At 40.7% G+C, this 60,948-nt stretch overlaps 4 protein-coding genes and 2 long non-coding RNA genes across 8 annotated transcripts; 2 read left to right on the top strand and 4 right to left on the bottom strand.

Moving 5' to 3' along the window:
• The first annotated feature begins 1,364 nt into the window (after positions 1-1,364).
• Positions 1,365-14,509, top strand: LOC134219423 (rho GTPase-activating protein 15). Of its 3 annotated transcripts, none has more exons than XM_062698147.1 (7): positions 1,365-1,453; positions 1,638-1,832; positions 1,890-1,929; positions 2,001-2,310; positions 2,380-2,703; positions 2,768-2,861; positions 14,329-14,509. In XM_062698147.1, coding segments are annotated over exons 1-7 (1,146 nt in total). In that variant the 5' UTR covers positions 1,365-1,451. The 3 variants fall into 3 exon arrangements, with proteins under 3 accessions (XP_062554131.1, XP_062554133.1, XP_062554132.1); XM_062698149.1 differs by having other exon boundaries at positions 2,749-2,861; positions 14,329-14,354; XM_062698148.1 differs by having other exon boundaries at positions 1,412-1,832.
• LOC134225975 (uncharacterized) lies at positions 8,009-8,829 on the top strand. The gene is made up of 3 exons (XR_009983364.1): positions 8,009-8,044; positions 8,115-8,431; positions 8,489-8,829. It is a non-coding gene; the product is annotated as an uncharacterized LOC134225975 (long non-coding RNA).
• Positions 14,510-14,524: 15 nt separating the features above from the next.
• On the bottom strand, positions 14,525-18,090 carry LOC134219422 (probable cytochrome P450 4d14). Its single transcript, XM_062698146.1, has 6 exons — positions 17,603-18,090; positions 17,343-17,449; positions 15,340-15,987; positions 15,152-15,279; positions 14,804-15,093; positions 14,525-14,743 (listed from the first exon to the last, which is right to left on the bottom strand). The coding sequence occupies exons 1-6, from the start codon at positions 17,847-17,849 to the stop codon at positions 14,580-14,582; spliced, it is 1,584 nt and encodes a 527-aa protein (XP_062554130.1). The 5' UTR covers positions 17,850-18,090; the 3' UTR covers positions 14,525-14,579.
• Positions 18,091-24,206: 6,116 nt separating this feature from the next.
• On the bottom strand, positions 24,207-25,486 carry LOC134221100 (uncharacterized). The gene is made up of 4 exons (XR_009982209.1): positions 25,374-25,486; positions 25,065-25,246; positions 24,705-25,001; positions 24,207-24,393 (listed from the first exon to the last, which is right to left on the bottom strand). It is a non-coding gene; the product is annotated as an uncharacterized LOC134221100 (long non-coding RNA).
• Positions 25,487-36,891: 11,405 nt separating this feature from the next.
• LOC134226316 (cytochrome P450 4d1-like) lies at positions 36,892-39,849 on the bottom strand. The gene is made up of 6 exons (XM_062707016.1): positions 39,585-39,849; positions 39,407-39,513; positions 39,068-39,347; positions 38,475-38,544; positions 37,868-38,418; positions 36,892-37,798 (listed from the first exon to the last, which is right to left on the bottom strand). Exons 1-6 carry the CDS (start codon positions 39,745-39,747, stop codon positions 37,452-37,454), a joined length of 1,518 nt encoding a protein of 505 aa, XP_062563000.1. The 5' UTR covers positions 39,748-39,849; the 3' UTR covers positions 36,892-37,451.
• A 16,790-nt stretch (positions 39,850-56,639) lies between these two features.
• LOC134222082 (cytochrome P450 4d1-like) lies at positions 56,640-58,743 on the bottom strand. The gene is made up of 3 exons (XM_062701231.1): positions 58,625-58,743; positions 57,053-57,348; positions 56,640-56,986 (listed from the first exon to the last, which is right to left on the bottom strand). The coding sequence occupies exons 1-3, from the start codon at positions 58,741-58,743 to the stop codon at positions 56,640-56,642; spliced, it is 762 nt and encodes a 253-aa protein (XP_062557215.1).
• Between the last annotated feature and the right edge of the window lie 2,205 nt (positions 58,744-60,948).

Raw genomic sequence — 60,948 nt, 5'->3', positions numbered from 1 at the left:
ATATCAGGGCAGCTGTTTGGGCGAATGTAGATGCAGCTAACGTAAAGCGAAAACTGAGGCAGAATAATGCGAACAGTGGCTTGTTCTAGGCAATCACAATCGACGAGGTTCACTGAAATACACTGCAGTTCCGATTTGACAGCAATTAGTACGCCGCCACCTCTACGGAGATTACTAGTAGAAGCGTTACGATCGCAATGGTAAATAACATAGTTACTGGCAAAAATATGGAGACCAAGCTACAAAATTTGACCCCGACCCCGAAATAATAACCCGCCCTCGCAACGAACGTGATTACCTCTAGAAATCGCACCAATCTGAAGACAGACAAGTAACATTATTCAGATTACAAACAGCATCGGTACATAAATACGTTTTGTTTTTCTCAATACAAGAGATGAGCCAGCCTCGGACTGGGAATCCCTTTAACAAAGACAAAAAAATGGTTCTGGGGGTCATATTATTGCATAATACCAATCGTTTTACCATGTATAATACACATCATGGAGGAATTTCCTGCTAGCTGATTGGACGGCCTCATCTGCCCTAACTTTAAGAAAGGGCACAGACTAGAGTGCGCTAATTACCGAGGAATAACCCTCCTCAATTCGGCGTACACAATTATGTCCCGTATTCTGTTCAACAGATTGAGATCGCTTGAAGAGTACTTCGTCGGCGAATACCAGGCAGGTGAGGGCCGATCAACGACGGATCAAATGTACACCCTGAGACAAATCCGTGATAAATTCCGGGAGTACAACAACTTGCAGACACATCATCTGTTTATTGACTTAAAGGCGGCATACGATTCAGTGAAGCGGAATGAATTTAGGCAAATTATGCTAGAATATGTTTCTCCGACGAAACTGATACGGCTGATTTGTATAACGTTGTACGGATCAAAATCAAGCGTAAGGGTTGCGGATGAAATATCGACATCATTTGTTTCCTTAGATGGGATGAAGCAGCATTAAATGGCGTTGTATCAGTTGTGGAGTCGAGCTTCGTACACTGGTTGTCCACCGATCTGCTACTTGACTAGAAGTCCAAGTACCGCCTCTTTTTAGTATTGATGCAATAACCAAACGATTTTTAGCAGAAATTCACGAATCGTAGTCTATGCGGAAATGAATGAAATGATCAAAAATGCTCAACTGAGTTTATTTAAAGTGAATGTATTTTGGCCAAAAAGTCCAATATTTTTCTTTTTAATTTTTGAAATTTAGTTGTAGATCATTCTTAAAAAATAATTGAAGTTTATATTATTGATTAAAATTGAAAACTATTCGAGTTCTGTAAAATTGAATCATACTAAAAAATCCATCTAAAAGCGGACTTGGGCATTAGAGGGTTAATTTGGCTATGCTAAATTCATTCATATATTATCATGTGCACGGCAGCTTCGACTTCGCGGATGAAACAGTTCTGCTATATAAATAAAATTATTTTCAATGTAAGTGAGATGTATTTACGACGTACCTACCACAAACTCCGTCACAATCAATATATATCGTGATTCATATTTGTGATCTCAATAATGGGAGAAAACTATCGATATCAACGAGTCAAGCTGTATGATAAGATAACCGATTATAAATACGTCTCGTTCTTTCCCCACACAACGAAATATGCAATAGGTATTGGATGGTCGCGAAGTATCCGCTGCTTATCAGAAATGATTTCAGCAGCTTGTGGGATGGTTGTTTCTGTGTTATTATTGTGCTGAAGTTGATTCCAGTTATTATTGCAATGGCAAACGATCCAAATTATAAGAAGAATCGTCCATCAAGCGTGTTTGACGCTTTTCGGAACCGATCGAATGGCCCGAAAAAGTTAGTAAGTGCGACCCTTATATTTTATATTCTCAAACTCTTTCTATATTTTTGTAGAGTTCCTAATCACCACCAACGACAAGCCCGTGAAGTTAAGGTAAGCTCGCGCTAACTAGACTATGTTAATTACAGCTGTACAAGATGGTCCATGTTATTCCACTTTTCCAGTCGATTGCCGAATCATTCTCTTCGTCGAGCATCAGCATTCATGAGCAATTCACATATCTACAAGCGCAGCACAAAGAATTGAATAACCAATACGCAGCATTGAAAAATAATTATCAGGAGCTGAACGAGCGTCACGAAAAGCTAAAAAGTGAGCACTCTGATCTACAAGATGAATATAGCAAACTGAATGTCGATTTCAAAAACTTGGAGGACTCACAGAAAAGCTTCAACGTGGGTAAAATTTTAGTGCATTTGAAGCTGAAGCGACGTCTCGATAAGGAATCGCTCGTAAGGCGAAATATTTTGCAGAGTGAGTGTCAAGAAGCATCTCTTGTAAACAGCTAAATATGAATCTAAAACCAAGAAATTTGAATTCCAGATGAAGCTTGCTTCAACACTTACTTGGAGAGTGTGATCAAGAATGATACGTTGGGTATTCCCAAGATCGTGGTGGAATGCATAACGATAGTTGGGTCTAACGAAAAGTTCATGAAATCACCTGGACTGTACAGAGTGTCGGGTAATCATAATACGATACAAAACCTACGGTACGAAATCAACGCAGACAACTACAAGAAGCTGCGGAAGCAGAAAACTCCCCATGAGGTTTGTGGTGTGCTGAAGCTTTTCTTGAGGGAACTAAAAGAGCCGATTGTTTCGTTGGCACTGTTGAAACGGATCATACCAGGGCCGTCAGATATGAGTGAGTAATTTTCAAAAGAATAAAGTGGGAGTGACCCTGTATTAGTTTCGCACTCTTATTTTAGTACACACGAGAACAATCAAAGTGTTGGAGTTGGTGAATTCTCTAGATGAAGTGAGGAAGAACACTCTACGGTATCTGATGGGGCACCTGAGAAAGTAAGTCTATAACGAAAAATTCACGCAAAAAAAATGCAATTTTAAGCATAGCCCTCTTCTTTTGTCACACCTTTGCTATGATTCATTGATTTGGATTGTTATAGACCTTGAAACTACACCTTCCCCCCTAAAGTCACTTTCTGATGGATCCTGAGGACCTCTGTGGAGACCTCAATCCTGGACGGCTGCTCGCTTTAGCCTTGCCCTGATCCCAGATTAGATTTTCATTAACTTACCTTATTTGTTGAGTCTACGTCGCAACAAGCCTTCCGGTTAGCCTCTGCTGCGCTGCAATATCCTGCTGGATTCCAGTCCAGCGCTTGCTTGAAGATTTCGTCTGCGCTCTTTCGTACTGTGTGGCCAATGGTGAGCATTTACGCTCTCGAATTTCTGTTGATATCGGTTTTTGATGGAATTGTCGATTGCCCCAAGGACCAAATTATAAAACGTAGACAGTGATTGAATACTTGCAGCTTCTGCGTGAGCTCCACTGATGCACATCAAGTCTCTCAGAGGCAAATAACATCACAAATCTTGCGTTAGAATTGAATATTCGAATTATGTTTGCGTTGGCTAATGTAATTGAATCTACATATGTTTCGTAAATTCGCAAAAGTAGCTCAAGCTTTCTTGATCTGTGCTCTTATGTCGATCTTGGTTCCACCGTCCGACGCAAACTGGATGTTAAGATATTGAAAGTTTTCGACCTTCTTCATTGCTGGTCCAGCTACTGTAAACTTGCTAAGGTTATCAGTGTTGACATCCAACGCTTTGGTCTTGTTGACATTGATGTGAGACTCGCTGTAGAGGAGCGTTCGGCCGAGCCGTTCAGGTCACTCTGCATTTTAGAGCGTCTTACGCAATATCTTCCTCGAATTCCTCGACCACCTCGAAGGTATCCCCGCCTATCGTAACACTGCTTCCCTGTCGCGCTCGGTTTCGCCTAAGTTCACACCTTGCCTTAGTCCCCGGCGTGATACGAACAAACTGGAGTGTTCGCCCGAGATCTTCACACAATGTTGCACACCATCCACCGTTGCTTTGATCAGTCTGGTAAGCTTCCCAGGGAAGCTGTTCTCGACCATAATTTTCCATAGCTCTACGCGGTCTATACTGTCGTATGCCGCCTTGAAATCAATGCTCCACTCAAGCGTCGCCACAGTGCTTTGTCCCTTGGACAAAAATGGAAAAATCGACTCTCGTATTTAGTCGAATCACGAAGACCATGATATTAATATATTTTTCAATTATGCTGTATGCGCATTAGTATCTTTGTGAGGTCACTGGGACGATCAAAACAATTCGTGTTTGTAAACATTTCCATCGCTAGAAGTGGATGATTTATCACCTGTTAGCGAAAAGCATTTTTTGCATTGCCTAAGTTTTCGAACGGTACCGTTTACTTTGAAAATCGATATGGAAAGCGTATAATCAAGTAAGTAAGATCCAATTTAATGTGTTTCAGTTGAACATATTTCGATCATTGTGATAAGTAAAGCTTCCAAGTCATGGGCATGAAGTTATATAAGAAGAAATAATCTACAACTTCAAACAGCTTTTTAAAAAAAGTACATCAAAACATATCTCTGAAAATCGCACCAGAGCTCACTTATAGTCTTCTCAAAAGAATGGAAGTGATTCCAGCTGCTCTTATTTGCTCTATTAATAACTGTTAACGATTTTCTAGGTTATACTCTTGCGCTCAATAAAAAAGATATATACAAACAATAGCTTCCATTGATCTGTCCCAACGAAAAGCTCATGTGTTGAAGTTTCTGTCGGATTTATATAACCCAGATAATTTCTCCGAGGAACTTGAAAAAGAACTAAAGCAGTTTTGCAAATTCTTTTGTTTGAGAATTGATCGAAAGTGGTCACAGAGCTTTCGATCATTCGAGTAATTCGAGAAGCAAAACTCTCGCTGGATGTTTTCGTTGGTAAATTTTCCTTGCTATCCGAATACAATTTTTGAAGGAATTGCCGATTCTGCATTCAACATCGCGAAGGGAATACCTCAAAAACCGTTTCAGGAATGTTCAAATATAACAAAGAAACAACGTGTTGAAGACCTCATCAATAATAATGAACCTGAGGAGCTAGCATTTGCGGCCAATATATCAAGTAGCTCAAGCGCAAATCAGGATAAGGTTATGACAGCGGCACTGGCGTTGTACATTGACTTGGATTTATCCGAGAGAAAGGACAATCTGTTTTGAAGTACTTTAAACAAAGTACATGCAAATCTGCTTCCTAGTCTTTACGCGTTGAAACGTCCGCTGAGGTTGATTTGCAAGACCTAATGACTTGTACCTCGCTAAGCATTATGCAGCAACTTTCGGTAGGGAGCTCAAGGACGGTAAAACTTGTATGCAAATGGACTTTTGATGGAAGCTCAGGACATAGAACCTACACACACAAATTGCCGAAGGCTGAGAGCTCAAATTAGAGCATGCTTGTCGTGGCTCTAGTTCCATAAAAAATTATCGACATTAAAAACAACACTATCATCTGGTCAAATCCGCGGCCATGTCCGACATCCTTCATTTTCTGGCCATCCGGAAGATGCTCCCAGTCGAACCATTCCTCGAAAACGACGACACGCCACATCGTCCCTGATGCCAAATGACCGGATGTGCAACTGAAATTCATTGATTATGATGATTCCATGATTCCCGAATCCTAATCCCGCCCATCCTTAAACATTGTAAACTTAACCTCGAGTAACGAATACACTGGCTTCTACCCCTCTGTTACTTACTTTATAAGATGATATTGATTGTACGTATCTATAACCATTAGAGTGGCCCAGCCTTATATGGGGAGAAAAAAGAGTTGTCGAATTCTACGGGGCACCCCCCAAGATTGTGCCATTGGGTAAGAAAATCAATCTCTGAAAATTTCAGCTCAATCCCTTGTTGCATAAGCTGGCGCAATTGATTTGAAGTTTGTATGGTGGTTTAAGCCAAAATGCATAGGAAAATACACCTCCGTCACTCTTTCGTTCAGGAAATCGGTTCGGTATGCCCGATTGAGCTCAGAATTTCAACAAAGGCAGATGATATGTTAAAGATCATTTTCACAGAACATTATACGATGATTAAATGACTTTTTATAAAGTTTCGGATGATTTATTAGGAGTTGGGCCAAGAGTTGGGCTGTGCACTTTGGAATTCATTGATTGTCATGAAAAACGTGCGCATGTTATCAAAGGTGGCTTAGATATGCACGGATAAAAAATAAAAAGCCTTAAAGTTTAAATTCTAATCTAAAACCATATTCGATCTATCCACTCATTGCTTTGCATACTTCTGCTATAAGCTGTGGGTGAATACTATAAATTTAATCATTGGAATGATTATTCGTTTTTTATCTCATTCTGATTAAAGCTAATTAATTCAGACAAAACATATTTCTTCAAAAGCAAAGACGTTTGACGTTTCAAAAGAAAAAAAAACGGCATGCTGTTTCAAACATAATTTATTCAGGTTCTATTCAAAAATGCATAAATAGATTCATTTATCATGGTAGGTATTTATCGTATTTATGTACTTGCGCTACGATTTCTCCATCGCACAGCAGCACAGTGGTTGTCCTTCAATTTATCTGCCAAAATGATCGCTGATATGCGTTCCTCCGGCCGGACACAAAAGAAATAGTGAAGTCCCATTGCCGCGTGAAGCCGTGATTTTCGCCATCCTTTTTGGCTGACGACGGCCTGGGGCCTGCGAACCTGAATGAAGAATTCACGATGACATCTGAGAAAAGAACATGCTGGTCAGTATTTTTTCGGAAAAAAGCAGCAAAAGAAAACTTACCAACGCCAGGCAGAACAAAAAACCCGATTGACTGTTTGATATGCACATCACGACCCGGAAAGTGTCCGGAAAACATACTCACTAAAAATAATGCAGACGGTTGCCAATTATCGACACTTATGGGAAGAATTAAATATTTTCAACAAGTCACAAGACTGAAAATAAGTATTCGAAATGCAATAGAATGCTTAAATTCAAAACAATCTTTGATATTGCTTAATTTTTAAGCATTGAAAAAATTAAAAGTTGAAAAAGGTAGAAAAGGAATATATAATAAGCTAAATAACTTTATCATTTTTATCCGTGTGTGCTGTGGCGCGCGTTCCTCTGCATATATTTGAGCGCGCGCGAAACCACACCTCGCAGGCATCTTTGATGGCATGCGTATGTTTTTCATGTCAATCAATGAATTCCAAAGTGCACAACCTAACCTCTAATAAATCAGCCGAAAACTATAGAAAAGTTCATTTAATTATCGTAAAATGTTCTGTGGAATTGATCTTTAACATATCAACTGCCTATGCTGCGATTCTGAGCTCAATCGGGCATACCGAACCAATTTCCTGAACAAAAGAGTGACGGGGGTGTATTTTCCTATGCATTTTGGCTGAAACCACCATACAAACTTCAAATCAATTGCGCCAGCTTATGCAACAAGGGATTGAGCTTAAATTTTCAGAGATTGATTTTCTTACCCAAAGGCACAATCCTGGGGGGTGCCCCGTGGAACTCGACAACCTTTTGTTTCCTGGGCACAGTCTAATAACCATGGCTCCGTAAAGTGTACATACACGCCTGAGCCTACAAAATAAACGAACTTGGAAAAAATTAACAGATTCCAATGATTTATGATACCGTCGTTAAAAAAACAATTCCTTAAACCATTTCTAAGGATATCCTGATTCTATAGTATAAAACACTAGAGCTGGCGTTTACGTCACTTATGAGATGATCAATTGGAAATTGGTCAATTGTTGTAATAGAAACTGTTATCATACCTAATATTTTTCGTAAAAAGATTCTGATTCTTTGAGGCATATCGTAAAATCTGGCGTTTACGGCATTTAGGCAATTATCTATTCAACATAGGTCAATTACGCAAATATTAGTTTTTATTATAAGTGTCAATTTTCCCAAATGGATCTCGATTATACGAAGCATACACTGTAAACCCAGCAATACTCTTTAAAGAGTAAAAAATGAACATTTTCTACTGATATATGCAGCTGTCAAAATAACGGGTAATTTATTTTAGACAAAAATGCGTATTTTGTGCTCATTTCCATGTTCCTTGCTTTTACTCATTAATGAGTGAAAAACAAGTTAAGATTCAAACAATCAATTGAAGAAGCTGGGTGCCAAATAATGGTAAGAGTTTTTGTTTTTTCTTTCAATATTTTAAATAATAAAGGAATAATCGAGGGATTAATATTTCTAGCCAGAAACAGGAGATAATTGTCGGGATAACTGCCGACAAGATGATGCTGAATGACTATTTGTTTCCTAGATGTCAACTCGCTACAGAAGCCGAATGGATTGGGGTAGATGCAAGTTTGCACCAAGCGATTCGGACATCCACTAGCGCTGCGGAACATCCACTGGCGCTTATGAAATGCTCCATGACCTCCATGATGTTATGCTCGCACATATATCAAGGCTGTTGCTCATCATGTAACCAAATCAGGGGGTTCTGTCCGGTGCTTATTTGCTTAGTATTCGGCTGCCAGTGATTCAACATCCGGAGGATTTTTTACGGTAATTTTGATACTTTCAGTTAAATGCTTTTCTAATCTAACTGGTGATTTTCCCTAGCAATAGAATGACGTCGCGCTGGACCACCAGTGTCCGGAATTACCGCCGAGACAGCCGCTGGGGATATTTTGACTGATGGTGAACGAACCAGGACGAAAGAGGCTTTTGATACGCGATGCGGCAAGACAAAAAAGGGAAACAAAAAAGCCAGTCTGGGACACGTATTTTTACTATACTTTTAAAATATGATCGAATAAAAAGTTATTCCATGCATCACATTTAAATGAATCCCTTGTTTTAATATTACAGTGATTACACTAAATTGAAATTAAATTCCTTTTTGTTGGTCAACAAGAGTAAAAAATACCCATTATCCAGAATATTTCATTTTGAATAATGAGTAAAAATTACTCCTGAATTTGACGTTCAGGCCTTTTACTCATTAATGAGTAAACGCTGTTTACTCTTTTAATGAGTTGAACTATTTAACTTCATAATGGGTACTTTTTTACCCATTAAAGAGTACTTTGCCGGCACAGTGTATTATATGTTATGAAATTTGGCGTTTACGCCACTTATGCAATTATCAGTTTAACATAGATCAGTAATGCAACTAGTAGAAAAACTAGTTTACAACCATTTTCCCAAAGACATCATTGAGTTAGAACGTGTAGAATGTAAGTTATGATTTTTGTCCCGTAGCTCCATACGTTCGAAGCACTGTGCGTCGTTTAATCCCTTCGTCGTTTGTCTCCCTTCGAAGTTGTATCTTCGATGGCCCTCATTTCACAGTCTGATAGATGTTCGGATAAACATGAAGAATATAACGACAGTGGACTGTGGGATTAAAGCTTTTAAATCCGACCAAGTTACCCATAGAATTCAAAAAACTGAATTTCATGTTGCTGCTTTATTGGGGGCTGTACTTACTGGACTGGATTCTGGACAAATAGCACTCCTTAGCCGCGCGGCTACAAAGCAAGACCAGGGTGGCTGGGTTCGATTCCCGGTGCCAGTCTAGGCAATTTTCGGATTGAAAGTTGTCTCGACTTCCCTGGGTATAAAAGTATCATCGTGCTAGCCTCATGATATATGAATACAAAAACGGTAATCTGGCTTAGAAACCTCGCTGTTAATAAGGGGCCATACACTAATTACGTACGCAATTTTTCTGGGTTTTTCATCCCCCCTCCCCCCATGTAAGATTTCTCCCATATAAATACTTTTTAATTTATATGGAGCGTAAGAAATTTGCAGACCCCCCTCCCTATGTGCTTACGTAATTAGTGTACGACTCCTAAGTGTGGAAGCGCTTTATCAACACTAAGCTGCGAGGCGGCTCTGTCCCTGTGTGGCGATGTAATGCCAATAAGAAGAAGGAGAAGAAGAAGCTTCAAGTCGACCTGAACATCAGGTCCTCTACTACTGCAAAAAGCCATCGTGTACGCGGCCTTCCATGAAGCCTACGGCCTCTTCCGGGGTCTTTACTGAATATTATCCTCGTTTGGCGCTTTTCTGACATACAAACAACGTGTCCGTGTTGTATAAGCTTAACAATATCCAACCCTTTATACACTTGATATAACTTGTGATTTATGCGACGACGCAAGATGCTATTCTCCTTTTTACAACCGAATATTGTCTGGTTACAAATGATGTCGAAATTTCATCCACAATCCGCACACTTGATGTCGTTCCGTCGAACGTAACACAAATCAGCCGTATCAGTTTCGCCGGAAAATCGCGTTCTAGAAAACCGTGTAATAGAATAAATCATTCCGTTTTACTGAATCGTATGCTGCCTTGAAATCAATAAACAGATGATGTGTCTGTAAGTTGTACTCCCGAATTTATCAAGGATTTGTCTCAGGGTGTACATTTGATCCATCGTTGATCGGCCCTCACGAAAACCTGACTGGTATTCGCCGACGAAGGACTCTTCAAGCTGTCTCAACCAGCTAGCAGGCAATTCCTTGTCTTCCCATATTTTCGACATAATATAGTGCAGGACTTCACAAAGCTGCTCACTGCCTTGTTTGAGAAGTTCAGCCGGGAGCTGGTCATTCCCCAAATCCTACAGCTGGTGAGGTACTCTGTCGACTCTCCCAAATTTTATGGCGTCGACTACCCCAATTGCAAGGGAGTTCGTGAGGTAGTACCAGGGGGATTTTATGGGCGAACGCTCCACCACGGACCAGGTGTTCACCATTCGCCAAGTACTACTGAAATGCTGCGAATACAACGTGCCCACACATCATCTATTCATCGACTTCAAAGCCGCATATGATACAACCGATCGGGACCAGCTATGGCAGCTAATGCACGAACACGAATTTTCGGATAAACTGACACGGTTGATCAAAGCGACGATGGATCGGGTGATGTGCGTAGTTCGAGTTTCAGGGGCATCCTCGAGTCCCTTCGAGACTCGCAGAGGGTTACGGCAAGGTGATGGTCTTTCATGTCTGCTATTCAACATCGCTTTGGAAGGGGTAATACGAAGAGCAGGGATTAACACGAGTGGTACAATTTTCAATAAGTCCGTCCAGCTATTTGGCTTCGCCGACGACATAGATATTATGGCACGTAACTTTGAGAAGATGGAGGAAGCCTACATCAGACTGAAGAGGGAAGCTAAGCGGATCGGACTAGTCATCAACACGTCGAAGACGAAATACATGATAGGAAGAGGTTCAAGAGAAGACAATGTGAGCCACCCACCGCGAGTTGGCATCGGTGGTGACGAAATCAAGGTGGTTGAAGAATTTGTGTACTTGGGCTCACTGGTGACTGCCGAAAATGATACCAGCAGAGAACTTCGGAGACGCATAGTGGCATACTTTGGACTCCACAAAACGCTCCGATCGAATAGAGTTCGCCGCCGTACCAAACTGACAATCTACAAAACGCTCATTAGACCGGTAGTCCTCTACGGACACGAGACCTGGACGATGCTCGTGGGGGACCAACGCGCACTTGGAGTTTTCGAAAGGAAAGTGCTGCGTACCATCTATGGTGGGGTGCAGATGGCGGACGGTACGTGGAGGAGGCGAATGAACCACGAGTTGCATCAGCTGTTGGGAGAACCATCCATCGTTCACACCGCGAAAATCGGACGACTGCGGTGGGCCGGGCACGTAGCCAGAATGTCGGACAGTAATCCGGTGAAAATGGTTCTCGACAACGATCCGACGGGCACAAGAAGGCGAGGTGCGCAGCGGGCAAGGTGGATCGATCAGGTGGAAGATGACTTGCGGACCCTCCGTAGACTGCGTGGTTGGCGACGTGTAGCCATGGACCGAGCCGAATGGAGAAGACTCTTATATACTGCACAGGCCACTTCGGCGTTAGTCTGAATAAATAAATAATAAGTAACCACCTTTTAGTGAGTGATTCGCTTGCGCATATTTGCGCTTTTACGAGAATGCTGCTATCATAGTTTTCTTGAAAATTGTGGTTTTTATTCTCTATACCTCGTAATGGTTAGACAATAAACATCATTATTACTAGAAATACGGACGAAATTTTTTGAAGGGTTAACGATGACCCTTAAAGGGTTATAAAAGTTCTTAAATATTTCTTCACATAATATATGTTGCATAGAAACAGATTTCATTGAAAAAATATTCTTGGCCGCCCATTTGTATGAGAACTCCCCATAGTGCGACGGTACCCATGTTCTACTAAGATGAATGAAACGTTCCCTGTCAACTGATGCATCTACGGTGCTCAAGAATCTTGCGAAGCCGATTGACATCCATCCACTAGAAGGAAGCCGTCCAGCAATGATTTGTTTGTTCTATTTATGTTCATTCTACATTTCATACACTTATCAAACTTGTTTCGTTTTCAAACGCTTCCTAAGTAGGCCTGAAAGGTCTTTTACAATTTAAAAACATTTCCAAGGACGTCAGACCGCATCGTGCTTTCGTGCTGTGCGGTTCTTTTCTCTCTTTGCGGAAGGAAGCTTTTAATACTACCCGAAGCTATTTTAATTTCAACGGAGCTTCTTAGCGCTATTTGTACCCACTGATACCGTTACGATCTTTGCAAGGACCCGTGCCTTCGTTTTACGTTGGACCCGTTTGCGGAAGTAAAATTCCGACAAGCGGTGGTTATCCTGCAGGGACACCGTTCTGGAAAAAAAACCTCTTAGAAGGTCACTTCTCCACGCTCAGCCATGAGCAAACAAAAACAAAAACAAGAGGAAGAGGGAGTCTCTGAATTCTTCACTTCCTTCAAAGAAACAAGATTTCAAGACCGTCCTGCCCAAGCGCGGAAAAAATAGAATGAAGCTGAAGACTTCAGATATTCCTTCTAACTCTAACGTTGACATTATTTTTTCTCCTATCGAACTGAGCAATCAGTTCGATTTGATTAATGATGAACTTGAGCAAATCGAATCTACCTCTAGCCCAGGTGATTCGATTCATGCGAAAAAGCAAAGGATTCCGCCAATTGTGGTATCTGTTGCCGAGTTTTCTGGCTTTCGGAATGAAATCTTGAGTAACCTTCAGGGGATCAAGGTTTAATTTCAGATTGCTAGAAAGGGTGACTGCCGCGTTTTGTCAGTATTTAACTGAGAAGCGCCATAAATTCTTCACATACGACGACAAAACTGAGCGATTGTTCAAAGTCGTCTTGAAAGGTCTCCCCAGTGATGATAAATCACTGGATGAGAGTAATTTCTCAATTACTTGGATTTGCGCCAGTCCAAGTAATTAAGATGTAAAAGAAATCACACTCTGGTACTTCCCAGAGGGCATTTCTCAAGAATTTTATTTAGTTCATTTTAACAAAAGTGAGCTAAATAATATGAAAAGTTTGGAAAAGGCCTGTATTATGTCCCATGTCCGTGTTACATGGGAACATTTCCGCAGGACTGGGGGAAATTTCCAAAATCCCACCCAGTGCCGTAAGTGCCAAACGTGGGGTCATGGAACCAAACATTGTCACATGGATGCTAAATGCATGACTGTGGTGGAACTTCTCACGCCAAGGACGCATGTCCTGTGAAAGAAGATTCCAATAAATTTAAGTGAACACAGGTGAACACTAAGATGCAAGGCGGCTCTGTCCCAGTGTGGGGATGTAATGCTAATAAGAAGAAGAAGAAGAAGAAGTTGAGCGGATGTCAGGGGGTCAGCTTTGAGCATCTTGGTTGATATGCGATCGGCCCCTGGCGCTATATTCGATTGCATGGCTTTGGATGGCTGTTTGAATCTCTAGCAGTGATGGAGCTTCGGTATTGACGCGTGTTATACGTCGGATCCTAGGCAGATCATGCCGAGGTGGTGGTGACCTGGTTGGTACTTGTTCGTAAAAACTGACCATTCACGTCTTTCGCAGGCATCGTTGCATTCATCTTCGCCCCGCTTAAGCGTCGTGAGATATCGTAGAGGAGGCGAATGTCCCCGGTTGCTGAGGCTCTCTCTCCTTCGCCCACGTTTGCTTGTCCCGTCGACATGAGCGTTTCACTTCCTTCTTCAGAGCCGAGTATCGTTGACGGGGCAGTACTTTGGCTCCTCTGGTTTTGGTTCGTTCTATTGCGGCTTTGACTTCTCTTCGCTCCTCTATCTTCCTCCACTCATCGGTGATCCATTGTCTTCTCTGGGTGCCCAGTTCGCTAAGATTATTCTCGTTGGTGACGATAAAGGCATTCTTGATGGCGGTCCATTTGTCTTCTACGAACTCGTTATTCTCTAAAATGTGTGTAACGTTAGTAACCGCAGTTAAAAGCAAACTTGCAGCAACAAAACTTTGCCCCACCTTTTTTTTCAATTTACCTCAAGCAGATCAATTAGCAAATGCCTATTTTTCAGAAGTGACAACGCGCTTGCAATGTATTCAAGTAAAAAAACTTATTTATTGTATTCTTATCACGTTTCCTACGTTTACAGGGTGGCCGACATTGAGGAAAATGAGATGGACTCATCGAGCCTAGGGATCCTGATGAGCTCGTGTATTTTCAACGAAACGTTGACCGATGTCTGCCCAGAGCGATTCGAAACAATAAGCGCTGTTCCACGGGAATGTACGAGAACAATGATTGAACATTATGATGAAATCTTTCCAAGATAAAATTCGAAACCATAATTTATTTCAATAAATGTTTTCCATGTCATTTTATTGCTTGAAATACGAGATCTTATTAGTTATTCCTGGTAATAAAACGAATTGCCAGTTTTTCGGCAGGCTTCAACACTATTTCCGCCTTCAGGACAGGTTCCACGTCGGGATTCGGAAGCTCCAGTCGGAAAGCTTGTATCAACTTTGTAATAGCTATCTTCATTTCGTATTGTGCAAACTTTTGACCTGGAAGTTATGTGGTTAGACATTATGTGAGCTTTCCTAATCAAACCACTTTTCGCTTACCGATACAGTTCCTGCTTCCGGCACTGAAAGGAATGTAGGTAAACGAATTTTGCTGTCCACCCTCTTTGACAGCGTCGAACCGTTCCGGGATGAAGCATTCCGGATCAGCGAACCAGTTCGGGTCGCGATGCATTTGGAAAATGTCGACACTGACGCAGGTGCCTTTCGGGATGGGCATGTCGTCCAGTTGGGTGTCTTCGGTGGCAATTCGAGCGATCATCGGGACCGATGGGTACAACCGGAGAGATTCCTTAATTACCAAATCCAGATAGCGCAAATCATTCAGAATTCTGAAATGTGTTCAACGGGTAATGTAAACATCAAGTATTACAAATCTTGACGCCTTACGGCAGGGTCAGGTCCGTGGTGCAGCCAACTACAGTACTTATTTCTTCGTACAACTTCTGCTGAACCTCGGGGTACTTTGCTATGTTGAACAGCAAAAATGTCAACGCGGATGAAGTAGTGTCATGTCCCTAACCATTAATGAAAAGTCAGAAAATCATCCATGCAATCAAAAAATGATCTGGACTCACAGCGAACGTGAATGTGTCTACTTCCTCTCGGATATCGTCATCCGTTAGCGGTTTTCCATCTATAGTTGCTCGGAGCAACAAATCTAACAATGCCATTTTCTTTTTCCTTTTATCGACGTCATCATCAAGTGCCGCCTCTTCTGGCTCATCTTTGAGCAGCTGTCTCTTCTGGTTGATTATTTTCAGCGTAAACTCCCGAGTATCTTTGATTAGCTTGTGAAATCTTCTATACTCTTTAGTGAACCGGAAGAACGTATCCACACTGGCGAACAGATTGAAAAACCGCCAATACAAGATCGACATCAGCTCTTCCACAGCAGTTGGGTAGAATGAATTCTCGGTCTGTGCATTGCAGCTATAACCAAGAGCAGTTTCGCATAGTACATCCAGGGTATACAGTTTCAATATGGGAAATACGTCTATCTCTGACCCACCGAAGGACGCTAGTTTGCGGCACAGGACGTCGCTTTTTTCGTTGAAAACTCGCAGGAAGCTTTCCAAAATTTTAAAGTGAAAACCTGGGGTGAGAACTTTGCGTCGCTTGAACCATTTTTCGCCCTTGGAAATGAGCAAACCGTAGCCGATCCATTCGGCAACCTTGTCGTAGTCTTCGGACTTTGCGGCGTACGATTGGGTGTTGAGGATTTTCTGAAATTGATTGATGCTATTTAGAAAAACCACTTTTGCTATGATATATGCAGTTATAATTATATTTCTTCAGAAAAACATTATCAGCACTTCTTCACCAGTGTTCGAAAACTCGATTTGTTCATTTGCAGAATATGTGAAAGATTTAGTTCGAAAAATGTATTGGTTGGAGGCAAGCACGGAATATGTAGCTCCGTGGGAAAGCACCTGTCAAGCATACTGAGGTCATGGGTTCAAAGCCCACAGAAGGAAGTAGTTAGTTTCCATATATTTTTCGAACTAAATTTTTCACATGTTATGCATATTCTCCAATCAATAGTAATTAATTTCTACTCCGAGTGGTCGAGTACCCGGAAATAGACAATAAACCTATGAGTCAACTTTATCAGCTGTTTGAGGATCTAGAGAATCGAGTTGGCTCTGATTTTAACGGCGATTATGCATTGATTTTGATCTCAAAGAACGCAAGGAAGCAGCATGGTTCGTGGTATTGTTTCCAATCTACACTTTTTCACTTGAGAGTTACATGAAAACATATGCAGATATTTTCCATTTAGTTTCGTTTGTAGAAGTTAAATGATTTATTAGTGATGGTACTCATTGCTCTCAATTCACTAGAAAAATGTAATTAAATTTAAGTGAATTGAAATTTCAACGAACACATAGATTTTAAGTGAATTGGCATTATATTTTGCCAAATATCCGTGTTAGTGATAATAATTCCCGTCCACTAGAAGCGGACGGAACCAAAAATAGAGTAGTAAAATATTTATTTCATACTCAGACTTATTTTTGTAAATTGCTCTCATGATGTTTCTGCACAATTTTTCATTAGCGATTGATGCAAACCATACACTTCTGCCTGAGTACCCCACTCATATATTTTTCATACATTCATGACAAGTAGTATTCACTAGAAAAGAACATATATATTGTTTTCTACGTTTTCATTTAAATTTCACAACATTTCTTTTTGGTATGCATATGACATGTGAGTAAGTTTTATTAGACACAAGTAAGGTCATCATAAATGTCGATTTTTAAAGCCTATCTGATTTTTATAGTGGAATTTAAGTGACAATTATTTTGAGTGTATCAATGTGTTACATATTGTGCTTCTAACACTAAACTGGTTTTTAGAGGTTTTGTGGGGTATGAATGTTTTACATATTTCATTGGCGGTCTCTCCCAATTCCTCTAATACTTTCGACTGTTTTGTATCCTGAAAACATGCATCTCAAATTTCATTAAATGTCGGTTTACATTATAGGTTCACTTCTAAGCCTATCATGTAAATCATTTGATTGAAAGTAATGTGATGATTGTGGAAAACGTTTCTAACGTTCAACACTTACCTCAACAACGTTCGGTTTTGCGAACACCAGCGTGTATTGGTACCAAAAGCTGATCTTATAAGCGGTTCCATACTGCTGAGCGTACCTTCGAAGTAGTTTGAATATGTCTGCTCCATCCAGTACCACGTGCATTTGTATATGTGATATCAGTAACAAAACAGAAAGAAGTGATAAAAGAGTTCATAATAAAAGCGAATGCTTTGTGTAGAATATTCAAAGACATATCTGTTTAAATCGGAATATCTCCAAAAGTAACTTACCAACCGAATTCAGATTCACTATTTCAGCAGCGCTTCCGACGATGGGCCATTCCAGTGGTCCCGCAAGGTTACGAAATTGCAAACATTTTCGGTGAATAAAGGTGAACCCCAGCCCTAATGTTATCACTAGGGAGAGCAGCAATAAAATTACCATGATGGCATTTGCGTTCGTGCCGGACTGGAGAATGGCAACGACTAACGAGAAGGTGCAGTGTTTACGGATGGGGAATATTGCAACTTTGTTCATATGTGGTTGTGAGCTCTGTGAATGGCTGGATGTGGCTGGACGGGCTGAACAGACAAAACTTTTATTTTTAATTATTATTGTCTTTATTAACGAAATTTTCGGCCCTTGGCCATCTTGTACACATAAAACGAGAGGACAGGGAAGAATCACACCCAGATCACCATGCTCGGCAAGGTGCCTGGATGTATGTTATTAATCTAGCCTCGTTAGTACCACTCTGGTATCACTAAGTCTGCTGTTTCAAAATCTACGCTGGTATAAATTGGAGCCTAAAGCTGTGTTCTATTAGCAATCCTAAACCCACAGTGAAATAAAAAAAACACGCACAACAGTAAGCTTAAAAGCAGAGCTTCGAAAACAAAACTTATTTTAAGCTTTTTATTCCCTTTTTGTGGCACAGACAACCCACACATACGATTTTTCTTGAACTTGTTTAGTGAAAGTCTTGAATAATGTCTATAATGCTTAGTTTAGATTAATCCCAGGCATGGAGTAAAAAATTTGGCAAATATATTGAGCGGCTCGCTTAACTTGAACGCAAATTGAACTTCTGAACAAATTTGCTAAGTTCTTATTAGACAAGTAAATTGAGCAAGTTGTTTGACTTGAATACGAAGCACACAAATACTTCTGGCTTTTTATCGCACACTAATCATTATCAGTTTCATCCCATACTGAACTCAAGCCTTCTATGTTTGGTCCCCTTCTTGCAATTACGAAAAAAAAAGCAAATCAATAATAAATCTCATCACGGTTATTTTATAAACAGAATAATTGTTTAATAATAATTGAATTCTAATTTGAAGAATTCACTGCATATTTGTAAACAAACAACAAACTGCTCGAAAAAATTTGGCGCTTGACACATGCTGTCAGCTGTCAAATAGTATTACCTAAAATGCTAGTGCGAACGGTTTTGTTATTCAGAAGTAACACCTTCGAATAACATGTTATTCAGCTGTAATCTGAACAAGGCATTAGACATATAAACACCTCCTTCAACTCACTTGTATGAAAAGAAAATCATTTACATCTTTTGGCAAATCAATTGAATTCAACTGAGTTAATCAATTCGCCTGCCCTGCACAAGCGTAGCAGTTTGTTTAACTCGCATGAGTTGAGAGTGAGTGATGCTCTCTTTTTGACGTAGGACTACGTCTGTGTTTTCTATATTGGGGTACACTTTACGATTGCGAAAATCGGGGTCCGTCACGAAAATATGATAGACTTCAAACTTTAATATCTCAGCCGTTTCTTGATGGATTTTCAATTTTTTAGGACCATTCGATCAAGGATGAGCCAACGCTTCTTTGTGTTTATATGAAAATACTAATTTTTAACTATTTATTATTGATAATTGATCAAAAAATAGAAATAGGTAAACTAACCAATCACGTACATGCATCACTAGCACAGACATCAAAAATCAATAACTTGCGGGTTTGGATCTAATCCTCAGTTTGAACAAGATTTTACGCAGAGCCCACGCATCAAAGCGATCGCAGTCCGCTCCGGACACAGCATCACGGAGGCGCTAATAACATTTTCAAAGAAAATCCATCGCATTGGTGGTGGTGCTCGATGTGTTGCTGCAGATCATTCAACCTTAACGAACCAGCATTTAATATGAAGAAAGGGTTGACCATAAAAATAGCACTGTGGCGATCCCACACCGATAGTGCCGATGCTGAAAATTTATTACAAATTGTGGCGTCAGTTGGAAAGGAGCATTGGGAAAATAAAATTGGTTCTTCTCAGGACCAACATTTAATGGAAAGAAAGAGTTAATTGCGAAAATGGACTGTTTCGGTGGCATCGGGTTTGGCGTGGTAGCTTGGTTGCTGTTAGTGATCCCATCCATTCAAATGTATTGCATCATCTCCCTCCAACGCGCTATCAAATTCGCTATTTACGATTGAGTTTTGCACTTTTGTTTATTTCGGATAGTCGGATCAACCTTCTTTTGTATAAAATGGTGGCTTTTGTATAAAATCAATGAAGACGCCACCTCAGTGAAAACTATCTACAGCAGCCGTCGGTGAACGTCGCTCGGACAGACAGATGCCAAAAGCTAATGTTTTGCAATATGAAGAAACTACGTCTCATACTTGTCATAAGGCGAGTTTGTACAATCCCATTGAATTCCACCACTTAATTGTATCTTGACAGATACGTATTTCGACCTCAACAGTGAGGCCGTCTTCAGTGTCTCGACTAAGTCGAGTCAAGTACGAGTGGTGGAATTAACTGGGATTGTACAAACTCGTCTTATGACAAGTGAAGACATTCCACTAAAAAGCTCAAAATAATTTTCTTAACAAAATTACATCTCATAACCACATTCAGAATCGAGAAAATGTCATAGGATTCTTAGAATTTGTCATTCTTCGAACGGTCCGTTGTCTGCGGAATCTCGATCGAAATGGCTCGGGCGCGCCGGAAAGCAGCTTTCTTATATCTAATGAAGTAATTCCATTAGCCCCGCCCTTCATTAATCGTTATGAGTGCACATTATATTTACACCCATATCAGATCACAAAGGGGCGGGGCTAACGGGCTTAATTTATTAAATACAAGAAAGCTGCTGTTCGGCGCGCGCGAGCCTCATTCCAGTTCGAGACAGCAACACGTACGGACGTGTTTTTTGCTCGCGCATTTTTTCGAAGTGTTTTTTCTCGTTCTTTCGCTGTTTACGTTTTCGCTTGTCGCGTTGGCGTTATTTTCTCCCGGACCCGTCATGGGAGACTCGGTGGCCGATTCGGTCGCTGGAAAAGTGCCTAAGCGCACTGCTCTTGGAGGCGCGGGTAACCCCTCCAAGCAGCTTTTTCAGAGCAACGTGTTCTCGCCGTTGCCGCTTGATGACGCCGGCAATCCGCCGAAAAAGAGGAAGAAGCAGCAATCGCAGCTGCCGCAGGTGCAACCGGAGCGGAAGGAGAAGTGCCCGCCCGTGTTTGTGAAGGGCGATCCGCCGGATTTACGACCAAAATTCGCCAGCTGATCGCTAAGGGGCTGAAATGTACTTTTCGGCTCTGCAGCGAGGGCGTGAAAGTGATGCCGGCCAACAGGGACCATCATCAATCCGTCGTGGAGTTCCTCGAGGTCCACAAGTATGAGTACTACACTCATGACCACCCCGGCACGAAGCCGCTCAAGGCCTTGCTGCGAGGACTTCACGACATGAAGGAGGAAGAGCTCCAAGCAGAGCTTGAAAGTTGCGGACTGAAGCCAGTAGCCGTCCACAAGATCGCTCGTCACGACAAGGCGAGGAAATATCGCGACCAGCTTTACCTGATCCATCTGGAGCACGGTTCCACTACCTGGAAGGACCTGAAGCTGGTTGGCGTTATAAATTACACCGTCGTTGACTGGGAGCGATATCGGCCAGTGCACCGCGATGTCACGCAATGCACCAACTGCTTCAATTTCGGGCACGGCACCAGGAACTGCCGCATGAAGCCGCGCTGCAACAAGTGTGGCGAACCCCATCCGACTGACGAGTGCGACAAAATGGAGGTGGCCGATCCCAAATGCGCCAACTGTGGCGACAAACATCGGGCCACCACAAAGGGCTGCCCAAAGCGAGCCGAGTTCCTGGAAATCCGGAAGAAGGCTTCCACCAGGACCATTCCGAAGAAGAACCGTGTTCCTGTAATCAACGAGGTGAACTTTCCAGCTATCCCGGCTCCCCGTCGTGTGATTCCAATACTCCCACCGCTACAGCCGCACAAGCGACTGGCAGCGGCAGCTGCATCGGTCCAAGCTCCAGCATCGTCGGCACCATCCACCAGCGAATGGCCCCGCTTCCTCCTCCTGGGTTCCGTCGGCAGTCGGAGAACGAAGCCGTCCCACCGGAAGAATCTGCCCCGCTGTACACTCCGGAGCAACTGATGCCGATCTTCGCGCAGCTCGCCACTCGACTGCGCGGCTGCAAAACCGATTCGACCAGGTCTTCACACTTGGCATGTTCATCATTGAAAATGGCTGCTAGGGTGGGCCTGGTCAACTGGAACGCTTGCTCGCTAAAGAGCAAAACAATCGAGCTGAAGGATTTCCTTGAGGAGAAGGAAATAGACGTGGCGTTCATCACCGAAACGCACCTAAAACCGGAGGTGAACATCAACATCCCGGACTTCCGCATCGTGCGACTCGACCGGCCGACCAGGGAGGTGGTGTGGCCATCGCTCTTCGCTACAACATCAACTGTCGTCTGCTTCCAAGTTTCCAGCTCAGTGTCATTGAGGCCATCGGTGTCGAAATCACCACTTCGGTCGGCACAATCGCGCTCATCGCGGCGTACTGTCCAACGCAAGCCAAAGCCGGCGATGGATCATCGGCTGCCCTTCGGAGGACATCGTCAAGCTGACGCGGAGGCAAGGCCAGTATATCATTGCCGGCGACTTGAATGCCAAACATCAAGCCTGGGGCAACAGTCGCGGCAATCGAAAAGGCACCATCTGGAGCAACGACATGGAGGAAGGCCACTACACGATCCTGAGCCCGGATTCCCCCACTCGGCTGAGTCGGTCCGGTGCCCACGCAACGCTCGACCTCTACGTAACAAACCTGAGTGACCACGTCTCGCAGCCGGTTGTATACCAGGAGCTCAGTTCGGATCACTATCCGGTGGTGGCGGAACTGGGCTCCTCGGTCAATCGGCACCAGCAGTTACGGCGGAACTACCACCGAGTGAACTGGCAGCGTTTCCAGCAGTGCGTCGATAACACCGTCGACTACGAGGTGCGTCCGGAGACGCCGGAAAGTATCGACCGCCAGCTGTGCGCTATCGAGGAGGCGATCACGGCGGCCCGAGAGCAACACGTACCGACGGCTCGGCAGGTAAGCAACTCCTTAAACATCGATACACTCACCAAAGATTTGATTCAATTGCGGAATGTCACTCGCAGGCAGTTTCAGCGTTCTGGATTGCTTAAGCTTAAAGCAAGCTGCAATCGAATCACAAAAATTATCAAGGCCAGAATTGTGGACCTCAACAATAACGAATTCTCTAATAAGATTCGCACTCTCCCAGATTATGCTAAGCCGTTCTGGAAAATGACCAAAATTCTAAAATCCAAGCCTCGGCCCATTCCACCTTTGATCCCACTAGACAATAATGGCTCTAAGGATCGCTTGATAACTCCTGCAGAGAAGGTCGCTGAAATAGGTCGTCACTTCGTCAGCTCACATAATCTTGGGCAGAACATCGTCAGTCCACACGAAGCAGCCGTCAACGAGCATGCTAACAACATCCATTTGATTCCCAACGACTTCTCGGAGGAGTTGGAGATCTCAGCAGACGAATTGACGGCCTATATCAAATCGTCGAAGAACATGAAGGCCCCAGGCTTCGACAGCATCCTGAATCTCGAGCTCAAACACATGAGTGCTCCATTCTTTGAGCACCTCTCGCTGATCTTTAATCAGTGTCTCCGGCTCAGCTACTTCCCATCGTCCTGGAAGTCAGCGAAAGTCATCCCCATTCGGAAGCCTGGGAAGGATCCTTCATCCCCCAAAAGTTATCGACCCATCAGCCTTCTCTCATGGTTATCCAAGCTATTCGAAAAAGCTATTCATCATCGGTTACTTGAGTCTGCCGAAAATCTCAACATCTTGCTCGAGGAACAGTTTGGTTTCCGACGCGGTCGGTCAACTGTACACCAACTGACTCGAGTTACCAATGTCCTCAGACGGAACAAGTTTGTCTCGAAAACATCCGCCATGGCCTTACTCGATGTCGAGATGGCATTTGACAATGTATGGCATGATGGCCTGGTGTACAAACTACAACGCTACAATCTTCCCAGCTACACGCAGAAAAAACTCTTTTAAAAACAATAATAACTGACGTAAATTCAACAAGAATTTCGCATTGTTTTATGGTAAAAGAATTTGTTTTTGTTTTAAAATCTCATGAAAAACGAATTGTTGAAATTAAAAGAAAATATATTTGAATTCAAATAGTTATTTGACGGTTTGAATCTTTGCTTCAGCGGTAACTGTGTTACGTCTTGCTAAACAATGAAAATAATTGTTATTTCAAAAAGAGATAGTTTATTATTTTAATTAGCTTCATAATTGAACATAAAATCATAATATTGTTGTTTTAATAATCTTTTTATAGTATTTATATTGCATATTTTTATTGAAATAAAAATTGTTATATTTTTATTTTATAATTTTCTTTCAAATTCTTTATCCTTATAGCCTATTCAGACTACAAGCTTTATTACTTGATAAAGTTCATCTTTGTGTCAATGTCCACACAACTTATTTTCATTGAAGTTTAGCTTTATCAAGTGATAAAGCTCATAATTGAAACAGACTATTAAAAAAGTGACTGAGAAACATTATGCTGTTTTATATGTTTTTCTTCATGCACACAGATCGCATAGTTTATTTACTGGTCCATTGAATTAAAGTCACCTGTATTGTTCATATCACAATGCCGGTTAGTTTTGTAGTAAAATTGATGCATATGGCTTATGTTTCTGTATTGCCTTTCAGGAAAAAATACCCTATGCCACCTCGGAATAATTCCAGAGTCCTGAAGATCTATATACATAAAAATGAATTTCTGTCTGTCTGTGCCTTATAGACTCGGAAACTACTGAACCGATCGACGTGAAAATTTGTATGTAGAGGTTTTTGGGGCCGGGGAAGGTTCTTAAGATGGTTCGAGACCCCTCCCCGCTTTGGAAAGGGGGGCTCCTATACAAATGAAACACCAATTTCTTCATAACTCGAGATCTAATAAGAGAATAAATCAATTTTAGGCGAAACGAAGTTCGTCGGGTCTGCTAGTATTAAAAAAATATTAATCGAAGCAGATACAATTTTATGTAAAACTTTACTTACATTTGTAAATGAAATAAGTCAGTCCGATCATCATTACGTAGGCAAGAAATCGACACGTAGTTCATTGTAACTACTGGTTTTGGCCGAAGCATAATCCCGGAATAGCAAATGCGTCTGCGCCTTGTGATAGTTTTGCTTCCATCGCCAGAGCAATGTTGAGATTGTGGATGCTAGAATTGCTGCAGTACTACAATATGCAATGTAATGTTCCAAAATGCCGCATCCATCCAACAGCACTATGGTAGTGGAATGAGGAATCATACGACCAAAGAATTGAAGCAAAAGGGTGCATGGTAGCTAAAATTAGTTTTTTAAATAGATACAAAAATAAGTTGCGATATTAATGAGTAACCTACTTACTATTGAAGGGATCTCTTGGCAATTGCTGATGCCTATCGGATGGCCGATTTCGTACTGAGGAAGAGGACTCGACGCAAAAAACGGTGGCTCTCCCTTACGCCACTTTGAGAATGATCCGATGAACACCATCCTTGGATTTCTCCTTGTCCTTCTGAGCCGTCGATCGGAATAAAGAGTGGAAACTGGAATTTTCCGAAATAGAGAAAAATATTTACACAGATTTACCAATCGTTGTTTATAAATATCTTGATTTTAGTCAAACTCCTACCGCCAATGTCAGCTATGAACAATTTGGAACAATGGACTTACCTGTATATTTTATATTTGCCATCAACAGTGCTTAATTTGGTAAAACTGACTGAAACGTACAATTTTATTTCAAATTATTTTTGATGTTGTCTTTTTTGCGTTGCGAAAATGACAGACGAGTTTTTTTTTATTTTTATACATCAGGCGTTACTCAAGGCTGTAGCGTTACATGCGGTTTAGGTCCAGAGAGAAAACGAGTAACTACACGTTAAAATAAAAGGATTTATTTTTGGAATAAAAATATTTCTTTTTATTTCAACAATATTATTATTGTAAGTCAGATTATTGAAACAAACATATTAATTTTCAAATTAATATGAACAAATATTGTATAATCAATAAAAATAGACATGAATCCAAATAGTTTTTGCTATTTAAATACAACAAACGATATTATAGATTCAATGTAATCAAATTTCTGTCCGTGTACCTGGTGAAAATCATCAACAATTACCTGTCGGCAAGGACATTCCGGGTCTCAATCAGCGGAGCGAGTTCCAATGCGCACAACATCGTCGCAGGCGTTCCCCAGGGCAGTATCCTCAGGCCCCTGCTTTTCAATCTGTTCACCTCCGACATGCCAGAACGTCCAGAAGGCGGCATTCTGTCTCTGTTCGCAGATGACACATCCATCGTCTACAACGGTAGAGTGATCAGAGCGCCAGTGGCAAAACTCCAACGAGGCCTGGATGACCTGACAGAGTACCTCACCAGCTGGAAGATCTGTATCAACGCGGCGAAGACCCAGGTCATCATTTTCCCCACTCCAAATCCCTAAACTTGTTCCGCCTGGGGACTGTAAAATCATCCTCAATGGCACGACCGTGGAATGGGCCAATGAGGCCGGCTACCTTGGCTTGACCCTCGACAGCAAGCTTATTTTCAGGCAACAGGTTGACAAAACGGTGACAAAGTGTAACGTCTTGTTGAAACTACTGTACCCTTTGATCAACCGCCGGTCGTCATTGTCCCTGAAAAATAAGCTTGCTGTCTACAAGCAAATCATCCTCCCTGTGATCGAATATGGCATGCCGGTCTGGGAGAGCTGCGCTAAAACCCACCACCTCAAACTTCAACGGGTCCAAAACAAATTCCTGAGGATGATCCTCAACCACCCTCCCAGGACAAGAACATCCGAGGTACAACATCTGGCCGAGAAAAAACCCTTACATGAACGCTTTGGTGAGTGTAAAGAAAAGTTTAGGGTCCGTTGCTTGCATTCGGATCAGGCTCCAATTAGGGCGCTAGTTCCAATCTAGGTTATCAAATTTCTTATTGTAAATATTAGTGTACATAGTAGTTAGGTTATCAAATTTAAAAAAACACACCAGCGCCTCCTAAAGGCCGTCATGATATATCATATTAACACTTAAGGTGATTATAGAATGAAGCCCGTGGTGAATTTTGAATTCACCATACGTTTATCTACATACATTTCAGAAAGCCCAAATCTGGCGGAATAGTTTTCGTACAGTGCCGAAACACAAATTATGATTGTTTGGCATAACTAAGCAAACGATCTACCATTATTTCAGCCCCATACGCGTTATTGTTCTTTCATCTCGTGCGCTTGAAAAAAATATTGAAAAAGCACGTGGTTTACAAAATGGCCGATTTCTGGCTTCATTCTATAATCACCTTAAATAACAATGTAAACATAAAAATTTAAAATTGAAGTTGGAGGGCCAAGCCGGCCGAGCACTGTACATGTAAAAAATAATTGTAGAACAGAAAATGAAACAATAAAGAAGAATTTTACTACTTACTACTACTTACGCCCGCGAGCCACTTTGATCGGGATTCCACAGAGAGCGGTTCGACATTCAATGCAGCGGAGCAGACACAGCAGCACGGAGTGGGTGGCAATGCTGAAAATTTATAACTTTTGGAGGCTGAGCGAAAAATCATCGAGTGGCGGTCGGACAGTTGCAACGCAAGGTGTCGACAAGCGATTGGATACAGTTAGTTATTGGACAGAAGGAGCGTTGGTAAAAGAAAATTGGTTCTTCTCAGGACCAACATTTTATGGAAAGAAAGAGTTAATTGTGAAAATGGACTGTTTCGGTGGCATCGGGTTTGGCGTGGTACCTTGGTTGCTGTTAGTGTTTCCATCCATCCAAATTGACTGCATCATCTCCCTCCGACGCGCTATCAAATTCGCTATTTACGATTGAGTTTTGCACTTTGAAGAAAGTTTATTTCGGATAGTCGGATCAACCTTCTTTTGTATGCATAAAGACCTTTTTGGAGGACACCATCCTCAATAATGGCCGAAATAAAGGAGAAATAAGCAGAATCAGAAGTGGCGTGAAACCAGACGCAAATATATTTTTATGCAACGTTTGGTTTTCGCCCGCGATGTAAGCGTTCGTGGCAAAGAAAGGATTGTGATGTCCCCGACTGAAAGCCAGTCGAGTGGCTTCAGCGGCCAATGAGTCATGTTAATTCCACGGTTAGAGACTCAAAGTCCATCCAACTGGGAACAACTATTCATCTTTATGATTCAGTTGGCCTTGGTTGGCTCAATGTTAATAAAACGACACAAATTATTATGGCAAATACTATCAATTTCGAATAGCTACGTAGTCCTACGTCACTTTTGCGTACAACCTGATTGGGCTGCACCTTTGAGTTTTGACGTAGAACTACGTCTGTCTTTTCTATATTGGGGTACACTTTACGATTGCAAAAAATTGAAAAACGTCACGAAAATATGATAGACTTTGATCGTTAATATCTCAGCCGTTTCTTGATGGATTTTCAATTTTCTTGGATCATCCGATCAAGGAAGAGTCAATGCTTCATTCCCAATGTACACTGAAGTCTTTTTTTACGCGTTTTATTTTTACACGAATCGCTATTTATGCAATTTGTTTTTTAGAATTTCGGGATTAATGCGATTCATTTAGACAGATTTTGGAATGTATGCGGTTTTTTACGTTGTTTTACGCGGCCCATATCCTCCGCGTAAAAGCTGACTCCAGTGTGTTACAATATTTATGTATGATTATTTACTACTGAACACTTGATAACAGTTTTGCGATTGCTAATTTGGTGAATCAGTCAAACTCGTAAGTGCATCGCAAGCTTCTTCTTCCATAGCACTGGAACTTGGCCTGCTCTTCAACATAGTAATCTATTAGAGTAAGGAAAATAAGTTCAAAAGTAGCATTTACCAATGCTTCGAAATTACTCTCTAGCGAGTTTTTATCAATTGATAATATGGATATTAAGGCAGTTAAAATTTCAAAAATGTTCGAAAATTCCAACTCCCACATTTCTATTAGCATCATTTTGATAAAATAGGAGTCCTGGCAAAATTTCAGGCAATTTGGTGGTCATTTAGGGGTGGCGCGAAGTCAATTTATGTTTATATGGAAATTTGTATGCTCACTCAATCTCAGCAGACAATCACGAAAACTACCAGTACTGCCACGTAGTTCAACGTCACCTTTACGTACAACCCGATTGGGCTGCACCTTTGAGTTTTTTAGCTTAAATTCAATTTATTTTCATTTTTTGTGTTCATACAGTAGTATTTCAGTTTAAGTGTTTAGCCACCTGGCCCTTCATCTTTAGTTTTTTTCTTGTTTCTTTTGTTGATAATTATTTTGTGTTCCAATTTAACATTTTAACTATGTACACTAGTATTTACAATTAAAAATTTGATAATCTAGATTGGAATCAGCGCCCTAATTGGAGCCTGATCCGAATGTAACCAACGGACCCTAAACTTTTCTTAATACTCACCAAAGCGTTCATGTAAAGTTTTTATCCCGGCCAGACGATGGACCTCGGATGTTCTTGTCCTGGGAAGGGTGTTAAGGATCATCTTCAGGAATTTGTTTTGGACCCGTTGAAGTTTGAGGTGGTGGGTTTTAGGGCAGCTCTACCAGACCGGCATGCCGTATTCAATCACAGGGAGGATGATTTGCTTGTAGACAGCAAGCTTTTTTTCAGGGACAATGACGGCCGACGGTTGATCAAAGGATACAGTAGTTTTAACTAAACGTTACACTTTGTCACCGTTTTGTCAACCTGTTACCTGAAAATAAGCTTCCTGTCGAGGGTCAAGCCAATGTAGTCGGCCTCATTGGCCCATTCCACAGTCGTTCCATTGAACATGATTTTACAATCCCCAGGCGGAACACGTTTAGGGGATTTAGAATGGGGGAAAATGATGACCTGGGTCTTCGCCGCGTTGATACAGATCTTCCAGCTGGTGAGGTACTCTGTTAGGGCATCCAGGCCTCGTTGGAGCTTTGCCGCTAGCACTCTGATCACTCTACCGTTGCAGACGATGGAGGTATCATCTGCGAACAGAGACAGAATGCCGCCTTCTGGAGGTTCTGGCATGTCGGAGGTGAACAGATTGAAAAGCAGGGGCCCGAGGATACTGCCCTGGGGTCGCCTGCGACGATGTTGTGCGAATTGAAACTCGCTCCGCTGATTGAGACCCGGAATATCCTTGCCGACAGGTAATTATTGATAATTTTCAACAGGTAGCTGGGAAGATTGTAGCGTTGTAGTTTGTACACTAGGACATCATGCCATACATTGTCGAATGCCTTCTCGACATCGTGTAAGCCCATGGCGGATGCTTTAGAGACAAACTTGTTCCGTCTGAGGTCGTTGGTAACTCGTGTCAGTTGGTGTACGGTTGACCCACCGCGACAGAAATCAAACTGTGTGAGCTGAAGAAGGGACGACCTATTTCAGCGACCTTCTCTGCAGGAGTTATCAAGCGATCCTTAGAGCCATTATTGTCTAGTGAGATCAAAGGTGGAATGGGCTTAGCATAATCTGGGAGAGTGCGGATCTTATTCGAGAAATCGTTATTTTTGAGGTCCACCATTCTGGCCTGGATAATTTTGGATTCGATTGCAGCGTGCCTTAAGCTGAGTGTATCGATGTTTAGAAGTTGCTTACCTGCCGAGCCGTCGGTACATATTGCGCTCGGGCCATCGAAATCGCCTCCTCGATGGAACGCAGCTACCGATCGATTGCTTCAGACGTTACCGGCCGCGCCTCATAGTCGACGTTAGGAATGCACGGGATTGGTTGAGTATGAAATTTTTATTGGCTTTGGCAAGAATTGAAAATTTCAATAGCTTATCGTTAAAATTAAAATAAAATTGACAAATTGCTGGAGAGTGTCCGAGTCGATTGATATATAAATCTTCAATATCCATTGAAAGATAAAGGCGCTAATAACGTTCGAAATCTTCCCTTTCATCGTAACACTCTTTTTTTTTTTAACTAATTTTATTTGCTAATTATCTAATACATGCATTCATCTCTTAGACTAGGTGTTCCGTGTTCTTAACACTATCATCCTTATTTGCTATGTTACATTTTTAGTTATTATTAATACATTTCAATTGCCTCTGGCAGTTAGATTTTTTCCTTTTGAACCATGTAGGAATTACAATGTTTTCTACTTAAACTAAACTTAACCTAATTTATACTAAGGGTACAAGTAGCTAATCGTTGCAATAGAAGATTGCAATGATTTTTGTCTTAAATTGAAAATTATTTTGTTGGACCTTTGTTGCAATGTCTCAATATTGAAAATTCTATGAAGAACATTGGTACTATACCACGGAGGCAACTACAGAATCATTTTCAAAATTCTAATTTTAATTCTCTGAAGTGACTTCTTTATGTTATTGCAGCAACTAGTACATATCGGCACATCATACTACATGTTTGGTCTAACAACTTGTTTGTAAATCAAAAATTTGTTCCCATGACAAAATTTTGTTTTTCTGTTTATAAGCGGATATAGACACTTAATATATTTGTTACATTTGGCTTGAAGGGTTTTAATGTTTTTTTTTTTTAAGTTAATTTTTGGTCCAGCAAAAGTCCTATATATTTGGCTTTACTAGACCAATTAATTGGAACCCCATTCATAGTGACAATGTGTCTGCTAGAAGGTTTCAAATAAGAAGCTCTCGGCTTAAGTGGGAAAATTATAAGCTGAGTTTTGGAAGCATTCGGGGAAATTTTCCATTTTTGCAAGTAAGTGGAGAAAATATCCAAACTTTTTTGCAATCTACTACAAATGACACGAAGGCTTTGCCCTTTGGCAGAGAGACCTGTGTCATCTGCAAACAAAGATTTTTGACACCCTGGTGGTGAATCAGGTAAGTCAGAACTAAAAATGTTATACAAAATGGGCCCCAGTATGCTGCCTTGGGGAACACCAGCTCTTACAGGTAATCTATCAGATTTAGAATTCTGATAGTTTACCTGCAGTGAGCGATCTGATAAATAATTTTGGATCAGTTTAATAATGTACAGAGGAAAATTAAAATTCATCAATTTTACAATCAAACCTTCATGCCAAACACTGTCAAATGCTTTCTCTATATCAAGAAGAGCAACTCCAGTCGAATATCCTTCAGATTTGTTGAGCCGAATTAAGTTCATAACTCTTAATAACTGATGAGTGGTTGAATGCCCATGGCGAAAACCAAATTGCTCATCAGCAAAAATAGAATTGTCATTAATATGAACCATCATTCTATTTAAAATAATCTTTTCAAACAGTTTGCTTATTGAAGAAAGCAAACTGATTGGGCGATAACTAGAAGCCTCAGCTGGATTTTTGTCCGGCTTCAAAATTGGAACAACTTTGGCGTTTTTCCATTTATCTGGGAAGTATGCCAATTGAAAACATTTGTTAAATAAATTAACCAAAAAGGATAAAGAGCTCTCAGGAAGTTTTTTGATAAGTATGTAGAAAATACCATCATCACCTGGGCCTTTCATATTTTCAATTTTTCTAGTGATAGATCTCATTTCATCCAAATTAGTTCCCAACGAAGGGTCAAAACATTCTCTTGATTGAGAATGTCTTCGAAGCTCCGTGTAACCTGATCCTCAATTGGACTAGTGAGACCTAGACTAAAATTATGGGCACTCTCGAACTGCTGAGCAAGTTTTTGAGCCTTTTCGCCATTTGTTAATAAAATTTTCAGTACATTCAAAGTTAATTGCCTATATGCCGGGTATTAAGCCACCCGGAGTGGAAATTAATTACTATGTCTGAAACTTGATTATGCATATGTACAACATGTGATAGATTTAGTTCGGAAAAGGTATTGGAGGTAACCGCCCTTCGGTGGGGTTTGATCCCACGACCCCAGTTCGCATGACAGGTGCTTTCCCTACTAAGCTACGAAGGACCTCCGTCGTCCACCGCAGCTTAGCGGGTACTGATGAAACCAAATTCCCAGTACCAGGTACCAGCCGATCTCTCGCAATACATTTTCAGAACTAACTCTCTCAAATGTATTTTTGTACACATCATGTCAACCAAGTAGGATGAGTATTTAGTATTGTCCGGCTCCTACACACTTGCTTCATCAGCAACGGCGCTCAATGAAGTAGGGTTGTGTGAGGTTGTGCCAGTTTGGTCGTCAGATCCCATAGGCAATTAAATTTGAATGTACTGATCTCGAGTGGCGATCTCTCTTCGCTTGTGTGGTCGTGTTGGGATCTGACGACCAAACTGGCACAACCTCACACAACCCTACTTCATTGAGCGCCGTTGCTGATGAAGCAAGTGTGTAGGAGCCGGACAATATTAAATACTCATCCTACTTGGTTGACATTGTGTACAAAAATACATTTGAGAGAGTTAGTTCTGAAAATGTATTGCGAGAGATCGGCTGGTACCTGGTACTGGGAATTTGGTTTCATCAGTACCCGCTAAGCTGCGGTGGACGACGGAGGTCCTTCGTAGCTTAGTAGGGAAAGCACCTGTCATGCGAACTGGGGTCGTGGGATCAAACCCCACCGAAGGGGCGGTTACCCTCCAATACCTTTTCCGAACTAAATCTATCACATGTTGTACATATGCATAATCAAGTTTCAGACACAATCAAATTTTATTTCCCTCTTTAAGCGCTGGAATTGGCTTTTGAGGTTTTTTAAGAATTTTCGTTAATTTCCAAAAGGGTTTCGAACTGGGATCCAACTTCGAGACATTATTCTCAAAGTTGGTATTTCTCAGAATAGCGAAACGTTTTTTAATTTCATTTTGCAAATCTCGCCAAATAACTTTCAACGCGGGATCGCGAGTTCTTTGGTATTGCCTTCACCTCACATTTTTAAGACGGATCAGTAGCTGAAGATCGTCGTCAATAATAATGGAGTTGAATTTAATTTCACATTTAGGAATTGCAATGCCTCTGGCTTCTACAATTAAGTTTGTCAAAGATACGAGCGCATTGTCAATATCACTTTTGGTATCCAAAGGAATATTAACATCAAAATTCCTATCGATATATGTTTTATATAAATCCCAATCAGCTCTATGATAATTAAAAGTAGAGCTGATTGGATTATAAATGGCTTCTTGTGAGATTTCAAATGTCACAGGAAGGTGATCAGAGTCAAAGTCAGCATGAGTTACCGATTGGCCACACAGCTGACTTGAATCCGTTAAAACTAAATCAATTGTAGAAGGATTTCGACTGGAAGAAAAACAAGTAGGGCCATTGGGATACTGAATAGTATAATATCCCGCAGAACAATCTTCAAATAAATTTTTTCCGTTGGAATTGCTTTGAGCATTATTCCATGAACGATGTTTGGCATTGAAGTCACCAATTACGAAGAATTTTGATTTGTTAAGAGTCAGAATTTGAAGATCAGCTTTCAACAAATTCTGTTGCTGTCCATTGCATTGAAAAGGCAAATAGGCTGCCATGAAGGAAAATTGACCAAAATTTGTTTCAACAGAAACTCCCAAGGTTTCAAACGAAGAAAATAATTTATGTTTGATACGTCTATTAATGACGATGGCGACCCCACCACAGGCGCTGTCAAGACGATCGTTTCTGTATATAAAATAATTTTGATCTCTTTTAATAGAGAGTCCTGGTTTTAAATACGTTTCAGTTATAATGGCAATATGCACATTATGAACTGAAAGGAAGTTGAATAATTCATCTTCCTTACCCTTTAGAGAGCGGGCATTCCAATTTAGAACTTTCACACAATTATTTAGATCCATTAAAACGGAGTCCGATAACAATTTTTGTGTGTACTTTATACCAACCTGAACAGCTTCTGGTATGGTATTTGCTTTGAACATTGCATCAATCATGTGATGCAATTGTTCAGTTAAAAAATCAAAATCGGAAGCAGTCATGCTACCTGTATCGGCAACATGACCATTATTTTCCGTGGGACATGGGTATAAACCTCATTTTGAGAAGAGAAATTTTGTCTACCAGCAGCGATGTTTGCATACGTAGGTACATTCGAAAATTGGAATTTACTGAAGTGCTTGCTACCCGTTGACGAGCGGCAAAATTTGTTTGTGAATTGTGGTGGGTATGAATTGCTCGACCGGTAACTAGTTTCGAAATTTGAGCGTTTGAAAATTTCTACCCGTCGAATCTGGGATCCGATTGGAATTTCCTGTCATCAATTTTGCACGGGAATTCAAAACTTTTGCGTGAAGGGCATTCCCAGAAATTGGATTTATGATTGCCCCCACAATTTGCACATTTAAATTTATTGGAATCTTCTCTCACAGGACATGCGTCCTTGGCGTGAGAGGTTCCACCACAAATCATGCATTTAGCATCCATGTGACAATGTTTGGTTCCATGACCCCACTTCTGGCACTTACGGCACTGGGTGGGGTTTGGAAATTTCCCCAGGCCTGCGGAAATGTTCCCATGTAACACGGACATGAGACATAATACAGGCCTTTTCAAAACTTTTCATATTATTGAGTTCACTTTTGTTAAAGTGAACTAAATAAAATTCTTGAAAAATACCCCTCTGGGAAGGACCAGAGCGTGATTTCTTTTCATCTTAATTGCTTCCACTGGTAAAAATCCAAGTAATTGAGAAATTTCAATTTTAATCTCATCCAGTGATTTATCATCACTGAGGAGACCTTTCAAGACGACTTTGAACAATCGCCCAGTTTTGTCGTCGTATGTGAAGAATTTATGACGCTTCTCAGTTACTGAAGACGACGTTTGCGATCGTCAAAGGATCCCGGCAAAACGCGGCAGTCACCCTTCCTAGCAATCTGAAATGAAACCTTGATCCCCTGAAGGTTACTCAAAATCTCATTCCGGAAGCCAGTAAACTCGGCAACAGATACCACAATTGGCGGAATCCTTTGCTTTTTCGCATGAATCGAATCACCTGGGCTAGAGGTATATTCGATTTGCTCAATTTCATCATTAATCAAATCGAACTGATTGCTCAGTTCGATTGGAGAAGAATTATTACCGATATTAGAGTTAGAAGGAATATCTGAATTCTGCAGCTTCCTTCTATTTTTTCCGCGCTTTGGCAGGACGGTCTTGAAACCTTGTTTCTTTGAAGGAAGTGGAGAATTCAGAGACTCCCCCTTCCTCTTGTTTTTATTAATGCTCATGGCTGAGCGTGGAGACGTGACCTTCTAAGAGGTTTTTTCCCAGAACGGTGTCCCTGCAGGATTACCACTGCTTGTCGGAATTTTACTTCCGCAAACGGGTCCAACGTAAAACGAAGGCACGGTTCCTTGCAAAGATCGTAACGGGATCAGTGGGTACAAATAGCACTAAGAAGCACCGTTGAAATTAAAATAGCTTCGGGTAGTATTAAAAACTTCCTTCCGCAAAGAGAGAAAGAACCCATCGTAACACTCTCGATTCTGCCTCAATATGCCAGCCGTCGGCTTTCTCTCTGTTATTCACCCAAATACTTGTTTTTCTTAGTAACGAATATTGATCAGCATTCTCGTGACGTCAGAAAATCAAACAATAAACGAACGTAATCACATTAGTTTGGTATTGTTACCATTCCAAAATTCGTGTGGATAACACGATGATACTCTTATGCTCAAGGAAATGGAAAAATTTCTAACCAGAATATTGTCTAGAACAGAAATTGAACCTAGCAATAAATTTTCTTTTTTTGTTCGAGCTTCTAAGATGTTTTTGATGTTGTCTTAAAAGCGAAATGCTGTTAAGCAACAATCTCAGTCATTTTGCGACTAACTTTTTAAAAGGGCCTAAAAGTCCGATTCTTCAAAAAAATATATATAGGGGAAATGACGGCTTCGGTAGGTTTTGTTCTATTATTGTCAGGGGGGTTTCCTATAACTAATTGTACTAAAATTTGGCCTAAACATTTTTTGCATATCAAAGAATGTTGTGGCCAAATTTCATAACATTTCATAACAAAACCCCCATGACAATAATAGAACAGAACCTGCCAAAGCCGTCATTTCCCCTATATATATTTCCATACGACATTCACACATTTTTATTCACAAAATGTTAAGAACACACAGAGAAGAACGCTTATTATAGTAGAATATTGTAATTTGTGTAGCTATGATGCCACTAAGGAAAAAAAAGTCAAATTTTGGGGTATACTCGTTTTTTTCAAATTGCTTTCTCAAAATGGCGCAAGTTTGCACCAACTAAATATCTATTTGGGGAAATGCGGGGAAAAAAGTGGCTGTCTTGTAAAGTTAAAGAATGCCTCTATTTTTCATTGTTTTGTTTGTATTTTGACATTTTTTTGTTATTACGGTATGAAAGCTCCTTCAATTATCTTTACAATGCTATATAATAACCTTGGTATCTTATCAGAAAAAAATCTTTCAAAAACTGGTATGAAGTGAAGCGAGATTTTGAAGAGAAAACCCGCGTTTTTACCTTTTCTCAACTTTGATAACTAATATCTCAAAAACTATAACTCGTAGGGGCCTTGGGGTTTTCTTATACTGTGTATCAACTTTCGGAAAAACGTAGGAAATGATTGTCCGATTAATGTCCGCCTAAATCCCCATAGTGGGGCATCGTCAATTTGAAGGGCTCCATTATTTGTTGATGAATTAGTCGTTATCAGGAGACGAGCCAGCCTCGGGCTGAAAGTCTCCCTAATAAAGACAATAATAATAAAAATAAAGTCGTTATAGGTTAAGAATTATAAATGTCTAATTATTGAAAATATTTCAAAATTTGCAGCGCGATAAACAAAACAAACATATAGCATATTTTGATATATTGTAACAACTATAATAGGATACAATCATCTACTCCATTATTATTTCACTCGGTTTCTGATCCTCACCGGAACCCCATCTTCCGGATGTAACACCAGCTCTGCGATCATTCTATCTGGTTTGGACTGCTTTGGCGGCAGTATCTCATAGTGTCGAACCAGTTTGCTGATCAAACTCTTGATCTCCGTCATGGCAAACTTCTGGCCAATGCAATTTCTTGGTCCAGCACTAAACGGTACGTATTGGTATGGGTTGGTTTTTGCGGCCGATTTCTCCACAGAAAATCGCTCCGGTCTGAACTCCAGAGGATCCTCGTAGTAGTCCTCGTCACGACCCATAAGGTATGGGAAGATCAATAGATTTGCTCCTGCCGGAAAGGTGATGCCGTCTAAAAAAGGCGATAAAGACAATCAATTTTAGTATTTTGATTTGTGACTGTAGTAAGCAAATATCGTACTGATTTCTTGATTTTCTAGCAAAGCTCGTCCATAAAACGGTACTGAAGGGTAAATTCTCAGAGTTTCCTTGATAACCAAATCCAGGTAGTTCAGTTGATTCAGCATTGAAAGCGTGACCGGAACGTTCAAATCATCCCCAATTACGGATCGCACTTCGTCGTAGACTTTCTGTTGAACATCAGGATACTTTGCTAGGATTCCTGTGAGAAAGCTGATGGCCGACGTGGTCGTATCGTGGCCTTCAAACATGAAAGTATCAACCTCCTCGCGAATGTCTTGGTCAGTCAACGGTTTTCCATCCACCTGAGCTTGGAGTAGCATATCCAGGAAAGCGACTTTCTTACGAATCCCCACGTCATTTTCGTTATCGTTTGCTGTTTTGGCGGAGCTCGTCGCTAACTCCTGACGTCGTGACCGAATGACTTTATCAGTGTAACCATGCAGCACTTTCAATGCATCTTTTTGCATCTTTCGATATGGAGTGAAGAAGAAAGTCAAATCCATCCGCGCAATTGCTTGAAACGAGCGAGCTGTTGCAACGGTCGCCATACTGGAAACAAATAAGACTTGTATAATAGTTGGTTTTGTGTTAGATCGTAATCGCACTTCTTTACGGCTTTCACATATTCCGATTCCGAGTTGAGCTGAGCATTAACTTTAGTTCCCATAGCTGATTCTGTGGAGGCATAATAAAAAAAATGAATACATTCTTTCCATCAAGTTTACGATGCTCCCATGCCCAAATATGAAATGTGAGTACGTTTTTATTCCATAATTCTCCTCTACACCACAAGTACAAGAAACATTCATAATATTGTTCGCATTCTCAGCAGCGCAGTATTTTATGTTGTCAACTTATGGGTGGCTTTTCAAAAGCATTGCACTTGGTCTTCAATGATTTGCCATTCATCAAAACAAACTCACGTCGATGACCTTGAAACGCCGACTGGTTTGTCTTCACCCCATGTTGAATCATTTCGATTACCATTTCCACGGCGTAATTATTATTATTGTCTTTATTAACGAGATTTTCGGCCCTTGGCCAGCTCATCTCGCGGCGTAATTATTAATGTTTGCATTTTTTCTTTTCTATCGGTTAAGCAAATTGAACAAATACGTGAAAATTTAAAAAAAATCACATTTTCTCACGTATTTTTCTCTTGTTTGGATTGCAATTGATTATGTTTTTGAAAACTTACCACAGATCACATCCAAAGCGCAGAGTGTTACAACTGGAAAAACGTCGAAGTCTTCACCACTGATAGTTTTTGTTTTTAACTGTTGAACGAAGATATTACTCTGTTGGTCGAAAATTTCGACAAACTCTTCCAGAATTTTGAAGTGGAATGTAGGAGTGATGATCTTTCGTCGACTATGCCACTTCCTCCCGGTACTGGTAAGCAAACCATTGCCAAGCCACGGCCTTAGAAATTCATATTGATTCGCTTTGTCCAGCAGTTTTTGACTACTGAGAATCCCCTGAAATATTTCACACCGTTCACTATTGTATTAAAAACTTTACCTAAAACTTTACTAACCTCCACCAGTTTGGCGTCTGATATTAAATAAATCAAATCCGGTCCAATCCATAGCCGGTATACCTTGCCATACTCTTTGTTCGCTTTTTGCACTTCCAGGAGAAAATCTGAAACGTACACCAAATTTCGTCAGATCTGAATGCACCGATTGACTAAAAGAAGTTAAGATCTTCCACACCTGCCGGAGTCTTGGTTCCGAACTGGATCGAGTTTCCCAAGATAGGGTAAGCCTTCGGGCCACCAACCTTCGCAGAGTGGTACAAACGATTCGCGAATCGTTGATATACGTAAATGGCTAGTCCAATCGAGAGGGCCACCACCGACACGAGCAAGATAAGCATTTTTGCTTATTATTGCTTCAATCTCACTTAATTGCTTTAAATTTGAAAGAGAAAATAAGGTCCTGCTTCGATCGTGTCCAGAGCGCTACTAACTTGCTTTCGAAGGGTGAAACGAATAATATTATTTGGCATTAAGGTGTGTATGCCTACTCGTCTCAGAGAGTGGTTCAACAAGTTGGTAAAATTAGCAAAAGATGCTGAATCATTCATTGATGTAATTGGCTGGGATGCGTGATTAACTTTTGATTAATGAATATCTTGCCAAATAGATATGGAAAAAGATAAATGGATATATATGAAAGATAACAGTGATTCTTACGACTTATATCAAACTTAATTTTTCCTTCTGGATTTTTGTTGAAGTCTGTTGTCGGTGGAAATTTTAGTTTACATTCGACTATCATTTCATTTTTCTTGAAGTACTTTCAATTGTAAACTTAACTTAAAATTGTTTATTTGTTTAAAGATTTTTTAATTCCTATTCTGGCATTTCAAGATATTTTTTTTGAATCTTTAGCTCAGCGGTTGTCAATGTTTTCCTTCGGTGGTACCCTTTCAGACATTTGCATTGCTTGAGGTACCCTCTGGATTTTTTTTTTGAAAATTTTCCTGGAGGCATGTAAAAATAATAATTTCCTATTCGTTTCTCACGTGGCTTCTATCAAACCGAATGACCAGTACACACAGTACATTTAAAAAAATACGCTCTTCATATTCGCTATTTAAAACTTTGGTAACACTAATAATTGAGGGGGTTAGAAGCAGAGGGGTGTAAGTGATATTTTTGTCAAAATTGAGTTGGCTACAGAAAAAAATGCTTTAATTCTCGAGCTTTGCGGTAATATGTCGATATAGTTTGTACGATGTTTATAAAAAATGTGAAAATTCATAGAAAATTGTAAATTTTTTGAACTTCCATACAATTTGTATGGAGCTAAAAAATATTGAAAAACTTTGCCCCCATTTTTCTCAAAACTAACTTTTTGTCACTTACACCCCTTTGCATTTGACCCCCTCAATTGTCATAGGGTAACTGTACCAGTTTTGGACATGTTCCTAATTTGGCCAGTTTCTTGCATACTTCCGAAAATAAAGCAATTTTCTGCTTCTTCGCATGTTGAAACTGATCGATAGTTTTTGAAAAATATGCATTTTTCAGGGATGGCCAAATTAGGCACTAAGATGGCAACAACCGGTACACTTCCCCTATTAAATTGATTTAACTTCAAACTGTTTAGGTTTAACTAAAACATGAATGCGTTACGAGTACAAACGAAATTTAAGACACTATCAATGAAAGGGTGAAAAATAAAGATGTTTGAATTAAAATAGTTCTCGAAACTTTTAATCTTTTGATGCAATATCATAGTTAAGGAGGTTGGGTTCGATTCCCGGTCCGGTCAATATTTTTTATCGATTTATCTGGGAATAAGAGTTTCGTCGTGTTACCATCAGAAAAATAATAAATTGGCTTTGAAACATAGCAAATAATAATGTAATGCTAACGAAGATGAAAAATATTGAAATTATGACCATTTTATTAGTTCAAGAATACTTTAGAATATTTTTTAAATATGGGATTCTGAGTAAAACAATGCAATTCTGATCAAAATTCCAGGATATTAAAGGATATTACAAGATGTCAGCTTCTGAGAAATTCGATTTCCTGTTCTCAGAAATGTGATAAAAGTTTTGGATAGAACTTTTGAGATTTGAGGATCTTGGAATTTAAATTGAGAAGCAGAGATAATAATGCTGTGATGTGCATGCGAAGCACTGCAGCCCATAGCTCAGCAAAATTATACATTGCTACAAAGCAGATCATGCTGAAGTTGACTGGTTCGAGACAACACCCGGTTTGGGCTAATAATTTTACCTGGAGAAGTCCAGTATGTACAGGGATTGGACAAAAAAGTTGAGACAGGCAAAAATTTGATGAAACTTAATTCTTAAAATATTCCGAATTTGATAAAACCGAAACCATCGAATGTAGAAATTCTTCTAGTTTTCTATCCTTAAATCATCGATTTACGAACATTGGAGATTTTCAGAGTTTTTCGAAGGTGTGTTGAAATGCATTTTTTTGCTTATCATTGTTTGTGACGTGAACCTTCATAGTAATTGATGAAGAATCTAGAACTAATTTTCCGTCTTATGGTAGCTACAGGTCAAAAATTCATTCTCGAAAATGCTTCTGTGGTCCGCCTAGCGCAAAGCCACGGACTTTGATACCCTTATTCGGACTAAAGGAAATTCTGCGTTCGAATATTCCAGGTTTATCAAAATCGGATTATCAACCTTGTTGTGCAATCGGTACATCGATTGCTTATTGTTTTGCCTTCACAAGGCTAGTAGAATTCGTAATTAGTGTGCAGCCTCTGAGAAACTCTTGAGCTATTATGAACTTTTTGAAAATCGTCATCCATGTGGCCAAATGTGACGATGTTTCAATTTTGAAGAAAACTCGCTATGTACTCCTCTTTAATAGTATGTTAAAATCGAAGTCCAGGTTTGTCACAAGAGGTCCCGTAGCCATGTAGTTGATTTTGGCCATAATGACGTGATGCATGTTATAGAATCTGTCTCAAACTCTACTGAGTAAAACTAGTTTTACCCAATTACGAAGTAGAAATTATGATTTGATTATCAATTGATGGGCCTTTTCCGAATGGGCGTAATAGATATTGACCATAGGCTTTTGAAACCCTAGGATTGTGCTCTTTTTTCCGGACGACAAATTTCCTCAATAGAACAAAAAGATTCAGTTCTATCTGGTAGTCAAATGAACAAAATAGACTGAATAAAGGAGTACTAGTTATTTTAAATTGCGAGGTCAATCATAAAATTAGGTTTTTTTTGCAATTATAAAACATTATCCGCCATTCCGCATATTTGCCTCAGAGACCAGCGAAGGTACCCCCCCCCCCAGAGCTACTGCTGCTTTAGCAGAAACTGTTCTGAAGCTTGAACGGAAATTTTTCAGAAATTCCAAGAGATTTTTTCATTTCCCATGGAAATTCTTCTGAATTTATGAGCACCTGAAAATAAAACTACAATCATTATCAAGAGAAATTATTTTGAATTTGTTCAGAATTACTCCGGGAAAATTTTCTCTCAGAATTTGGTTTTCAATTTCTAATGGAAAATTTTCTAGCTATGGGAAAAATCTTAGGGAATTTTGAATTATCAAGGAAATTCGTCAGTTTCCTATGAAAATACTTTAAAATTTTAAGTTGTTCTTAGTTGTTTAAATTTCCACGTCAAAGTTTTTTTTTAATTTGCAAAAGAAATTCTTTTGAATTTTCAATGTTTTTATTTATTTTTAAGTATATTCTTCTGAAGTTTTGCATTTTCAAGAAATAATCTTATGTATTTTTCCTCAAATTTAATTGGTATATTATTTGGTATTATAATTCGAAGAGGTTTTTGCCTCTTTTTTATCGTTGTTCGTTATCTATTGAGAGCGATTTCTGCAAACCCTGGAGAGAATAGTCGTTCTATATAGTTTGATGAGGTCTTCCGGGTGAGCTGAGCACCCCACCATGTTCCGGAGATAGAACGTAGAAAATGGATCCTTTTCCGGCATTTTTCTATCAAATCCTCAATATGAAGCTTCCAGGTACATTTAGAAACAAACACGACCCCAAGGTATAGAGAAGATAAAGATTGGCTGATGTCATCTTTCTACAGTCTCAGTTTCAGTTGAGTAGGGTATCGCTTCGTAGTAAACACAACTGATTTTTGTCATATTATCTAGGGTACTTTGCAATGGTCCTTGCAAGACATCTGCACATGGACCTGTTAGTAAGATCACGGCGTCATCTGCAAGTTGTCTGAGCGTGCATTGCCCTTCCAAACAATCGTCAATATCTTTCACATAGAATTTATAAAGCAAGGGACTTAAACATGAACCTTGGAGTAGACCTGTGCGCCGAAGTATTTGTGAACGGCGGCGGCGTAAGGCCATTTTTACACCGGCGGCGGCGGCGTCGGTGGCGTCACGCCGCAAGCAATGTTCGGCGGCGGCGTGATTCGGCGTGAAGAATTTTTAGCTGAGAAAAAAAGTTTCACGCAGCAAGCCATATGATGCTCTTTATTATTTTTATGTACAATTACTAGCTACAGTCAGACTGATGAGGTGAACATCCTAGTAGCTTGTATGTCCACAGCAAAAGTTTACATCACATCCTCCACTAGGATATTGCCGCATCACAGCACATTACAGCATGGAAATTCCTTAAGATATTCTTCAGAAAATTTGAAAATGGAATTTCCCTAATGAACTCCTTCAGAGCTTCCTCGAATTCCCTAAAAAATTTATTTGGGTATTTCTTCGGAAATTCGTTCCCAAATTTCTTCAAAAGTTCCTTCAGGAATTTTCTTAGAAATTACTTTAGGGATTGCTTCGGAAATTTCTTTACGCAGTCTTTTGGGAATTTCTTTAGAAATTCATTCGAAAACTTTTTTAGGAGTTCCTTTGAAAATTCCTTAAAAAATTCCCGTGGAAAATCTTTCAAGAGGAATATCTACGGACACTGTTTTAGAAATACATTTGGAAATCCCTTTTGGAAAAAAAACCTTTGTAATTTGATATAGGATTTTTTAGCAATTTTTTCAGAAATTTGTTTTTGGAATTTCTAATAAAAATTCTTCCAGTAATTCCTCAACAATTTCTTTTGAATTTCTAGGAAGAAATTTTTGGTATTCTCTCGAAATTTCCCTCTGGGATTTATTTAGAACTTTCTCCAGGAATTCTTTCCAAATTTCCTAAAGGAATTCCTTCGGACAATCCTCCTGAAATTCAATTTAGCAACTTTTCCAGATATTCTTGTACATCTCCGAAAATTTCTTCTTAAATTCCTCTAAGAATTCTTTCACTTTTGAAATTCTCTTTTGAATTTCTTTTGGAATCTCTTTTGAAATTCTTTTGAAAAATCTTCGGAAATTTTGTTTGGGAAGATCCATAAAGTACGTCATGCAAAATTTGGCGATTTTCAACCCCCCCTCCCCCCTTCGTCACACTTTTTGTATTAAACTTCTAAAATTTTTGTATGACTCGTCACGCTGCTCGGAACCCCCCTCCCCCTAGAAGCGTGACGTACTTTGTGGATGGCCAATTTGGAAATTCATTCATTTTTTAAATCGCTGTTTACGTGTTTTTGTTTAAATTGAAAAAAAGTTTAACAATCAAATTCCCTCGGAAGTTCTTCGAAAATTCCTTTAAAAATTCCTCCATATTATGATTCGCTCCGGAGTTATCCCTGCAGAAATTTTGTATAGTTTACTGAAGGAATTTTTTAAGGACTTCCTGGAGGAAGTTCCAAAGGAGTATCTGAAAAATAAATAAAAGGCCTTTCCGGAAGGTTTTCTGAAGGAATCCTTGGATGATTGTCCAAATTAATTCCTGTGGCTTTTCTAAAAAGATTTTTGAAGAAATTCCTGGAGGAACTTCGACTCTACTCTTGGAGGAATAACCAAACGAAAACCTGAAAAGATTTTCGAACAGAATTTTAAATGAAGGTTTTTTTAGTGGAAGTCCCAAACAAATAGCTATTGGAATTTAAATAGAAATTCCTATATTTCTCTAAGAATTTCTTCTAAAATCTGGAGAGTAGTAAAACAAACTCAGTTTTGACTCTAGAAACAAGACTACATGCCAAGAAAAACTTCCAAAATATCGAGATTGCAAATATTCGGATATTCTCAAGAATTCCTTGGGAATTTACTGCAGGAGTTCCTTCGAAAATTTCTACAGATTTTTTCTTAAATACCTTAAATAATTCCCTAGAAAATATATTCAGGAAATAATTCGGTAAGACATCAAGGAACTCATTCTAATATACCTTCAAAAATTCTGTTAGGAATTCCATCGGGAATTTCTCTAGGAATTCCTTCAAAAAACGTCTTCAAATGAAAACAGCTTTTTCTTTGAAATTTCCCTTAGGGGTCGCTTCAGAACTTCTTAGGACCTTGGGAATTATCTTAAGGAACTCTTCTGGAAATTGTTATAATTTTTTTCTAAGATTGATTTTGACAATTCCATCAGGAATTCCTTCAGAAATTCTTTTTGGAATTGGTAATAAAAAATTTCTACCAATGTAGATGGGTACACTTTCCCACAGTTGTATTGGATTTGACACACCTTTCTCAAAGAAGCCAGCCCTCGAAAACCTCAAAAAGGATTGCGAATCTATTTATTAGCCTGTTGGATTACACTGTTGAAAGGAGATTCCGATGGCTTCGCGTAAGTGTCTCTGCTTACGGGCCTGCCGCCTCCGTTTTTTGCCCTTCATACATCAGTGCATTGAAAGCAGAATGGTATTTGAATTCGATAATAATTTCCAAGCCAGAATGATGGATAACACATGCTTTTGTTAAATTCCTTCGGATTTTTTTTAACATTTCCTCTGAAACTTTTCCAGGTATTCCATAAGACATTCCATTCCCTTGGAAATACTTCTAGTAATTCTTCCGGAATTTTCTCCGCCATTTCCTTCCAAAGTTCTAGTACAAATTTTCAGATATCAGATATAATTTCCAAAGGAATTACCGACATTCTTAAATTCCTTCAAGATGTTTTTTGGACATTCCTTCTGAATTTTCTCCAGGGATTCCTCCTGAAAATCCTCCAAAAATTACTACGAAGATAGATCCAGAAATTCCTCAAGACTCTAAGCAATTTCTTCGGGTTCATTGCTTCAGAACTTTCTCCAAGACTTCCTCTAGTGTGTGTCTCTACTCTGCCTCAGATATTCATCTTGTATTTCCTTCGGAATTCTCTCCGCCATTTGCTTCCAAAATTCTAGGATGAAATTTCGAATATCTCCGTACAAATTCCTAGAGCAATTTCCAAGAGAAATTTTAAAGAAATTCCCGACATTCTTAAATTTCTTTAAGAATTTTGTTGGACATTCCTCCAAGAATTCTTTCAGAATTTTCTCTAGGGATTCCATCAGAAAATCATTCAGAAATTACTACGGGGATAAATCCAAAAATTCCTCAAAACTCTAAGAATTTTCTGCATTTTTTTATAAAAGGTTATGCAGGGAGAGATCTGTTTTGATATGAGGCACTGATTAGTTTAGAACTTGGTCGCTAGATGGTGGTATATATGAAATCTTTAATTTAGACTAACTCAAGATATTCAGATATATGGAATTTTACACTATGCAAATATTTTTATCGCTCAAATTTGTAGAGATGATGTCTTTAGCAAAGCTCGTCTTTTTTTTAACGAAGGTAATGGAATTCTGCAACCAGACGCCTGGGGAGGCGAATCTTCTTTTTCTTCTGTATCTTCTTTTTCATCTGCTATTCCTTCTGAAACTTCTGAATATTCTTCTCATCATCTTCAACCGGCGAGAGAGGCCGGAATGACACAGCGGTCGAAGTATTGGTCATCGACTATCCATGGCGATCGGGCGAGGATGAGAGCGCTTTTACGAGTTGGATTGGCTGTGGGGTAAAATGTACCGCGTATCTTCTGCATACGGATAGGATTAATGGATACTTGCCTATGAGGGGCTTTGCCCCACAGTACCAGCCGCTGTCTAAACCATCACACTAGATCTGTCAATACCGACAGCAGCCGGCACTGGGGATGCACATTGTGTGATATTCCTGCGACGAGCTCTGGGGAGTATGGTAAGCTGGAATAATAACAGGCGCGGCAGTATATGCTTGCGGTTGAAAAATTGGGGACTGACCTGTAGGCAAGACTTGCCCCACAGTGCCAGCCGTTGCCGAAATTACTACACGATTCCTTCCAGATACACCGGCAACGGCCGGCACTGGGGAAAGACTTTGTGTAGTTTTGTCGACTGCTTCGTTGTTGGATATACTGCATTCCTTGGTTTTGATGCTGGGTGCGAACTGTTTTTCCTGATTTCCTGGTGTCGATGTGCGCTCTCATTACTACTTTTGCCATTTACAGTTTCGTGTACAGTCTTGTTTCGTGTAAAAAGTTTAGCAATCTTTTAGTGTACTTTGCAGGCAGTACCAACCTATTGGTATTTCGAAGCCCAGATAGTCCTGCAACGGAGTGGCACCACTTACCTTACACGTCTCCAATTTCTGAAGTGTCGCAGAAGCATCAACCTCCCGACACTTCTGCCAGGCATAGCGAGACTTTATTTATTTATTATCAGACTAAGGCCGGAGTGGCCTGCGCTAAACATAAAAGTCTTCTCCATTCAGCTCGGTCCATGGCTGCACGTCGCCAACCACGCAGTCTGTCGAGGGTCCGCAAATCGTCCTCCACCTGATTGATCCATCTTGCCCGCTGTGCACATCGCCTTCTTGTTCCCGTCGGATCGTTGTCGAGAACCATTTTTACTGGATTACTGTTTGACATTCTGGCAACGTGCCCGGCCCACCGCAGTCTTCCGATTTTCGCGGTGTGAACGATGGATGGTTCTCCCAACAGCTGATGCAACTCGTGGTTCATTCGCCTCCACCACGTACCGTCCGCCATCTGCACCCCACCATAGATGGTACGCAACACTTTCCTTTCAAAAACTCCCAGTGCGCGTTGGTCCTCCACGAGCATCGTCCAGGTCTCGAGAGACTAGCGAGACTTTTGTGTCCCCTAATTCTGAGGTGCCGCAGAGGTATATGACCCTCCCCTCCCCCCAATACTCCTGCCAGGCCTCACCAGACTTCAGTCATTCTAACACTACCGACCATGCGTACCATGCGAGGCTTACTTGTGTGCTCGCCCATACACTCGGTCCCTCACTCTGTGGGGGTATTACGAGTAATACCCCCAGCTCCCATTCGCTTGCACCACATGTGCACTACTTGGGGGTGTGTGGGTACCACCCACTGCCACCCGCTAGCCGCCGAAGCAGCCCTCACTCTGTTGAACCTCCGCAGGCTCCGTTAACGACCTGGCTAATTGTTTCACCCCAAGGTCATTCATCCCCTCGGCACGGGTCGCTTGACACCTTGGGACTCGAAATTAGGGACGCCATATTGTCAGCTTCAGTGTTGTACTGAGCCTGGCGATATGGCCGAATTTACACCGTTACGCACTACTTCCGAGTATCCATATCCCAACGTAACGGGGATAGCAAAGTTCGTCTGGTCGGAATGGATTGTTTTGTATCGAAACAAATAGGAATTTTAGAAATAGCCGGCGCAAGTGTGCTTGCAATTTTCTTGCATGTGTCAAATATTGCTCTGGCTTGAGATCCTCCTCTTGCATGTGTAAAGTATTGCTCTAGCTTGAGATGTTGCAAAATTGTTGTGTATTATCAAGACTACAAAGCGGGGCTCAGGCTGTAATGAGCGCTTCTTCCAAGAGGCGGCACTAGTCTTCTTCCTCTTCTTATTGGCATTACATCCCCACACTGGGACAGAGCCGCCTCGCAGCTTAGTGTTCACTTCCACAGTTATTAACTGCGAGGTTTCTAAGTCAGGTTACCATTTTTGCATTCGTATATCATGAGGCTAGCACGATGATACTTTTATGCCCACGGAAGTCGAGACAATTTCCAATCCAAAAATTGCCTAGACCGGCACAGGGAATCGAGCCCAGCCACCCTCAGCATGGTCTTGCTTTGTAGCAGCGCGTCTTATCGCACGGCTAAGGAGGGCCCTAGGCGGCACTAGTAAGCAGTTATATTTGAGTATATTTTTCCATGTGAAATCTGATGTATTTTGCTGCGTAATATTTTTGGCAAACATGACTGTTGTGGTAATAGACTAAAGTTTTCTTTTTTCTGGCTTGTTTTTGGTTACACGTGTAGCTAACGTCCTGAAAGATGATTAAATATTATTTCGAAACTACAAAAAAAATCAAAATTGGTCAAACATTAAAAAAGTTAAAGCAATATAAGTTTGGGGTCAATATGACACTAGAGCACCGACAACGTAAGTTCTTTTGAGCACAGACAGAAGGTTAACAACATCCTGTACCAAGTTTCAAACAAGTTTTGTTACTAGGATGATGTGGCCACTGTTACCGACCAATCTGAACCAATTTAATTAAACCCATGTTATGGAAGTCAAGTGGCAATAGATAGTTAGGAGCTTTGTAACGATGTAATTAAATTTAATATCCCTTGCTACGCCCGCGATAGGAATGAGTACATCTCACATCTTAAAAACGAATTATAGCATATATATATATACGAGAGTGACAATCGTAGTAAGCGCAGTTCGAGGAAGGACGAATTTTTTCCCTGCGTCAAAATTAAGAAGAAAAAAATCCAAAGGTTTAAAATTATATTCATATCAAATACCGCAAAGGTGAACTTCGATGCATACGATGGACCATCCCAAAAAAAAACATCAGAGCTGTGTATCATTTTCGCACAAAGGCGGCAAATTTACTTTCCCATATGTACCGCTGAAAAAGGATTTTGGCCAACATTTTGCGAGACGGAAAAATTATTCATTGTTCGAGCTAATGCAGCACATAATACCTATACGAAGTGGTCATTGAATCCGGAAAGACGTGCCATCAAGTTCCTGCTTCGAAGATTTCGGGATCATTGCTGCGAATTAGTAATACCGTTCGAATCTTTTGGTACCGCATCAAAAATTAAAGCTCCAAATGCCCTCTCTCCGATGTCAAGTTCCTCGTTGTCAGACTTCGCTGATATTTCCAAAGCAGGATTATTTTTAACTTCTTTTACGTTCCTTTACATTGTATTTCTGTCGTACTTACTACAACCATTTTTGCACCTTCTCTAGCCACAAATCAGAAGCGCTCCGGCAAACAAAGTTGAATCCTTTTTGAAACGTTTCTGGCGAGGAATCAATACCACCTTGCCAGAATTAGACATCGGACTCCTTTGCACCCCGCACCAAGTCCACACACGTTTACTGGAATGTTCAAAAACAGTATCCCGTACCTCGTCATGATCAAAATTACTAATCGTTTTGGTGCGCACTACAGACACAGGATAGAAACGATGTGATTCAAACTCACAATCAACTTGCATGTGTGTTGTGGCGATTGTCAACGATTTCCTTGAAGCTGATAATGCCTTTATGATACACTAGTTCTGCCTTTCAACTGCTCCAGGACGGAAATTTGGTGAGCCAATTCCAATATATATATATTATTCATTTACATTAAAAACTATATGAAAATAACGTAAAAATATTAAATAACCATCAGGGCACCCGATTGAAGCGATTTGGATAGGAAGAGTGGAATCGCCAACTTCCTATTGTTAACATCTCGTGAATAAAGGGCGGGCTCTTCTCCCCATCTATTGGGTCAATCTGGGAAACGAGGGCTAGGTTATATTATTGTATGTACTAACTTTCTTCTGGAAGGAGATTCTCTATTCATCCCGTGGATTCGCATAAGTGTCTCTGCTTATGGAACCACCCCACCCATTTTTGGCCCTTCATACAGGAGTTTGATTGAATACAAACAATAATATAATCATGATCAAATCGTTTATCAGATATGGCCAGTGCTATCGGCAGGTGCCTTGCTACAATAGATGGTAGTATCATCATCATCATCATCATCATATATCTACGAGAGTGACAACCTTGCCTTTAATGACAGTTCCGGTAAAAAGGAAGATAAGGAGGAGAGAAAAGAGAGAGAGAGAAGAAGGAAGAAAACGGGAGAGCTGACTGGAGGAAAACGAAAAAAAGACAGAAAGTGTCTGATCCTCGACGGTTACGGTGTTCGATCGGATTATAGACAAGGAAAGAGAAGTTGTTCGCAAGTTTGGAAGCCAAAAAGGGGACTCGCTTCGAGGCAAACACATGTTGGGTACCAAGCTGTCAAATCGTATGGATTTTCCTTCTTTGACATTTAGCTCCCCTATTCTCGCCAGCAAAGATGTTCCGGACAGCGACAATCTTTATCTAGTAACTAAAATATCTTTTGGCGAAGACGACGGAATTTCCAAACGCCGGAACCGTTGTGGAGCAGATGTCATCAGCCACCATTCTCTAAAAGCCGTCATTAGGAAGGTCGGTGAGCTCAGTACCGGTGATCAGTGAGTAACGCTATCGCCGAATCACACGTCACGAGGGTACTGTGACAAACGTTTTGGCGGTGAGGGCGACGGTGGGGTCCGAGGGCATACCCCGCTTGCCACCGCCTAACATCATATGAGTCACCACCTCGTCTGCGGGCGCTGAGACGTCGACCAAGATTCATCAAGCTTCGGCAACCAACATCCCTCCGCAAATCGACAACAGAACACCCCGTTGCGAACAACCAAGGAACTCGGAACAGCCGATAGTCATTAATGATCCAGAGGGACTACCCGAAGTCCGACTGCCAACGACGGAGTACTTCAAGGTGCGATTGTGGATCAGATGTGTGAAGCAGACCGTTGGGCAAGTAACCAATCCGTTCCTCTCCTTCTCTCTCAATATGCACGTGCATGGCCGCAACGATTCTTTTTGACGTATACTACGTCTAAGGGGAAGACTCTGATACAGGGTGTAAAACGGAAATTTCCAAATTCGAGACCGTCACGAAATTAGGATAGATTTCAAACGCTAATAGCTCCTTTATCTTTCAATGGATTTTCGAGATTTTATTATCAATCGAATCGGCAACTCTCCAACAATTTTTTAAGCCTATTGGAATTATTGATTGTCAGCGAAAAAACATTAAAAATTTCAAATCTTCACCAACCCAGTAAAATTTCACAGTTTCGTTACGACCGCCGTCTGCGGTTGGTTTTTGCGCTCTACTTTTGTGCGATGATTCGCACAAAAAGTATGTAGGGTAAAGTGCCCAATAGTGGACCCCCAACCAATAGTGGATCCTCCAGCCATGTTACCATTATTACAGCACAATGTAAACATTTGGCTATGAAATTCCATCGGGAGAACCTACCTTACTGTCCTATGATTTGACTACATGCATTGGAAATGCTATGGAAAGTAAAATTAGATGATTTTTTACAATTCTATAAAAAATAAACACGAGAGTGTCCATTATAGGAATATTTTGGGGGGTCCATAATAGGGAAGAAGAACGTCCCGAAACGGAACATAAAAATCAAATGAAGTGTCGACTATAGGGAAGCAATTTCCTATTATGGACCCCCAGGGGGTCTACTATAGGGCGAATGCAGTCAAACTTTAAAATGTTAATTTCAACAACTAACGTCGAGTATTTGAGTATTTTATGCATGTATCGTAAAAAGGAGATGCAGAGCTTAATATTAGATATCACGCAAAATTAATATGTTGAAAATTTCCACTCCTTATGCCAGGAAGAGCAAAATTTCGCTACTAGGGGGTCCACTATTGGGCATTTTACCCTACAAAACAGAACCAGAGCAATGACCGCGGTCGGAGCAAAAAAGTAGAGCAATGTTTATGAAAAAGTGCTACAGATGCTGGACATGTTCATGTAAGCAAGAAGTGAATATTAAAATTGATCAATTTTAAACAAACACTCTAGCTTTTTGAAGGAAATTGAGTAAAATTTCTGTGGGATAGAAAGAGAGAGCAATGCAATTTTACTCAGTCACTGAGTAGGTGAAAGTTAGCGTGTATCCTACTATTTCGGCAGCATCCCTTTTAAAAAACACTTCAAAAGCATTTAATCGCCATTTAATAGGCAATTAACTATGAAATGCATTAATCACTTTAAGTCGAATAACAATCGGAGAAAGGCATCATCACCACTGCGGAATAATAAATTTGGGGTTTTTAAATGAAAATTTTAAATTGTCATATCCAACCATTTTCATATATAGTGAGTTACGCCAATTTTGTTCGAAACATAAATGGATTGGTGTGCGATCGAACATGATTTGCGGAAAAACTACACATTACACGCGGCAAAACGTTTACATATACAAACCTCGCTACCTCCCGACCCCATACATATATCAAACATCCCAATGGTTGTAATTTGACTAAGCACGCACGCGCAGTTTGAAGCTTGTATGAGAATTACTATGAAAACAGTAAATTTTTCGGAAAATCGTTTTGCAACGTTGGTCATTAATATCTAAAAATATATGAGTACGTTGGCAACATAGGAAACTTAGCAAGTGAATAAATCGTCTTTATTGCGAAACAATTCGCTGCTTGCAAGAAAAATTATTAAGGAAATACTAAATCGTGGGAAATTCAATTGAGCACGTAAAAGAATAACATCAATAATGAGCAGTTTTATTTTCTTTATAACTTTGCTTACGAAAATCCGATCGGTTCGCAACAACAATCGTCTTACAGATTTAGAAATATTCTACGAAGTCTTCGGGTTGATTATATTTAGAGGGAGATCCTCCAGTGCCGGACACATAAGCCATTAAACAAAAAAAAACTTCAACTATCCGGATTATATTTCCTTTTATACCATACTAGCAGAACGTACCCTGCGTTGCTCGGGTATTTTCGTTTAACGTTCGAAATGTCATTTTCTGCGTTGATTGCGACGACGCCGCACTCTAGATCATTTTTCGAGTGATCGCATTAGGTTTTCTCCAAACTCGCCTTAATATTGTATTTTGACAATTTTCCCAACTTTTCCTTTAAAATTTACTAACCTTATGCATATAGAAACACAGCTGATCCCAATATGAATCGATTAGTGAGGAAATCTCGCAAATCGGTCATCCTCTTCGTGAGTTATATTGCCTCAAAGGAAGAATAGACAGAAGAAAGAAACACAAAATATGACTATTGACCATTGATGATTCATTCAAACTATATTTGATCATTTGAACACCTTTTTCGACGATAAATTTTGGTGAAAAATTTTACGATTCAGAAAAATGTCTCCTAGTACCGGACACTATTGCATCATGTTTAAATGTGACTAAGTTCCTGTTACATGAGTAAAGACATAATTCAAAATAGTAATATTATTCACGTGCCTTAAGTTATAAATATTAAAAATTGTTAGTGGAGATTATTTGACTCTTCAGCTAAATTTTTTACATCCTAATCCAAATTCCCACCTTTTTCAATGTCCTCTTCAATTTTTGTTTTTGCTAATTTCTGTGGCTTTCTCAGCAAGAAGAAACAATTGAATTGAAGTAGGCTAGGTGTACCAGTTGTGGCTATAGCACCAGTTGTCGACCTAGTGCTTTATATGCCAAATGGAAAATCAAATCATCGCAAACCAAGTTCATATCGATAAAGCATATTTATATGATACGATAACACCTTTGATATCCTCCAAAACAAGCAAAGCATAATTGTAAAAATTGATTTTGCTTAATTTTTGACGTCCAGTTGTCGCACTAGTGGTCCCTATTTGGCCAATCCCATAAGAAAACAATGGGATTTGCCAAATAAGGAACCAAAATTAAGAATAGTGCCACAACTGGTGCATGCGTTCCTATTATGGATTAATTAATTTTGAGGATAATAACAAATTTTATTGTGGTTTTCACAGCTGCTCTAAGGAGCAGGAAGTAAAACCTTTCCCTTGATATATAAAGTTCACCCACATGCCTTTTACTTATTTAAAAAAAAAATAGTTGTTCTTATGTATGGTGACAATTGGTACACCCACCCTAAGTGTAGTTTTGTACAAAGTTTATCACATGAAGATCTGATATTTCTTGCCGTTAGAAGCCTGTTCAATAGCTTCCTTTTGTACTTAATAAGATGAAGGAGGGACTTCTGCAAGTAGTGTCGTTTTAAGAAGTGTCCGGTATTGGGAGGTGTCCGGCGCTGGGAGATCTTCCCCTAAATAGTTAGTGATCCGCCTCACGTAACGATCTCTCACATACGGGACGTTGTCTATAGTAATTTCCATATATGGAAATTTGTTTGTATACAAACTTCAAACTGCTCGTACTCATTTATATTATAACCAATTCAGTTGAAAATTTAGGAGGTTAACCAAAACAGCAAATGTTATCGTTCAAGCATAAGGGGGCGCAAAAGTCAAAATTTCAATCACTCTAGGCTCTAACCAAAATAATTATCTTATGATCTGTTTTATGTAGTTTATGTCGGGCGGTCGTATCTTCTATATAACCCTTCTGATTTTTTTTACTATGGATTACTTTTATAAATAAATATGTTTAAGCCTAATTTCTTGTATTGTACCGTTTAATCTTCTTATCACCGCCTTGATTTCCCTTTCAGTGGGTCAGCCTTTCTTTTGTATTGTCTATCTCAGTGTCGTTGTAAGGTAAGTGCGTTCACCCGAAGCAAGCAGTCGCCGACCCTGAGAATCCCATAATAGTAGGTGAGCTAGTTAGGGGCGTGCGGACGTTCACTGCCCAGGCGTAGGGACGTCACTGGCAGTATCACAATTCGTCTGAAACATGAGGCATGCTAGTGAGTGAAACCGAGCGCGAAAGGGTCTGTCTGTGAAGCAGTGTTATGAAGGTATCCCCTCGAGATTGCGGGGAATTTATCAACTTTGGATCCTTGCTATCGGCTGATAATAAAGCAAGTCATGAAATATAAAGGCGCATCATGACTGTGACGTATCTTTCATGCAGCCTTGTTATAATCTAAAGGCCAGATTAGAAATCGGCCTTGGAGCGTGGTCTTTTGCTGTAGTTTCGTTGCTAAATTGTTGATTATTTTTTATTGAAACACCACCGGCTCTGATGTAATGATCTTTTATTCAGATTTCTATATTCATGCGGGCGATTACCGAGCCAAGTCAGAAATCGTCTCTATTCAAATTTGGCGGCAGCATATTGGGGCTATTTGCGTGTCACGTAATTCAAACGACATCCGTTTCCTGCAGAAAGCATGTATTAAGGATCTGGGGATACTAAAACATAAACTGATACTGCTGGCGGAGTCACAAGTGCGGCCTTGAAGGATGTTTTGTTTTTTTATATCTAGAGATTTTCGGATGAAGTATGTCTTATCAGCAAAATTAAGAAAAAAAGTATTAAAATAATAAATCTATTACATTAAGATAAATTCGATGATATAACAAGACTAGATTTCAACATTCTATTTAATCTTCATTTCACTCGATTTCTTAGTCTCACCGGAATGCCATGTTCTGGACGCAGCACCAGCTCTGCGATAATTGTTTCTGGTTTGGCCTGCTTTGGTGGTAGTACCTCATAGTGCCGAACCAGTTTGCTGATCAAGCTTTTGATCTCGGTCACGGCAAACTTTTGGCCTATGCAGTTTCTTGGTCCAGCACTAAATGGAACATATTGGTAGGGGTTGCTTTTCGCGGCGGATTTCTCCACAGCAAATCGCTCCGGTCTGAACTCCAGAGGATCTTCGAAGTAGTTTGGATCGCGGCCCATGAAGTATGGGAAGATCACTAGATTCGATCCAGCCGGGAAGGTGATGCCGTCTGAAAAGGTGTAATAGAGGATTATTGAATGTTGATATAGGAGACAGGAGTAAAACTGTATCGTACTGATTTCTTGATTTTCCAACAGGGCTCGCCCAAAGATTGGTACTGAAGGGTAAAGCCTTAGAGTTTCCTTGATAACCAAATCCAGATAGTTAAGTTGGTTCAACATTGAGAGAGTGACCGGAACGTTTGAGTTATCTCCAATAACGGATCGCACTTCATCGTAGACTTTCTGTTGAACATCAGGATACTTGGCTAGGATTCCTGTGAGAAAGCTAATGGCTGACGTAGTCGTATCGTGGCCTTCAAACATGAAAGTATCAATAGATAGATAGTTAGATAGGAAATTGATAATAGATCTGCCTCTCGATTATGAATATACATATATAGAGGACCTCTTCATGTTTTTAAAAAGTATCAAAAATTCAACCGGTTAGGCCAGAATCACAATTCTTATGCTAAAATAAGACCTCAGTAAAATTTTCAGCTGATTCGGGTTAAATCTTAAGGTGGCTCGCTCAAGTGGATTTAGTGTTTTGACCTACATTCAAATTTTAAAAGGCATGGCAAATGCTGGGTAATTCGTTCTGATGGTACGTCGCGTATCTGAGGGAATAAAATAAACCCCATTACCTTAGCTTCTTACCCAGCAACTCCTATCCCAGCTCCTTCCCTCTTTCAGGAGAAGAAACGCCGGAGGAAGCGGAGGGCAAGGAGATGGAACAGCTGTGCCGTTATTAAGAAACACGCAAGTTAAGATAAGGCTGGCAGCATCTTTTCTGATGAACGTGTGGTGATCGAAAGCTGGAAGCAGCACTTCATGGAACATCTAAATGGCGCTGAGAGTGCAGGTAATGTAGGTCAAGGCAGCGCAGGAGACGACTACGTCAGTTCAGCGGAAACTGAAAGCCAACTAGCTCCCACCTTGGGAGAAGTTAAAGATGCAATAAAACAACCCAAGAGCAATAAAGCAGCTGGTGAGGATGGTGTCGCAGCTGAACTCATCAAGATGGGCCTAAGCTGGTCAGTGGTCAATTGTCTGCGCAAGTTGATAGTCAGAATATGAGAAACATAACAGCTTTCGTAGGAGTGGAAGGAAGGGGCCGTATGCCTCTGCCTCATCTACAAGAAAGGTGACAAGCTGGAGTGTGAGAAATTCCGAATGATCGGCATCTTAGTTATTCAAACTAAGGTCGAAGTGGCATGTGCAGTACATAAGAGTCTTCTCCATTCGGCTCCGTCCATGGCTACACGTCGCCACCCACGCAAGTTAGCACAAATTCTGCAGCAGACACTTAGCATCATAAAGATTAGCACTTTCGTTCCACTCTACATTGGACCACCCAGAATTAATTCGACAGGACCACTTAGCATCCAGACTAAACATCGTTATCGCAATCAAGGAATAAACAACTCAACGGACAGCATCATGCGACACCGTCATCCCAAAGATAAACAATCACATCATCCACCATAATCAAAGATCGATCCCACGCTCGCAAGTGCATACGAAATTATAAATACATGCATCCCAAAATTGTACTAGTTAGCTATTCCTTAAGATTCAATAAAGACGGAGCTCAAGCTCTCGAAATATATTTTTTCAGGTCATTTGACTTGAGAAGAATTACTCGCAGTTTACGGAGGGTCCACAAGGCATCTTCCACCTGATCGATCCACCTTGCCCGCTGCGCATCTCGCTTTCTTGTGCCAGTCGGATCATTATCGGGAACCATTTTCACCGGGTACGGCATTCTGGCTACGTACCCGGCCCACCGCAGTTGTCCGATTTTCGCGGTGTGAACGATGGATGGTTCTCCCAGCAGCTAATGCAACTCGTGGTTCATTCGTCTTCTCCAGGTACCATCCGACATCTGCACCCCACCATAGATGGTATGCAACACTTTCGTTTCAAAAACTCCCAGTGCGCGTTGGTCCTCCACGAGCATCGTCCAGGTCTCGTGTCCGTAGGGGACTACCGGTCTAATGAGCGTTTTGTAGATTGTCAATTTGGTACGGCGGCGGCGAACTCTATTCGATCGGATCGTCTTGCGGGGTCTAAAGTACGTACAATTTCTAGCCACTATGCGCCTCCGAATTTCTCTGCTGGTATCATTTTCGGAATTCACCAGTGAGCCCGAGTATACAAATTCTTCTACCACCTCGATTTTGACACCACCGATGCAAACTCGCGGTGGATGGCTCACATTGCCTTCTCTTGAGCTTCTTCCTATCATGTAATTCGTGTCAGTTTATCCGGAAAGCCGTGTTCGTGAATTAGCTGCCATAGCTGAATAGATGATGCGTCGATGAATAGATGATGCGTGGGCACGTTGTATTCGCGGCAGTTCTGCAATACTTGTCGAATGGCGAACACCTTATCCGTTGTAACAACCGACTAGCTCATGACTAAGTACTCTTGGGGCCGGCTACCACTTACTTTGGGAGGACTCACAACCACAACTGGGACAGTGGAAGGCCAAGACACCAAGAATGGACCCTCTTTCCGTGAATAAAATGACGCAACACAACTAAATATTCTTAAACATATTTATTCATTTTCTCATCCCTTGATGGTATAGGACGGGAGGAAGGGGGTAGGTTGAGGCACATTTGCATGCGATAGAGAGAGAGAGAGGAATGATCGTTTACTTACCAGTGCTGGATCACCGAGTGGTCGATGGGAGTAGGTTGGGTGGTTCTTGGCGGCGAGCGGTCTAGAGCGACCTTACGTGTGTTCGATACCTGGACTGCGATGGCGTTGACTGCGGTTTGGTTTCTTGCGTCGAACTGTTCAAGTGTCCTGCGTGCTTTCCGGGTTGGTTGTAACGACGATTATGGCCAGACAATAGAGTGACGTGCCATGGCTCGTGGGTAGAGCAGCAACAATCGGATATTGGGCTATCCGTAAGCGGGGTGGCCCCACTAGACCTTACAGCAGCCCTCACCTCCAAAGCGTAAGTTGCCACTCTCCTACCACGCGTGGCGCGACAATATCGAAGGGGCTTGTTGGCCACCAGCCTATGAGCTCGCCACGATCTGCTCCCTGGAGTGGGGTTTTGGGTGTTGTGTTTGTTGGGTTTATCCGACCTCCTCGGCCCAAGCTTGTCTGAAGAACCGTGTGCGGCGTGGTCAATGGACTTCGATGATTTCCGAAATGGTGACGTCCCTTGGCTCGTGTGTGGGGTAGCAACAATCGGATTTTGGACTTTCCGTAAGCTGGGGTGATCCCACCGGACCTCACAGAAGCCCTCACCTCCAAAGCTTAAGTTGCCACACTCCCACCACATGTGGCGCTACAAAATGGCGACGGAGCTTGCCGGCCACCAGCCAATGAGCTCGCCACCGTCCGCACTTTCTTCACCAATGTCCGACGTACCATCAGTCAATGTCCGAGTCCGTGTCTCGACGATCAGCACAGTCGCGATACTCTAGCCCTCACAACGAACGATTTTCATGCACACTCGAGTTACGGTTCAATTGTCTCCACCATCCAACAAGTTCTTCTCAGCCGTTTCACATGAGTTCCGAATTCCAATTCCTCGCAATCTCGCCACCAAAAACTTCTCGTTTTTCTTTTCTCCTTCGTTTTCTCTCCATTCCTCCTTTCCACCCCTCTCATCCCTTTCAACTTTCTCTATCCCTTTTGATCTGTTTGTTGGTCAGAGATACCAACCTCTAGGAACTGGATTAGGTGAGTAGTGAGATAGGAACGAGGGACATATCGTAGGACAGACGAATGAAAATTTAAATTTTTGAGCTCAATTACTTGCTAGAATATTCACTTTATTTTCGTCAGGGGTCCATTTTTACTGTAGCAAATCTTCTATATTGCATTCGTTGATGCGGTGGAAACCCATTAGCAAACGAATCTGTGTGTTGAGGATACGGGGCAAATTCTTCAATTACAGCCTAATCAACGTTTACGCACCGACAAACGATAAATCCGACGACGTGAA

Source organism: Armigeres subalbatus, chromosome 3 (genome assembly GCF_024139115.2).
Source record: "Armigeres subalbatus isolate Guangzhou_Male chromosome 3, GZ_Asu_2, whole genome shotgun sequence".
NCBI lineage: Eukaryota > Metazoa > Arthropoda > Insecta > Diptera > Culicidae > Armigeres > Armigeres subalbatus.
The sequence above is the reverse complement of the archived record's forward strand: the minus strand, read 5'-3'. Positions and strand labels throughout refer to the sequence as shown.

Bases quoted from the DNA above. Each gene is read 5' to 3' on its own strand.
- LOC134222082 (XM_062701231.1), bottom strand. From the start codon at position 58,743: ATGCCGTACCCGGTGAAAATGGTTCCCGATAATGATCCGACTGGCACA. The intron at 57,349-58,624 runs GCGAGTAATTCT...ATCGAGAGGCAG, and splicing joins TTGTGGACCCTCCGTAAACT to ATCTATTATCAATTTCCTAT. The intron at 56,987-57,052 runs GTACGATACAGT...ACACCTTTTCAG, and splicing joins GTTGGAAAATCAAGAAATCA to ACGGCATCACCTTCCCGGCT.
- LOC134226316 (XM_062707016.1), bottom strand. From the start codon at position 39,747: ATGCTTATCTTGCTCGTGTCGGTGGTGGCCCTCTCGATTGGACTAGCC. The intron at 39,514-39,584 runs GTGTGGAAGATC...TGTACGTTTCAG, and splicing joins CGGAACCAAGACTCCGGCAG to ATTTTCTCCTGGAAGTGCAA. The intron at 38,419-38,474 runs GTGCGATTACGA...ATTTGTTTCCAG, and splicing joins TATGTGAAAGCCGTAAAGAA to TATGGCGACCGTTGCAACAG.
- LOC134219423 (XM_062698147.1), top strand. The intron at 1,930-2,000 runs GTAAGCTCGCGC...CCACTTTTCCAG, and splicing joins GACAAGCCCGTGAAGTTAAG to TCGATTGCCGAATCATTCTC. The intron at 2,862-14,328 runs GTAAGTCTATAA...CTACGTTTACAG, and splicing joins CTGATGGGGCACCTGAGAAA to GGTGGCCGACATTGAGGAAA.
- LOC134219422 (XM_062698146.1), bottom strand. From the start codon at position 17,849: ATGAACAAAGTTGCAATATTCCCCATCCGTAAACACTGCACCTTCTCG. The intron at 15,280-15,339 runs GTGAGTCCAGAT...ATTAATGGTTAG, and splicing joins TAGACACATTCACGTTCGCT to GGACATGACACTACTTCATC. The intron at 15,094-15,151 runs GTAAGGCGTCAA...AACACATTTCAG, and splicing joins ACCACGGACCTGACCCTGCC to AATTCTGAATGATTTGCGCT.